This window comes from Monodelphis domestica, chromosome 8 (assembly GCF_027887165.1).
Source record: "Monodelphis domestica isolate mMonDom1 chromosome 8, mMonDom1.pri, whole genome shotgun sequence".
Taxonomy (NCBI): Eukaryota; Metazoa; Chordata; class Mammalia; order Didelphimorphia; family Didelphidae; genus Monodelphis; species Monodelphis domestica.
Window position 1 is genome coordinate 159,325,006 of NC_077234.1, and position 72,089 is coordinate 159,397,094.

Here is a 72,089-nt window from a genome sequence, read left to right on the forward strand (position 1 = left end):
GGATATTGCATTGACACTAATGGAGAAGACCATTACATTCGATTGTACCACAGAGTATCAGTCTCTGTGTACAATGTTTTCCTGGTTCTGCTCCTTTCACTCTGCATCACTTCCTGGAGGTTGTTCCAGTCTCCATGGAATTCCTCCACTTTATTATTCCTTTTAGCACAATAGTATTCCATCACCAACATATACCACAATTTGTTCAGCCATTCCCCAACTGAAGGGCATCCCCTCATTTTCCAATTTTTGGCCACCACAAAGAGCGCAGCTATGGATATTCATGTACAAGTCTTTTTCTCCATTATCTCTTTGGGGTACAAACCCAGCACTGCTATGGCTGGATCAAAGGGCAAACAGTCTTTTAGCACCCTTTGGGCATAGTTCCAAATTGCCTTCCAGAATGGTTGGATCAATTCACAACTCCACCAGCAATTAAATAATGTCCCTATTTTGCCACATCCCCTCCAGCATTCATTACTTTCCTTTGTTGTCATGTTGGCCAATCTGCTAGGTGTGAGGTGATACCTCAGAGTTGTTTTGATTTGCATCTCTCTGATTATAAGAGATTTAGAATACTTTTTCATGTGCTTATTAATAGTTTTGATTTCTTTAACTGAAAATTGCCTATTCATGTCCCTTGCCTATTTTTCAATTGGAGAATGGCTTGATTTTTTGTACAACTGGTTTAGCTCTTTATAAATTTGAGTAATTAGGCCTTTGTCAGAGGTTTTTATGAATATTGTTTCCCAATTTGTTGCTTCCCTTCTAATTTTAGTTACATTAGTTTGTTTTGTACAGAAAATTTTTAATTTGAGGTAATCAAAATTATTTATTTTACATTTTGTGACTCTTTCTAAATCTTGCTTGGTTTTAAAATCTTTCCTTTCAAAAAATCTTCATAGAAACCTCTGACAAAGGTTTAATTACTCATATTTATAAAGAGCTAAACCAGTTGTACAAAAAATCAAGCCATTCTCCAATTGATAAATGGGCAAGGGACATGGATAGGCAGCTCTCAGATAAAGAAATCAAAACTATTAATAAGCACATGAAGAAGTGTTCTAAATCTCTTATAATCAGAGAGATGCAAAAATCCACTATTCGACAAAAACTGCTGGGAAAATTGGAAGACAGTGTGGGAGAGATTAGGAATTGATCAACACCTCACACCCTACACCAAGATAAATTCAAAATGGGTGAAAGACTTACACATAAAGAAGGAAACCATAAGTAAATTGGGTAAACACAGAATAGCATACATGTCAGACCTTTGGGAGGGGAAAGCCTTTAAAACCAAGCAAAGCATAGAAAGAATCAGAAAATGTAAAATAAATAATTTTGACTACATCAAATTAAAAAGCTTTTGTACAAACAAAACCAAAACCTCTGACAAAGGTTTAATTACTCAAATTTATAAAGAGCTAAATCAATTGTACAAAAAACCAAGCCATTCTCCAATTGATAAATGGGCAAGGGACATGGATAGACAGTTTTCAGATAAAGAAATCAAAACTATTAATAAGCACATGAAGAAGTGTTCTAAATCTCTTATAATCAGAGAGATGCAAATCAAAACAACTCTGAGGTATCACCTCACACCTAGCAGATTGGCTAACATGATAGCAAAGGAAAGTAATGAATGCTGGAGAGGATGTGGCAAAGTAGGGACGTTAATTCATTTCTGGTGGAGTTGTGAACTGATCCAACCATTCTGGAGGGCAATTTGGAACTATGCCCAAAGGGTGACAAAAGAATGTCTACCCTTTGATCCAGCCATAGCACTGCTGGGTCTGTACCCCAAAGAGATAATGGAGAAAAAGACTTGTACAAAAATATTCATAGCTGTGCTCTTTGTGGTGGCCAAAAACTGGAAAACAAGGGGATGCCCATCAATTGGGGAATGCCTGAGCAAATTGTGGTATATGTTGGTGATGGAATACTATTGTGCAAAAGGAATAATAAAGTGGAGGAGTTCCATGGAGACTGGAACAACCTCCAGGAAGTGATGCAGAGCGAGAGGAGCAGAACCAGGAGAACATTGTACACAGAGACTAATACACTGTGGTATAATCGAACATAATGGATTTCTCCATTAGTGGCAGTGTAATGTCCCTGAACAATCTGCAGGGATCTAGGAGAAAAAAACACCATTCATAAGCAGAGGATAAATTGTGGGAGTAGAAACACCGAGGAAAAGCAACTGCCTGAATACACGGTTGAGGGGACATGACAGAGGAGAGACTCTAAATGAACACTCTAATGCAAATATTATCAACATAGCGATGGGTTCAAATCAAGAAAACATGTAACACCCAGTGGATTTACGCATTGGCTATGGGGGATTGGGGGGAGGAAAAGAAAATGAACTATGTCTTTAAAGAATAATGCTTGGAAATGATCAAATAAAATATTAATTAAAAAAAAAGGTCATGCCAAAAAAAATATCTTCCAAGGGATCGTGTAACCATGGAAAAATATTCTAAATTAATTAATTAAATTAATTAATTTTTTAAAAAGAAAAAATAAAAATATCTTCCAACTATAAAATCTTTCCCTTCCCAAAGGTCTGACATGTATACTATTCTGTGTTCACCTAATTTACTTATAGTTCCTTCTTTATATTCAAGTCATTCACCCATTCTGAGTTTATCTTGGTGTAGGGTGTGAGGTGTTGATCCAAACCTAATCTCTCCCACACCATCTTCCAATTTTCCCAGCAGTTTTTATTAAATAGTGGATTTTTGTCCCAAAAGCTGGGGTCTTTGGGTTTGTCATAGATTGTCTTGCTGAGGTCATTTACCCCAAGTCTATTCCACTGATCCTCCTTTCTGTCTTTTAGCCAGTACCAAAATGTTTTGATGACCACTGCTTTGTAATATAGTTTGAGATCTGGGACTGCAAGGCCACCTTTCTTTGTATTTTTTTTTTCATTATTTCCCTGGATATCCTTGATCTTCCAAATGAACTTTGTTATGGTTTTCTTTAATTCAGTAAAAAAAAGGTTTTTGGTAGTTCAATGGGTATGGCACTAAATAGATAGATCAGTTTGGGTAGGATGGTCATTTTTATTATATTAGTTCGTCCCACCCATGAGCTATTTGTTTTTTTAAAGTACCAGCTTCTAATCTTATTTATTAAATCAATAGTTCTTTGACTTTCAATTTTATTAATTTCTCCTTTGATTTTTAGAATCTCTAATTTAGTCTTCATTTGAGAATTTTTAATTTGTTCACTTTCTAGTTTTTTAATTTGCATGCCCAATTCATTGACCTCTGCCCTTCTTAATTTGTGTATGTATGAATTCAAGAATATAAATTTCCCCCTGAGTACTGCTTTGGCTGCATCCCATAGGTTTTGAAAGGATGTCTCACCATTGTCATTTTCTTCAATGCAGTTATTAATTGTTTCTACGATTTGTTCTTTGACTAGCCGGTTTTGGAGAATCATATTGTTTAATTTCCAATTAATTTTTGATTCATCTCTCCGTGTATCCTTACTAATTATTATTTTTATTGCATTTTGGTCTGAGAAGGTTGTATTTATTATTTCTGCCCTTTTGCACTTGTTTGCAATGATTTTGTGCACTAATACATGGTCAATTTTTGTGAATGTACCATGTGCTGCTGAAAAGAAGGTATATTCCTTTTTGTCCCTATTTGTTTTTCTCCATATGTCTACTACCTCTAATTTTTCTAAGATTTCATTCGCTTCTCTCACCTCTTTCTTATTTATTTTTTGGTTTGATTTATCTAGTCTGGATAGAGGAAGGTTCAGATCTCCCACTAGTATAGTTTTTCCATGTATTTCATCCTTGAGCTCCTCTACTTTCTCCTTTAGAAATTTGGATGCTATGCCATTTGGTGCATACATATTGAGTACAGATATTTCCCCATTGTTTATACTGCCTTTTTATCAGGATGTAATTACCTTCCCTATCTCTTTTATCTAGATTTATTTTTACTTTGGCTTTTTCAGATATCATGATTGCTACTCCTGCCTTCTTTTTATCAGTTGATGCCCAATATACTTGGCTCCATCCTCTTACTTTCACCCTATGTGTATCTACCTTCTTCATGTGTGTTTCTTGCAGACAGCATATGGTAGGGTTTTGGATTCTAATCCACTCTGCTATTTGCTTGTGTTTTATGGGTGAGTTCATTCCATTCACATTCAGAGTTATGATTACCAGCTGTGTATTTCCCAGCATTTTGATTTCTACTCATGGTCCTGCCTTTTCTTCTTTCACTATTTCCTTCTACACCAATGTTTCTTCATAGTCAGTCCCCCTAGTTCCCTCCCTTATTTTACTTCCCTTTCTACCCCCTCCCTTTTTATTCCCTCCCTTATTTTCCCCTGTAGTCTTTTTAAAATTCCCCCCCATCCTTTCCCTCCCTTGTACTGCTTCCCTCCCCAGTCCGTTTTTTTTTTTACCCTTGTACTCCCCTATAGGGCACAAATCTATACTCTTCCCTAATGGATTGGATTGCTCTTCCCTCTTTGGGTCAGTTTCAAAGCACGTAAGAGTTGGGTATTTCCTATCTCCAGCCTCTTTACCCTTCCAGTGTATTGATGTTCTCTCCCCTCCCGCCATGAGCTTCTTTGTGACATATAAATTTACCCCCATTTGTTTCTTTTCCCATTTCTTTTAGTATTAACCTCTTTTTTTTTTAGCTCCGGTTGTGTATATATATATATACACACACGTATATGTATTTATGCATGCATATATCTATATACTTATTTATGTCTTGTCCTTTCATCCTATACAGCTTGTCACTGTTCTCTCTAAGTGTAATTCTTCTAGCTGCCCAGGTGATAGTAACAGTTTTTAAGAGTTACCAATGACCTCTTTTCTTATAGGGATACATATCATTTTAACTTATTGAGTCTCTTAAAAATTTTTTTTGTTGTTGATTTGTTTTTTCTTTCCCCCCCTCTTTTTTAATTACCTTTTTACGATTCTCTTGAATTCTGTGCTTGGACATCAAATTTTCTGTTCAGATCTGGTCTTTTCTTTATGAATGTTTGGAATTCTTCTATTGTGTTGAATGACCATACTTTCCCCTATAAGAATGTAGTCAATTTTGATGGGTATTTGATTCTTGGTTGTAGACCTAGTTCCCTTGTGTTCTGGAATATCATATTCCATGCCTTTTGGTCCTTCGGTGTGGATGCAGCCAGATTCTATGTTATCCTCACAGTGTTTCCATGGTATCTGAATGGCTTCTTCTTGGCAGCTTGTAATATCTTTTCTTTGGTCTGATAGTTTTTGAATTTGGCTATAACGTTTCTGGGTGTTGTCAGTTGGGGATTAAATACAAGAGGTGATCTGTGGATTCTTTCAATCTCCACTTTCCCCTCTTGTTCTAGGATATCGGGACAGTTTTCCTGAATAATTTCCTGTAGTTTTATGTCCAGGATTTTCCTTTTGTCATGGTCTTCTGGTTGTCCAATGATTCTTAAATTGTCTCTTCTCGAACGATTTTCCAAATTGTCTGTTTTGTGAATGAGAAGCTTCACATCTTCCTCAATTTTTTTCATTCTTTTTGTTTTGTTTTATAGTGTCCTGCTGCCTTGTGAGGTCACTTAATTACAGTTGTTGTATTCTGGTTCTTAAAGAATGGATTTCATCTCTGGCTTTTTGGTCATCCTTTTCCTTCTGGTCTGATTTTCTTTGAAGATCGTCTTTCATACTCTTTACCACGTCTTTCATCTCCTTTGCCTCATTTTCCAGCTGGTTGATTTTGGCTTTCAAGACACTATTTTCTTGTTTTAGTTCAAGTGCCTCTGTTTCTAGATGACTTATCTTAATTTTTAAGTTCTTTTCCAAATTGTCTTCAGCCTCTCTTAGTTGTGTTTTGAGTTCTTCCACAGCCTGTATCCAATTCGCTGGGATTTCTGGTTTATCGTTTGCTGATCTCTCCCCTTCTGTTGCATGTCTATTGTAGTTTCTTCTTCTTTTTCTGTTGTTTGCTCAAATTCACCTCTTCTTTACTCCCCGTATTTGTCTGTGCTCTTGCTCCTCTCATTTTTTTGTATTTTGGGGGCTTCTATCAGTCTTCCCTCTTGGAGCTTTAACAGAAGATCTCTTGGTGTACTGTCTGGGGGAGGGTTGTTGGGGGTTTGAGCTTCCCTGTCCTCTGGAGGCTTTTGATTGGCTTAAAGTCCAACAGTCAATGAGGATGGGTGGGGAGCCTGGGCTTCCCTGCATTCTGGAGACTTTTGATGGGATTAAGTTCAGCTTAGTTGGGTTGGGTGTGCTCTGAGTCCTAAACTTCCTGGAAGGCTGGAGCAAATATGGAGGATCTCCAAAGCTCTGGCCGGGCTGCCAGGTCTATGCTCCCTCTCTAGTTCCTTCCACACCATCTGTGTTGGATACTCTGAACTTCGCACAGTCCTGTTCTCAAGCTTTGCCCTTCAGACCAGCACCTTTGCCTGCCCAGAAGTTCCCACTGCTGCTGGAATCTCAGTGCTCTGAGTGGGAGGAGGGATGGGTCCTGGGACCTTCCTTCTGTCTTCCCCTTAAACCTGAGTGTTCTCTGATTCCGGCTTTTCAGGGGGCATACCTTTTGAATTAAGTCCAGCAGGAGGGTTCCTTGGCTCTGTCTTGTTGTTAAGTTTGGTTTTCAGTCCCCTGGGAGCATTTAGTTTGTGATCGGTAAGGAAGGGTTTTCAGAGGTCTGAACTTCTGATCCTTCTAGGCCACCATCTTGACTCCACCTCTAAGCCAAAAAAAAATCTCCAAGATTAATTTTAATTATTTGAATCCATACCTAAATTAGTATTCCAGCATGATTGTTGCAGTATTCCCTTCATATTTCAGATAATAGTTGACAAAATAAAGAGGCTCATTCTAGTCAATCAATCCTGTTAGCCTAGAATTCTAATAATCTAAAAGTGGGCTGTTGTGTCACACATAATGAGGTACTTACAATAATAAGACCCAGGTTCTACCTAGTTTACAATGTTTGTTTACAGAAAATCAGATGCTACTGATTAAATGGATATGGCAAGGGCAATACCTAAATAGTTCTTGTATGCATTTGGGAAAAATAAATTGGAAATGCTAATGAAAAATAAATGACTAGAAATGAATTAAGCTTTACTTATATTTCATATAGAGCAGCTAGGTGGCATAGTGGAATAGAGTGCTAGAACTGGAGTCAAGAGGACACATTTTCCTGAGTTCAAATCCAGTCTCAGACCTCAGAAACTTACTAGCTGAGTGACCCTAAGCAAGTCAATTAACCCCGCTTGCTTCAGTTTCCTCATCTGTAAAATTAGTTGGAGAAGGAAATGGCAAAACATTTTAGTATCATTGTCAGGAAAACCCCAAACAGGGTCACAGAAAATGAGACATAATTGAAATGATCTAACAACAACAATATTTAATATATCATTTGACATTGACAAGCTCACTTCATCAGTCATTTGTCACATATGGTATTCTTTTTAAAAATTATTTATTTTTATTTTCCAGATTATGTTAGTACAACTTTCAATAATAATTTCCTGACATTTGCCATCCATGTTCTCTCTCCCTTCTAACCTTCCTCCTTTTCCAAGACGGCAAGTTATATGACATAAGCTGTATATGTATTTATTATACAATGCATATTTCCATGTTCATCACGTTATGAAAGGAAACATCATTTATACTAGAGAAAAATTCATGAGAGGAAATAAAGTGAAAAATGATATGTTTCAGTCTGCATTGAGACTTAGACAGCTCCAACACTGAACAGCTTTTTTCTTTTTGTCATGAGTCTCTTAAGAGTTTTCTTGGGGGGCAGCTGGGTAGCTCAGTGGATTGAGAGCCAGACCTAGAGACGGGAGATCCTGGGTTCAAATCTGGCCTCAGACACTTCCCAGCTATGTGACCCTGGGCAAGTCACTTGACCCCCATTGCCTAGCCCTTACCACTCTTCTGCCTTGGAGCTAATACACAGTATTGACTCCAAGATGGAAGGTAAATGTTTAAAAAAAAAAAAGAGTTGTCTTGAATTCTTATGTTGCTGATGATAGTTGTCATTCCCAGTTGTTCATTGAACTTTATTGCTGTTAATGTGTACCATGTTCTCCTGGTTCTTTTCACTTCACTTTTCATCACTTCATCTAAGTTTTTCCAAGTTTTTTTTTTAACCAACTTGTTTATCATTTTTTTTTGGTGCAATAGTATTATATTACAATCACAGACCATACCTTGTTCAACCATTCCCCATCATATATGGTATTCTAAATGGCATATTACTCACAGAACCTTCACTTGAGGATATTTTCATGTCAGTTATGCTCACTTCTAACTCAGTTCTATCCCTGACTGCCCAACCTATTCCCTACTCTTTTCAATTCCCTTTTTGAAGTCATCTCCCTTTAGATTGTAAGCTAGTTGAGAGCAGTCTATTTCTTTGTTTGTAACTTTGTATTCTCTGGCTTAGTTCAGTGCTTATCACTAATAGAAATTTAATAAACACTTTACCTAATCTGAGATATCCCAAGTGAAGAGTAGGAATTTCATTATTTGGAAGGGTTGATAGTAGTACCCTCCCTCAGTTCACTTTTAGCATATTGTGACATACTGTTAAATCAGAAAATGTTAAACAAGATTTAAAAAAAAATTCTTATTAAGAATTTTATTATTGGGGGCAGCTGGGTAGCTCAGTGGATTGAGAGTCAGGTCTAGAGACGGGAGGTCTTAGGTTCAAATCTGACCTCAGACACTTCCCAGCTGTGTGACCCTGGGCAAGTCACTTGACCCCCATTGCCTAGCCCTTACCACTTGTCTGCCTTGGAACCAATACACAGTATTAACTCCAAGACAGAAGGTAAGGGTTTAAGAAAAAAAGAATTTTATTATTGATAATCATTAATATTGATATAAAGAAGGAAGTGGTGTAGTCTATAGACCATTGGATCTAGAATCAGAAAGACTTGAGTTCAAATCCTGCCTTACACTGGTATTAGCTATGTGACATTGGCCAAATTATTTAACCTATCTGCTTCCATTATCCCAGTAAAAAAACCTGTAAAATAAGAATAATAAAAGCACCTATCTCCAAAGATAATGTGCATAACAATATGTAAAGTGCTTTGCAAATTCTAATTATTTGCTGTGAACAAGAAAGTATTTTTGAGCTGTAAAAATTAGAACTATTTTAAATTATTTTTCACTTCATCTTTTCAGATGTCCTTTTGTGCATGCTTTAAGTGTGCATATTAATACAGTAGTGTTCATCTATGATTTGTAAATAAATATACATTTTTTGGTTCATATGCTCAAATTTTTTTTTTACTGAAAAAATTGCTTAATCAAAAAAGTTTAGAAGCTATTGCTCTGGTGCATTCCTCTCATCCTTTTTTTTTCTCCCCTAAAAATCATACTACATTATATTTCTATGTGTATATATACACATGTATATTAAAACAATGCTTTGTTTAATCTGAGGAATAATCAAGGTTCCTTGTACTGAGGTACCTACTAGAGATAGCATAGTATATTGGAAAGGGCAAGAGAATTATCAGAGATTCAAATTTATATTCCACCTCTGACATACACCAGTTGTGAGAATTTGAGTAAATCACTTCATTTCTATAAACTTAAATCTCCTCACTTGTAAAAGGAACCTATTTATATTGATTTAAAAAGTCTTAGCAAGGATGTTAATGTAAGATACAAAAGCACTCCTGGGGTGAGGTTCTTAATTTCTGTCACAGACCTTAGGTAGAGCCTAAGGACCCTTTCTCAGAATAATGTTTTTAATACAGAAAATACAAAGGATTACAAAAGAAATCAGTCATGCTGAAATCACAGTTAAAGAAAGAGTTAATTGCATCAAGGCTTTTGGAAGGCCCTATATTAAAGAAAATCAGGTGAAGAACTCATCTTAGATAAAAATGTCATTCGTTTTTTCAGTATCTCCATCTACAACCACCTGATTTAAGAAGTCCAGGAAGTTGTATACATGACAAGATAAACTAAGTCTAGTGTGAACATATGCACCTATGTAACAGTTAATTGTTACTGGCGCTCATCAGACTGGAATTTGTCCTGAAAAGATTAGTCTCATTGCAGTCTTTGCTTTGATGGTTGTTCATTCCAGCGTTTTCCTCCTTTCAATTATTTCCCATTTATCCTATATGGTTGGTTTTGTATATATTGTTTGCATGTGGTCTCCCCCCTTAGATGGTAAGGTCCTTGTAGGTGCTTTTTGCGTTTGTCCCCAGAGTTTAGCTCAATTCCCGCACATAGTTGGCACTAAATAAATATTCGTTGAAATGAATCTCTCTCTTATATATGTTTTTGTGTAGTCTCCTCCACTAACTTTAAGCTCCTTGAGGGCAGGGGTTGTCTTTTGCTTCTTTTCATCTCCTCAGCGTTTGGCGTATACCTAGCACATAGTTGGCACTTAATAAGTGTTTTCTGTATTGAAGTGAATTGAAAATTGCTCACATTCTACAATTTTTCGACTTTTGGAAACTCTCCCATCCTCCTAGTTCTTTTCTCAATCTTCCTTCCCTAGGGCAATATAAAAATCCGAGCAAGATACCTTCTAAAAGCTGTACTGAGATTGCGCGAAGGTTTACGCGCATGCTTAGTAGCTAGGAGGGGGAGGGCGGGGACAAATTTCTACCGCCTGAAGCTTTAGTCTTTCCAATTTTCAGGGAAAAGGCGGGAACTAGTCAGAGGGGTACAGGAGGGGTGAGAGCCTAGTAGGTGATGTTTGTCCCGCCCACATTTCGTTCTGATTGGTGCGCATTCTCACTCCAGGCGGGGCTCATTGGCTGTCAGTTGAGGCGGTGTCGAGTTGCCGGCATCTTGCCCCGCCCTTTCCCTCTGTTGTCTACGTGGGGGACCTGAAGCAGTTTCGGGGTCGGGGTCGGGGGTTGGGGGTTGGGGGTTGGGGGTGGAGTCCCTGGTCCCTGAGTGAGGGCCTGTGGTTATCTGGGTGCGGGAATGTGGGGGCTTCAGCTGCTCCTGACGATGGCTTTCAGTTGCTTCTGTTGGCTGCCCAGCAGCCGGGGCAAGACCCTGAGGGGCAGCTTCAGCAGCTCCTCGGCCTGGATGCTGCAGGGCCAGAGTATCAGCCACTTCCAGTTCTATGGTAGGTACCTGGCGCTGAGAAGGGGGCACCAGGCCCTCTTCCCCCGCCTCTCGCCCTGGGGCTTGAGCCACGTATGCATCCTAGGCCTCTGGGCCCTCGATGTATGCCAGTGTGGTGACAGCAGGAGAGTGGAAGTGGAAAGGAGGGAGGATGTCTCCTCCGTTCTGCCCTCCCCCTGCTTCGGAGTGGGTGGGTGGGGAGGGGTTAGAAATAAAGGGGCTTTCTCCTGGTCCCAGCTCCCTGAGCCTTCAATAACCACTTACCATCCCCTCCGAGCCCCCTCCAATGTGCTTCCCTAGTTAGTGGATCCTTAACTTTAGAGTTGGAAAGGGACTTGTCAATTTGTCAGAAGAAAACAGACCTAGAAAGATATGTCACACAAATACTAAGTAGCAGAGCAGAGATACTAATCCAGGCCTTTTGGTTACAAATTTTTCGTCTTTACAGCCCATTGCCCAAGTGTAGAAATATTAATCAGCCTCCTCTTCTTCATCTCTCAGTGTATCTTCCCAATCTTCAACCCCAATTTTTAAAAAAGTATATCAGTCAGGAAACATTCATTAAATGCCTCTGTGTACCAGATAGGAGCAGTTAACTGGCTCAGTGGATACAATGTCTGGTCTGGAGTCAGGAAGGCCCAAGTTCAAATCTTAGCTCAGAACCTAGCAGTGTTACCCTGTTACATAGTTAATCCTATTTGCTTCAATTTCCTAATCTGTAAAATGGCAAACCACTTCAATATTTTAGCTAAAAAATCTCACATAAGGTCATGAAGTTTTTTTAATCTTTGTTTTATTAATAGAATTTATTTACACATGTCTCAGCCTCTTTTTCTGCTCATAGAAGGCATCATCAGGGAGGTAGATATGTATATCAAAATGATGTCTTTCAGATTCCATTTTTCAGTTCATTTTCTGGAGTGACATTCATCATTTATTCTTCATGTATTAAATATGTAGTTTCCACTTTAAATATGTAGTCTTCCACTTTATTATTCCTTTTTGCACAATAGTATTCCATCACCAACATATACCACAATTTGTTCAGCCATTCCCCAATTGAAGGGCAGCCCCTCATTTTCCAATTTTTTGCCTATAAATACATTTCAAAGTAGCAAATGTTTTAAGGGTTTTTTTTTTTTTAGATTCCTCTCTTTTAAGCCCAGGTTTTCTTTCACTTGTAAAGTATCTCTGCTGTGATTTTGGATTAGAGGTGTACAAACTAAGGCACTAAAAATTGTTTACTCTGTGACCAAAAAAAAGGGCAAATCCCTAATAAAAGACTTTGGTTTTGATTTCATGACCTATTTTGTTTCTGCTCTTATATTTGTAGACTAATTATGCCTGCTTCATTCAGGACTCATACAAAGTTTTGGAATCCAAGTTAAGTTCCAGTTATTCATGGTTTGAATAATTTGTTTCTCTGGTGTTAGGTCCTTGAGAGCTAGACTAGTATCATACTAGGTATCTTTAGTTCCCTAAATATATAGTAGTGCATTATATTTAACTTAATGTATGTAGTTAATGTAGTTAACCCTGGCAAATCTCTTGACTTTTTGCCTTAGTTTCCTCATCTGTAAAATGAGCTGGAAAAGTTTCAAAATGGCAAGCCACTCCAGTATTTTTGCCAAGAAAACCTCAAATGAGGTCATAAAAGTTGGAATGAACAAGAAGCTCAGTGGGTAGAGAGCTCCTGGGCATGGTCAAGAAGAGCTGAGTTCAAATCCAGCCTAGATACTCACTTGCGGTATAACCCTGGGCAAATCACCTAACTTCTGTTTGCCTGAATTCACTAGAGAAGGAAATGGCAAACCACTCCATTATCTTTGCCAAGAAAACCCACATGGAATCATGAAGTCATGGACAAGACCAAACAACAATACTGATACTTCATTTAAGTCCTGGTTCTGTCATTAACTCATTTTGTGATAATAACTCTCTTGACCTCAGTTTCCTCATCTGTAAAATGGACTGCATAGCTTTTTAAAGGTCCCCATTGAGCTCTTAATCTTGTGATCACTAAGATCCCTTCTATCAATTATTCCTCAGTCACCATCTTTTTATATTTCTTCAAGAATCAAACTTGCTCATGACCTGTAGGTCTCATTATTGATTATGTGATTTATTCTGGATGACTCCTATGCTTTCTTCTTTCCTTAACAGAGACTATCCTACTAACATCAGTGTTTACCAAAGTGGGGTTTGTTCCACAGGTAAATAGTGGTTGTTGGGGCCAAAAAGTGGCAATGTGATGATCAGGATATGGTCTAGAGATGATTCTAAGGGGAATACACTGGGCTAGAAAGCTTCTTAGGAGAAATTAGAATTAGAATCAAAGAATTTTAGTTCTAGAAGGTTAATCATCAAATTCAGACCTTTCATTTTGCAGAAAATAAAACAGGTGTGGAGATAAAATGACTTACCAGAAGTCACCTAACACATTAATGATGAGCTCAGACCAGGACCCAGATCTCTAGGTTTTCAGTGTAGTTTTTTTCAATAAGATAACAGCATATTGCTTTCTGCTATTTGTGTAGAAGAAGGAAAGAAAGGGTGTTTGAGAGAGTTAAGGTTAAACTGGCTAAATGAAAAGAGGGAAAAAAACCGTATGGAAAATGTAATTGGAAAAAAACATGCAATGATGTAATCGTTTAACTTAATCAGTGGCTACTTTAATCTGAGAAGTTGAAATTCTGGAAATGCAATCTTAGTTGTATATGGTATTATCCCATAGCTACCATATATGTATTGTCATGCTCTATTCAATAAGAGAATTTCACATTTTCAATTTAACAGTAAATTGATTGTAACTATACCTAAACTATATTGTTTTTCTATATGATGACATGATAAAATAGATTTAGATAATACAATAGATAACATGATAAAATAGACTACAACCCAGTATTAATAATTAAAAATTTGATTCTAACTTCTCCATTGGGATTCAAGACTAAGCAAAGCATATAGAGGATTATTAAAATATTCCTATTGTTGACTATTAAACATCATAGCACCTTTGATTGTATGTACCTCTTACACCTAGGCAATGCTAATGCAATGCAATACAATGGGAAAAATATTGGATTTATATAAAGAATCTCTCTTTGAATCCTGATTCTGCCATTTACTGGCATTGTTACTTCAAACATCTCACCCTTTCAGGCCCTCAATTTCCTCATCTGTAAAATGAGAAACTAGAGATGATCTTTAAGGAACCTTCCTACTCTGACATTTTATAGTTTTTTTTCATCAAAAGGATGGAAGCTACTCAGTACTGGCAAAATGACTTAGATTGCTCTAATACTTCAGTGTACTAACCTGACCCTCAGAAATCTTATAAGAAATTACATTTACTTCATACTAAATTTACTACATATATTTAGAGAACAAGTTATTCTGATTAAATGAATATAGCAGGACTTCGTTGTATGGCAACCAATATGTTCCAAGACCCTTCACGTAAGTTGAAATTTGCCCATAATAAAATGAACATATATATATATGAATATATCTAGACACTTTATGACTTTTCTTAGGCTTACCAGAGCTACCAGTATCACTTATACAATGGAGTCGTTATTTGTAACTAAATCGTGTTAATAAAACAAAGAGAAAAATTGCCTTGATTAGGACATGACTTGTTACAACAAGAACTTCAGACAAATGCAGGACCAGCATTTGGTGCAAAACAGCAGAGTGACTTACACTAAGGCTTCTCAGAGCAAGAATGAGTGTGATTGCATGAATTGCTGTAAGAGTTTATGCAACTTGGGGGAAAATGGCACAGATTTAGTGTACAATTTAAAATATCTACTTTATGTATTTTTTTGCCTTTATTTTTTTGGTTAACAGTTGCATATACCTGAATTTGTGTGTGCTGAATTCACCTAAAACAAGGTCCTACCGTATTCCTCTTATTAAGTTTTTATGTATGATATTCATGCATTAGCAAATGTAAAATAATTAGAATATAATAAAAAATGTAACATCAGAATTGTATAAAACACCTATGATCTTGCATTGCCTCAGAGATGTTATCATGCATAATGATTATTATTGTATTATGGAATGTTTAGAAGGTTTAGAAGACCTGATTCAATATGTACTGATATTATGATGATATTAAAAATATTGCAAAATGCCTTTTTGAAATAACTTCCAGTTTCAGCTTAGAGAAGGCTGCATGCTATTGTCAACATAGAAATCTCCAATTTACAAGCTAGTGTTAAAACTTGGGGTTCATCAGATCTTACTAGGCTACAAGTTTGGAGGTTTCTAGATTCCATGTTGATACTTCTAATGGAAAGAGCATGGGACTCAGAGCCAGAATACCTAGTTTTGAATTTTGTTCTGTCACTTTTGGCTTTGTGACCAAGGGCAAATCTGATCCTCAGTTTATCAGTAATGTAGAACTAACAACCTACTCACCCTCACCTCACAGGGCTATTGTGAACATCAAATGAAATGATGCATGAAAAGAATTTTTTAACCACAAAATACTATGTAAATATGAAAGATTACTATTAGCTATTTTGTTTATCATTCGCCTCTTTCACATGAGAGCCAGTGCAAAAAACTCTTCCCCACCCAAAAATAAAGATTATTTCAGCTCTCTAATGTTTTGACTAGAGTTTATTATGGTCACTTTTAAGTCAGATTTTGAAATGTTTTTATGTGTGAATTTTAAAATTCCAGATTCTAAAAGAGGAAATTAAAATTTGAAAGGAAACACTTATGAATTGCTAATCATCATTGTAAATCAATCAGTTAGCTAACAAATATTTAAGTGTCTGCTATGTGAAAGACACTGTGCTAAGCACTGATCCTATAGACCATTAGATGACTTATAGTACATTTGGAGGAAAGAGATCAAATCATGTTAAAAATAAATATAATTACATGCATCTCCTACAAATATAGCAAAAATAGGGAAAAGTCTCAAGCTTAGTAATGAACTTTTCCAACAGAATTCCAATTAAAAATGAATATATTCCTTTGAATTTCATACTAAATTAATTTGTCATATCATTCATTCAATGAATATTATGTTATCCACTGTATTTAAGACTGTACTAAGTTTTCTAATAGAAAGTAGAATTATAGTCATGACCCTTTGATGATATTCAGGCTTCTAGGGGAAATGATGTAGAACATAATAATTATACAAATAATTATAATATAAGGTAGAATGTACTAATGCAAGTGGGATCAAGAGAAGGGGTAGAGGTGTGTCATGGTTCAGTTCAGTGGAAGGAATGGTGGTAGATTTGTCATCAGAGGATTTGAACTCAGATCCCACTTCTTCCACTTTATCCATTTGACATTGGTCAAGTCACCAGACTTTTTTGGATCTTATCTATAAAATAAGAAGGCTGGGCAAGATGATCTTTGAAGTCCCTTCGAGCTTTACCTTTATGATCGTTTTAGAAGTGGTTGAGATGGTAACTAACTTGGAACTTTAGGTTTGATTAAGAAATAGTTCAGAGTAACTTTGGAGAAGGACTTTCAAGGTGGAGGTTACAGTGTGAAGGAAAGTTACAGTTGGTGTCTTGGGAGAGGTTAATCAAATTTGGTTAGAGCATAGGCTATGTAAAGAGGAATAGTTGTAGACAAGACTGGAAAAGTACTTTGGGGTTTTAAGAATTTTGGCCTGAGTTTGACAAACAATTTTCCTATCATTTCTTTCATGATTTTATATGAGACCAAACTAGTTAATAACAATTTTTTTCATGTCAAGGTGATCATGCTCTTCTATGTGTCAGAATCAACAACATAGCAGCAGCTGTTGGAAAAGAAGCTAAAATTTACTTGTTTCAAGCACAGGAATGGCTAAGGCTACAGGAAGGCAATCAAGAGCTTTATAGCTGCACAGAAAAATTATCCAAAGCTCCTCTGACAGGTGAGTTTAACCAATCCCTCATACATATTTTCCATAATATTTCCACATCCATTGTTTGATAAAAATATTGTTTACATTTTTATATTTTGTTTTGTTTGTATTCTACAAATGAAAATTGTATGGAGATATATTATTTATTTGCCACTTGGCAGAATCAATTTTTTAAAATAGCCATTCCTTTGGAAAAATTTCTAAAATATTTCATTGGCAAGCTACCTACTACTACTAAAGTAGTAACACATCTTTTTTTTTGGTCATATGTATTTTTGGAAAATCTCCATAGAGGTTTGAACTTCATCTTTAGTGCTATTTTTTTTTTAAGTTTGCTCTTGATATATGTGCCTGAGACAAAAGATCAGACACCTATGTGTAATAGTTTAATTTTCAACCTGGCCATGCCTCTAAAGAGAAATCACTTTCATTAACCCAAACTAATTCTGGAAATCCTTCAGATTTTCCAAACCTTTCAAAATCATTCTAAGCAATAAGCCTTTAACTACCCAGAATATACTGGAAATCTTTGCTAGTAAAGAAGTAAGCTATATATCCTAATTCTACTTGGTTCTTTCTTTAATCATTTTAAAAGCATACTTTAATAAATCCATGGTCTCATCAATGTTGATATTTCCTGTATGGTTGATACCTTAGAAATGCAGATCATTAACCATCCATGCCTTCTCATCTTGTGTGAATCTTACCCATGTTCTATATAATAGAGGTGCTGCCACCCAATGTACTTGAGGCCTTACTATTGGTCATTTAATGTGTCTTGAATACCAATGGGTGAAGCATCACACATTTTGGAATGATAACTTCTGTATGTGATGAGGAGACAACCAAGAACCAGTGTAGGAATTATTCTGTTGAATGGTCTCCAAATTTCTGATGGCTCTTGATACCTCAATTTGAATCTGGGCATATATTAAATTCCCACTTCTGTATATTCTGAATGCTGACTATTTGATTCTTGGAAGTTACTTGGTCAGACAGTTGAACAGGGAGAAAACAAGAATTGTGCTTTCCTATCACTTTCCACCCATTCAAGCACTCTAATCTAAGTGGGTGAGACAGGATGCCATTGTTGGGACTAGAGAGCTCTGAGTGATAAGATCCAGAAATCATAAAGACAATTTGCTATGTAAATTATGCGTGTGACTATGAACTTGCTTTTAGCATTAGGAATTTATTTGTATTTGGACAGTTCTCTAACCATGTAGCAGAGAAGATTTTGCTATTTTGCTATCTTTCTAAATATAACACACATGCACAAAAAATTGTGGATTTCAGTTCCCGGTTAATGGAGGAACAAAGCCTGATAACATTGTTGTAACAGCAAACCAAAATTTGATACTTATAAAAACTTACTCAATCTGAGTTCTTATATATTTTGAGCCAAAGAATTTTCCATCACTAATAAAAACTGTCAACAAGTAATTTCAAACATTGGTCATATCTGCATTAACTGATTACATGCTATTAAACTATAAACTCTAGGGGACTGCCTTATCTAAACTTTATATCTCCTCCAAGGCTAAGCACAATATTCTATGTACACAGTCGATATGTAATAAGTATTTGGTAAAATTAGTATGTTCTAATTACATGGCCAAAATAATAAAACTTCTGAAAAATGTGACTCAAATTTGTTGACAAACTACTTTAAACTTCATTTTTGGAGATTCATAGGCATGTTTTTTTGTCTTTTTATGTTTAATTTATGTATACATATATAAATAATCATATTTAAAATTGTTATTGAATGAAAAAAATTAAGATAGGTCAATGAAGTATCTAGAAGTAGAATCTATGAGAGATTGACAAGTTTAAGACTAAATTGAGGAAATATATCGTTATTGAATAAAAACAATCAGGAAAGTTGAATAACAATACAATTTTTCAAATGAGTGTAGATCCATAAACTCAGGTTTGTGATCTTTGTTGACTGAGTATGTGCTACAGTAGTGGTGATCACAACCCCATCTTGTGCTTCTCTTGGCCAGGTTATAGCATAAATATACCACGGGAAGTACCTACAGCATGTTGGAAGTTCCTTCAGATCATTTGACACTATAATACTAAGGAACAAATGGAGAAAAAACATTTTAAGTGTTTACTTTGTACTAGATGCTGTGCTAAACCCTGGAGATACAAATACAAGAAACAAGATAATCCCTTCCTTTAGGCAACTCACGTATAGGGAGTGGTAAACAAAAAGGGGTTTTTTGGTAGGGGAAGTAGACTGTGAGTGAAGTCATAGGGCAAATGATTTTAATTTTCTTTCTTAAAATGTAAATGTTGATTTAATTAATAGTTCCAGAAATAGAAATGGAAGGCAGAGTGGGGAAAAGAGTATACCCTCAGTGATATGGAATATAAGAGTCAGGTGTGGTATAAAGATGATGAGAGAGTAATGTGTTGGATCTATCTTGCCTTGGTATGGAGAACTCTCACCAATCTAGCACCAGGGCAAAAGTAGAGATTAGAGCCAGGAAGCATGATATGAAGGTGCCCAAAGAACTATGTAGTAGGTCTTGGACTGGTTGAGATGGAGAACACTCATCAGTCAGGAAGACAGGGTCCCATAGACTCTCCATCTGTTGTCCTTGTTCTTGTTACTTGATTGGCTGACCTATTATTTCAGGCATGGCTCTATGATAATTTTTAGTGTTAGAGGGGATCTTTGATTAGACTAGACACCATCTAATCTAATCTCCTTTTATACATAAGAAACTGAGGGCTCCAAAGTTTAAGTGATTTGCCTAGGGTCACATAAGTAGTAAAAGTGAAGGTGGTATTTAAATCTGGGTCCTCTGATTCACAATCCAGTGTTCTTTTTACTTCATCATGTTATTTCTCTAGAATTATTTTTTATACTGTTTCTGGTGTCTGGTTCATTATTGGTATTGGGCTGCAACTTCATATCTACCACGAGTCTTCCTTATCCTTTGAGTGATCTAGAACTTTACATTTTTGAAGAATACCAAACTGTGATTCATAAACATATAGCATGCCTGGTAGAAGAATATTGGTATGAAAAAGATAGATTCTTATTTTATGGAGAAACAGGAGCTCATTAAAGCATTTTTTAGTTTCTCCAAAAGACTAAAAATAATCAGTCTTTTATCCTGGGTTTAGTTGATCCTCCATCTTTGCTGGTTATTTGAGATAAGTTATACTTATGTACATCTATGCTCTCTCAGTGCTCATTATGTATATCATAATTTAGATAATAAACATTCTTTGTGTATTTGTTTTTTCCTTGGTGATTATTGTAGTAAAACTCCTTTGAATTTTTATGAATCTTTTTTAGGAGATTGTGCAATTATGCCTATACATTAATGCCATTATGTGCCACAAAAATATAAGCAAATTAAAAAAAATAATTTGTTATTTATTTGATATAGATTAGAAAGGAACTTTAGAGATCATTTAGACTAGTGTACATTTTATAGATCAAGAAATTGTAGAACTTTACATAGTTGGAAGTAGTATTTTCTTGCTTAGATCATTTTAGTAAATTAATGCTTAAATAGTCACTTTTTTAAATGATCCAGTACTATTCTCTTTCACAAAAAATATCTGAATAATTTTTTTTAGATTTTAAAGTAATTTAATGCTAAGAAGTTCTATTAATTAAAAGCACTCAGAATAATGTATAGGTTTCTCCACAAGTAATCTTAAGATAAAATCAACATTTGTTTTGAGTTTATAGAATCACAATGTATACATGTGTACATATATTTTATCCTGTTATTTACATGCATATGTGTACATATACATATATTTATACTTAGATGTTAAAGCCTCTTGTGATTTTCCTGTTCATATTATAATTAGTTTCCTTTTGCATATTTCTTGTATTTGATAAATCATATAAAGATGATTGTTGTCATTTCATGTAATTTTAGTTAACATTATTCATTTCCTTTTATAATTTGATTCAGCAATTAGCTGTAGTACACCAATCTCTGTAATTCAAATGTTGTTAATATTTGAGGTACTAATTACACTAGCATAGAATATGCATGCTGTGCTGTAGTCTTTTGTTTCAAAAACAATGACACACAGTTTTGTCAAGAGGCATGTTTCCCTGGCTTGCTGGAAACAGCATTGTTCAAAGGTGGCAAGAAAAAACAAAAGGCCAGTGTTATCTTTATGGAGCCCAAATTTGTTTTCTTTTGCTAAATAAATCCACAAAAAATATGTAGTCATTAAAATTGATTTTCAAAGTGTTGATCAAGATAATGGATAATTTATGTATACATCTATCCTGAAGTGAAAAATTACATATGACAAAAATGGGAAAACTTTAGATAATAATTGCCAAATGATATAATTGAAAATTAGCATCTAAAAATATAGTTCCTGAATCATTATTCATAATATATTTAAAATTCTGATGAAAGGTTTTTAATTATTTAGAAGACAGGACCTAGAGATGGCATCCTGGGATAGTGGAAAGAACACTGGATTTGAGGACAGTGGACCTGGATTCAAATTCCAGTCCTGCCACCTGTGTGACCCTAGGCAAGTCACTTTCAACTTAATTCAGTATATGTTTATTAAGCTTACTATATACATCACTCTACATTAAAGTCTTACTGTGATACCTTTTTATGTCATGGAGGTGACATTGTATTTTTCAGGCTTAGGCCAATAGAATGCAAGTGCTGGAAGGTCTTGCTAATAGGGGACTTGTATCTGCTTCAACCCTTCCTTTCATTTTACAAAGGAAGAAACAAAGTGGCACCTTAGCTCAGCTGGGGAGGAAGAGAAATATTTTAGTAGGCTAGGACGTAAAGAGAGGTCTTTCCAGTTGTGTATAATTTAGGTAAACTTATAATTCAAGTGTGAGATGCTGGATGCATGAAGAATAAGTAATGCAAGCTAAAATTGGAAAGATAAGTTGAAGCCAGATTTTTGAGGGGTTTGGAGTCACATTTCAGGAATTTATATTTTATTCTATTGAAAGTGATGATTGAAAGTGATGAGTCATTAAAGATCTTTGACCAGAGAAGTGACACAGATCTGGGGATTAAGAAGATTCTTTGAATGTTTTGTTCAAGGTACAGAAAGGAGGCCAGATTACTGGATCAAAGAATAAGTGGAGGGGACAAGGACTAAGATGTAAGAAAACAGGAAAAATAGGAAGGGGATAGGTTATAAAGGTCTTTAAAAGCCAAGTACTGGGGGCAGCTGGGTATCTCAGTGGATTAAGAGCCAGGCCTATGTTCAAATCTGGCCTCAGACACTTCCTAGCTGTGTGACCCTGGGCAAATCACTTGACCCCCATTGCCTAGCCCTCCCCACTCTTCTGCCTTGGAGCCAAAACACAGTATTGACTCCAAGACGGAAGGTAAGGGTTAAAAAAAAAAAAGCCAAGTACTGGATTTTATATTTTAATCTGAAGATAATAGGGAGCCACTGGTGTTTATTGAATGGACAGGAATGAGTCTTGTTATCAGATTTGTATTTTAGGAAAATTACTTTTAAAATTATACAGAAAAAAATTTATTTTCCCACAATTGCATGTAAAAACAATATTTAACATTTATTTAAATATTTTTTAGTTCCAAATTTTCTCCCTCCTTCCTACTCTTCTTCCCTCCCATCCCTTTCCTCTCCCTGAGATGGTAAGCAGCCTGATATAGATTTTACATATGCAATCATATAAAACATTTAGGAATTTAGTTGGCTAAGTGGGGAATGAACTGGAGAAGGGAGAGACTTGAAGCAAGAAGAACCAACCATCAGACAATTGCTGCAAAATGATGAGCTGATGAGGGCTATATCAGGGTGATGAAAAGTATCAGGAAAGAAGGGAGTATATATAATAGATATTGTAAAAGTAGACTCTACAAAAGTTGGCAAAAAAATTGGATGTTTAATATGAGAGAGTAAAGAATCAAGGATGACACCTAAGTTGAGAACATGAGTGACTTTCTGCATCACAATTGACTGAAAAGTACAGACTATAAAATCTTGCTATGTCTGTTTGTTGATCATAAAGTATTTGACTTGGTAGAGCAGAAATGCAACTTAAAGATCTTACTCTGAGTTGTTTTCAATCAAATATTAAGATTATAGAATTTTCCTTCATAAATATACTCACATAGAAAACTCTTATTAATGATCCTCTGATTATTAGTATTAAATGAAGCATGAAATAGAACTATGTAGGACCACTAGAGATGTTTACCACTGTAATTGCTAATTCTAGCATAAAGATCCAGATGGAAGAGAGATTTCCTACAAATTCAGAGGTCCTGCAGATGCTCCTATTTGCAAATGATACTATGCTGAAACAAGTCCCCTGAAACCATAGAGCCTTTTTAAAGAGACCTCTAACCATTCCAAAGAGTTTGATCCAATCATCCGTAACAGAAAAAAGTGGATGAAGAATTCTGTTGTCTGGGCTATGTTATGTAATAAGAATGTTGGTTGTATGTTGGAGTTAATCTATCTATAAGTATATATTGGAGAGATATTATAGATGGACATTGGATTGGACCCAGAATTTAATAGGACAAGAAAAGTAAACTGGATTGCATTTAGTAAAGTATATAGCATTTGCAGCTTCCAAAACTACTCTGATAGACACAAAAAAATTAAATTTAAATGTTCAAAATTTTATTTCTCTTCAGTGAATAGAAATGTCTTTTCTCTTCTTTTCATCTTTCTTCCTCCTTTCTCCCAAGTGGGGAGAACCCTTGTAACAAATATGAATAGTCAAGCAAAAATAATTCCTATATGATCTTGTCTAAAAAAATATGTCTCAGTCTATATCCTAAATCTATCATGTCTCTGTCAGAAGGCAGATAGCATGTTTTACCATGAGTCCTCCGAAATGATTGGTAATTGCATTCATCAGAGTTCTCAAGTCTTTCAATGTTATTTGTCTTTACACTGATGTCATTATTGTGTAAACTAATTCTGGTTTTAGTCAGTTTACTCCAAATTAGTTCATATAGTGTTCACTTTGAAACCCCCTCTTTTCTCATTTCTTATACTACAGTAGTATTCAGTTATGTTCATATACCATAATTTGTTCAACTATTCCCCTATTGATGAAACCCATTATTTTAACACCAGTATTCTCTCTAAATATATATGGTTATGAATCACAGTATAGCACAGTCTCTAAAGGATGAGTATTGGGAGTAATCCAGAAGCCAATGTAGAATATTATAAACAAATAGCCTGTAACACATTACCAGTGATGACTGGCTTATATAGCAAATGGCGTAAAGGATACCTTCCTAGTATCCTTTTCCTTTTAATTCCTACATCGGGGGTAATAACACCCAAACTTGCCCAAGTTAAGCATGGATATCCACTGTGGAAGCATATGCAGCCTTCTCCTCTTTCCCTACCTCTTTCTTCCCCATTTAGACTTTCTATTTCAAAAATAATGCTAAGGTGATACTTTAGTCTGAAGTCCCTGGACCAGTACAGATGACAAACCCATATCAATCTTTTTTTTAACTATTAATTTCCTAACATTGTCTTTTAAAATCACTCATATCAAAAGACAAATAAATTTCTAAAGGGAAAGAGGCCTAAGTCAGCCCAAGAAAGATTCTTCTTTGAAGTTATTACAGTAATGATCATACAAAAAGAAGACAGGTCTGATTATTTCTATTACTAGAAATATATCTTGAGTTCACCTCTGACCAAGTGGAAAAGAGAATCCTTAGAAGGAAGAATTTGTTAAAGGAGATGTTGAATGGTTTTAGGAAAATTATTCTCCAGGATACCCAAAAGTTAAATGATTGTCATTCCATTCAGTGAATTGAAACTATTGTTCATTTTGATTTTGCTTAATGGAATTGTTTTCATTCTTAAATCTTATCAAGTATAAGTTGAAAGTGGCTTGGGTAGAGAGGTTTTCAAAGACAGGATGGGTTTCTGTTTTTCGAATTTTCTTATATGTAGAGATTCTTAGAATAATTTGATTAATAAATTCACTCTTACAGAATTGTACCCCAAACAGAACATAGAATTTTTCTTCCCTAGCATGAAACATTAAAAGATCTACTAAAAGATCTGTCAAGTTAGGCAGATACTTTATGAAGAATTTATGGAAGGATGTGTAACCGTGAAAATGTGGTTTGCCAAGACTGTGAATTGTCAAAACTGTAAAGGTTTTGGCCAAACTGTAAAGACAATTTTTAGTGTCTTGATTTAAAAAAGAAAAAAAATTAAGTGGTCGCCATGGGAAAATTCCCAAATAATAAAATACCCAAGTCAGCTGGGTTTTATGGATATTTTAATTAATACAAATGAAGGAATTAAGGGAAGGAGAGAGAGAGAGAGTAGCCAAGTAGTAGGAAAGGGCCTAGGCCCAAATGGCCTAGGCCCGAGCCTAAGGGAGAGTGAGTCAGTCTTTATCACTCACCACAAGATCTTCTCAAGCAAGCTCCAGTCCTCCACTGAACTCCTGAACTGAGTTCAGAGGCCCAACTGAATCCAGTTGACCTCCTTTTAAAGAGAATTTTCTCTTATGTCACCTCCCCTAAATTTTCACATCTACCAATCACAGTAGACACTTTTTCCCAGGACTGCCCATTCTTAGTTCTCATCTTTGGTTCTCACCTTCTCTGGTTAGATTACACTTCACATCTCTTTTGTTAAGCTTGCCTTTTGTAAGTTGCTTGACCTTTTAGTGATTAATTTAACTTTTATAGGTACTTAGCGCCCTTTTGTATTAGATCTAAGAATAGACCACCTAGCTTAATCTATAAGGTATGAGTTAGGGACTTTTCATTGTTCAGTCAGGAGTTTGCAACTTTATCTTCTCCTAAGGCACTGTGAGTAGGGTGGAGTAATTTTAAAAGTTCTCAATACATTCCTGACCAAGTACCTCCATTGTTAAAAATGGGGAATAGCTTAATCAAATCTTCTGAAATAGAGTTTGAACAGTTTTAAGATTTACAGACGTGGACAATAGTCCACAGAGCAGAGAAGTATAGATTGATAGTGATTACCCTGTTTAAGAAGAAGTTATTAAATGCCTGCTGGAGCTATGGTCAACACTGAGAATACAAAGAGAAAACAAAAACAGTCTCTGAAGAGTAACATTGATATGATTAAAGTTCCAGTAAAGAATTTCTGTTTTATAGAATGAACACTTAAATCATAAAGAGCAGCATACTTACCCTATAAACACTTCTAATTTTCCATATTCCTATCACATTTTTTATTTCATGACTACAACATTCCATGTTTTAAAAACTTCTTTCCTACTGGATATTTAATTCCACATTAGAATAAGTAGTTTAATTGGTGCTTGTATTTAAAAAAATGATTGAAAAAGATGGCTTCCAAGTGCTTTGCATTATTATAAATATGAGATAGAATCATATTTGTATACAATCACAAAGAATAGGCCGGGGTTACAATATCTCATCTCACATACATAGTTGCCAAACTTTTGTCAATCCTATTTCCATAATATCTCTCACATATGACCCCCCCCCCCCTTTTCCTTCACAAAGCCACTGTCCTTATTGAATCTTTTAACTCTTACTTCTAAACTTCATTAGTCTCCTAATCATTATCTGGCCCTTAAGTTTTTCCCCTCTCTCCAATATATCCTTTACCTAACTGCCGAAGTGCTTTTCCTAAAGGGCATATCTGATAATGTCACTCCCCCACTCAGTAAACCCCTGTGATTCCCTACTCTCTCTTAATAAAGTCCTATTGTACTTTTTTAGCTCTTTACACTCTGGCTCCAACTTTCCAGTCTTATTATCTGTTCTTCCACATTGCCTTTCTCCATGCTCCTCACCGAGGACACTGGTTGTGCTTCATACTAGAAGGCCTTCCCACCTCACCTCTGCATGTTAGAATTCCTTGTTTGCTTCTAAATTCTGCTACCTTCTATTGACCTTCTGAATTCCTCCAGATATGCTAGTGCTTGTTCTATCTCAATTTAATTTATATTTGTTTTGTATATACCTTTTATATTCATGCTGACTCCCCTATTAGAATATACGTTCCTTTAAGGTAGAATTATTTCATTTTTGTTTTTATATTTCCAGTATCCAACACAGTATTTGACACACAGTTGGTGCCTAATAAATGCTTGTTGTTTGATTAATTGATAATGAGGTTTTTATGGTTTTCTTTATTCTGTATTACTTCATAGAAGAATTCCCAAGTTTTTCTAAATTCTTCATATTTATTTTCCTTTATGGCACAGCAAATGTAAATTCCTGGGATTGTTTTTCTTTTGTATCTGCCTGGTAAATGGTGGATACCTAATAAAAGTTTGATAAATTGAATTTAATTGGATTTAATATATTTATGCTTGATAGGCAGTGTGATATAATGGTTAGAAAGCTTCCAGAACCAGGAAGACCTGAATTCAAGTCCCTCCTCTAATACTGACTGAGTGATCTTAGGTTAGTCATTTTTTAAAGCTATAGACAATACTGAGACTGTAAATTACATAGATGATAGTCTTCTTTTGTAGAGGGACTTTCCTTAACTGAAAGTTCATTATATTAAATGAAATCACAGGTCTCTTATTCATGTATGTACCATAATTTATTCAGCAAGGCCCCACTAATTGGGCACATTGTTTATTTCCATATTTTTTGCTATTACTTATAGTGTTTTCCATTTTTACTATGTGACCTTGCTACATCCTTTTCCAGTAATACCTGTATTTGATGATTTCTTTTACATACCCCCAAATTTCCCACGTACAAATCAATATTGAGAATATGCAGTGATTGATTTAGATTTATCTTCTTTCTAAGGCTTTTTTGGATAACTTAATTTTTTTTGTAGCTATATGCCATGAGTAGGAGAGCATTGATATTAAAGAGATGAGCTTTTGCAGTAGCAACAGATTTCCCTTAGATGATTCTATTTTATTACCTCCTTCTGAACACTTCAGATTTAGCTCATTATTCAACTGTAATGCCTGTTCAATATACTTCTCTCTATAGTCATATTTACTGTACTTTGAATAATTAAAAAATGTGGGGGACATCTTGCTTAAGCTTTTAAATCTGCTTTTTTTTCCTAATGAGTTGAATTTTTTTTTTAAGTCAAGAAACAGATTATAGTGAGAACTTGTATTCTTTATACCTCTTAGTTATGTGACTAAAAGAATACAATTTGCTATAGAAAAATATTTAGGAAAGCCTGCCTGTTGAAGTTTCAAATTCCATCTAGGATAACATTGATGTTATAGACCATTCTCATAAAAATTATAGATATTAAAAATAGGCATATAGCTTATTAATTAATATACTTTTAGTCTTTTTTTTTTGAGGAGGTAAAAGTAATATCTGCCCTTAGAACCTTTCTCTTGAAAATGATCTGAGTGACTTTAAAATTGTGCTGCTTCTGGCAGGAACATTTTCTAAAAAAGCATTTGGTTAGATATAACCACTTTTCCTGCCTTCATCTTGTCAAATTTTAATTCCTCACATATTATTATAGGGCAATGAGATGATAGACTTAAGAGTTTGTATCATTGTTCTTTTTTTGCCTTATAAAAACACTGGTAGATTTGTTCCATTTTATATGTTTGTCATCTGCCTTTTGGTTTCATCTACTAGTGCTCTCAAGAAAATTGGCTTCACTGGATTTCATGCTAAGCTCTCTGTTGCTCACCCATAAAAAGGAAGCGGATAGCAGAATGGATTAAAAACCAGAATCCTACCATATGTTGTCTACAAGAAACACACTTGAGGCAGGTAGACATATACAGGGTAAAGGTAAGAGGGTGGAGCAGAATTTTCTGAACTGCAACTGAGACAAAGAAGATAGGAATAGTGATTATGATCTCAGATGAAACAAAGACAAAGCAAAAATAGATCTGATTAAAAGAGATAAGGAAGGTAATTACATCTTGATGAAAGGCAGCATAAATGATGAAGAAATATCAGTACTCAACATATATGCACCAAATGGTCACAGCATTCAGATTTGTAAAGGAGAAATTAAAGGAGCTTAAGGAGGAAATAGATAGTAAAACCATACTTGTAGGGGACTTCAGCCTTCCCCTATGAGGACTAGATAAATTAAACCAAAAATTAAATAAGAAAGAAGTAAGGGAAGTGAATGAAATGTTAGAAAAATTAGAGCTAATAGATATAGATCTGGAGAACAATAAATAGGGATAAAAAGGAATATACCTTCTTTTCAGCAACACACAACATATATACAAATATTGACCATGTAGGAGGGCATAAAAACATTTCAAACAAATGTAGGAAAGCAGAAATAATAAATGCAGGTTTTTTCAGACCATAATGCACTAAAAATCATAAGCAATAAGGGCTTATGAAAAGGTAGATTTAAAATTAATTGGAAACTAAACAATCAAATTCTTCAAAACTGGTGGGTCAAAGAACAAATAAAAGAAACATTGAAGAGAATGACAATGAGGAAACAACTTATCAAAATCTATGGGATGCAGCCAAAGCAGTACTCAGGGGAAAATTTATATCCCTGAATGCATATATCAAATCAGAGAGGGAAGAGGTCAATGAATTGAGCATGCAACTTAAAAAAACTAGGAAAAGAACAAATTTTAAATCCCCAGATAAAACTAAATTGGAAATCCTAAAAATCAAAAGAGAAATTAATACAATTGAAAGTAAAAGAACTATTGAACTAATAAATAAGACTAGGAGCTGTTACTTTGAAAATACAAATAAGATAAAGTAATGGTTAACTAATAAAAAAAAAAGTCAAAAATAAAATTAACAGTATAAAAGATGAAAAGGGTGACCTCACCTTTAAAGAAGAGGAAATTAAGGTAATTATTAAGAGCTATTTTGCCCAATTATATGGCAATAAATATGACAATCTAGATGAAATAGGTGAATATTTACAAAATATAAACTGCCTAGATTAACAAAAGAGGAAATATAATAGTTAAACAATCCCATCTCAGAAAAAAAAATTGAACAAGCCATCAAGGACCTCCCTAAGAAAAGATCTCCTGGGCCAAATGAATTGACAAGTGAATTCTATCAAACATTTAGAGAACAACTAATCCTACTATTCAAACTGTTTGACAAAATAAACCAAGAAGGAGTTTTACTAAATTCCTTTTATGACACAAATATGGTACTGATTCCAAAGCCAGGCAGACCAAAAACAGAAAGAAAACTACAGACCAATTTCCCTAATGAATATAGATGCAAAATTCTTAAATAAAATACTAGCAAAAATACTACAGCAAGGTATCACAAGGATTATTTACTATTACCAGGTGGGGTTTATACCAGGAATACAAGGATGGTTTAATAATAGGAAAACCATCCATATAATTGACCCTATAAATAACCAGACCAATAGAAATCTCAAGATTATCTCAATAGATGGAGAAAAAGCCTTTGACAAAATACAACACTCATTCCTATTGAAAACATAGGAATAGTTCGGCCTTTCGTAAAAATAATAAACAGTATATATTTAAAACCATCAGCAAGTATCATCTGCAATGGGGACAAGTTTGGAGACTTCCCAATAAGATCAGGAGTGAAGCAAGGATGCCCATTATCACCTCTATTATTTAACATTGTAGTAGAAACACTAGCAGTAGCAATTAGAGAAGAAAAAGAAGCTGAAGAGATTAAAGTATGAAATGAGGAGACTAAACTATCACTCTTTGCAGATGATATGATGGTCTATTTAAAAAATCCTAGCGAATCAACTAAAAAGCTAGTGGAAATAATCAACAACTTTAGCCAAGTTTCAGGATACAAAATAAACCCACATAAATCATCAGCATTTCTATATATTTCCAACACAACTCAGCAGCAAGAATCAGAGAAATTCCATTTAAAATTGCCCTATAAAATATAAAATATTTAGGAATCTACTTGCCAAGACAAACATAAGAATTATATGAACACAACTAAAAACACTTTCTACACAATTGAAATTAGATCCAAGATCTCTGTTGATTCATTTTCTCCTTAGATTGCTTTTTTTTTTGAGGAGTTTTACTTGAAATCATCTATCATCCTTCTCCATAATATTTTTATTATAAATTTTATTGATGAATTTTGTTTTTAAATCATAGTCATTTCTGGATTTATCATTCCCTACATCCTCCATGAAGATCACCTTTTTTTTTTTAAACCCTTACCTTCTGTTTTGGAGTCAATACTGAGTATTGGCTCCAAGGCAGAAGAGTGGTAAGGGCTAGGCAATAGGGGTCAAGTGACTTGCCCAGGATCACACAGCTGGGAAGTGTCTGAGGCCAAATTTGAACCTAGGACCTCCTGTCTCTAGGCCTGACTCTCAATCCACTGAGCTACCCAGCTGCCCCCCAAAGATCACCTTTTTAATAAAGACAACCTGTGAAGCAAAACCAATCAATCTTTCAGAGCAGCTGAATGTAACATCCTGCACCTGCAGGCCCCTACATCCATACTGTGAGGAAGGAGGTGTGTTTTCTCATCTGTTCTCTGGGCTTAGCATTAGTCATTACTATCACCAGAGTTCACTTTTATTTAATAGTGCATTTTCATTTATATTCATGCCATTGTATATATGTTCTCTTGGTTCTACTCACTTCAAGATGTAGTCAATTCATACAAGTTATCCCATGTTTTTCTTAATTCATATTCATAACTTCTTACTATTTAATAATATTCTACTGCCTTAATATGCCACACTTTGTTGCATTCCCAAATTGATGGCATCACTTTGTTTCTATTTTTTTCTACCTTGAGATGTGCTGCTATGAATATTTCAGTGTAAATGGGCCTTTTTTCTGTCTTTGATTTGGGATCTCTGGGTCAAAATTGGTGAAGTTCTCCTATACTTACAAATTGATTTTAATAGTGAAAAGGAGGGTTTTCAGGAATTTCATGGAATTATATACAGTTTCACCAATATTGTCTCAGAATTTTCACATTTTCCTTAGCCTCTCAAACGTTGACTTTTTCCATTTTTGCCAATTTGTTATAGTGTGAAATGAAACTTCAAAATTTTCAATTCTATTTTTAGTCATTTTGGTTGTTCATAGTTTACAGTTCTTTTGAAAATTATATATATTTGACCACTTATCTATCAAAGAATGGCTTGTTCTTATTTATGATAACTCTTCATGTGTCTTAGATAACAGACTCTTTTTAGAGATAATTAATGCAATGATTCTTTATTCATCTCTTATCCTCCTCGTATTTTATTCATGCAAAAGGATATTTAATTTTATGTAGTCAAAACTGCCCATTTCCTCTATTATGAAAAAAATTTTCACTTAGGTTAGAATTAGTTTAAAATTTTAGTTTAGAATTCATACCTTAGGCATAGTTGTGAAAGGTACTTCTTTCCATTATCTTCTATTTTTAAAATTATGTGATCTTTTGTATGTATTTAGGTTTTACTCATTTGAGACTTAAAGTGTTCATAATGTTTCAAAAGTAAGCTTATATCATAAAACAGTAGTGCCCATGAAGTCTATGCAGTGGAATAAGGCCATTAAAAATAGAGATGTTTAAAATTGATAGCAAGGAGGACCACCATATCGTACCACTTTCAAAGACCAAATATTAGGTCATATATTTAGAGAAAGAAGAGAATTTTAGAGCAGGAAACAGAACCTTAGTATGTAGTCTATTCCCCTTGTTTTATAAAACAAAGACCATCTTTTTGATATCAGTATACTTTGGGTAGTGTTATATCGCTGAAAGTCATGGAATTCGGCAGTCTCCAAACAATTAAAAGTTATGGTTCATTCAAAGAATAGTATAGGAGCATGCATGGTAGGAGTATACAGGAGATTTCTGATAAAGGATAGGCCAAGAGAAACAGTGAAAATTACTGATAATATCAGAGAGATTTGTGACCAGAACAACAGAGTCTGGCTAGAAAATGAGGTCTTGCAGCAAGAACTGCTAAACAGCCCTCTTGTCCCACTGTTAAGAACACAATGAGATCTAGAGGAATTTCTCTGACACATTGTGGGCTCCTGTGGAGGATTTTTGGGAAGACATGAACAAGAGTTGGAGTGAACTAAAAGTTGTAGGTGAGTTGTGATTTGCACAATTGGACGGAATACTCACCTTGAGGAACTCCCAGTGACATCAAAGTAAGTAAGACTAGATAATGAAGATGACTCCTAATTTTTTCTTCTGCTTCAAAATTTTTTTTTCAAAAGTAATTTATCAAGAAAATTCACATATAAAAAGCCAGTGAAAGTTAGCAAATTCTAGTGACTAAAAATCCTAAGTTAAACCTTTTGTGGTATTAAATTTTTCCTTCTTAGATAATTTTCAGGAAAGTAATTTTATTTGGAAACAAGTGTATTTTAAATAGTTATGAAGTGAAGTTTCAGATAAACTGTATTCCATTAAAAGCCATAGTTTTGTAATACAAGTTTTTTTCCTCATCAAAAAATATGTATAACTGTGACTCATGTTCAATTTCTGATTGCTCCATAACCTACAGTAATTACTTGCACTATACTTCCAACAATGCACCAGGAATTTCCAGGGTAATAAGAACAAAATGAAAAGTTGTATGATCTCAAGTAAGGTGGAATCACTGGTCAAGAATAGGATTATATCATTTATTTATATTATAAAATATTAAATTGTTTTCATTTTACAATCATGTGCCTTTTTCTTTCTCTTTAAAGTGACTCTGAATCATACTGAACATAACCTGACTGTGTCCCAGATTCCATATCCCCAAACTTGGTATGTGTTTTATGTCGACAAGTTTACATGTGACAATAATTTTGAAGATTCTGTATTAGAAGATATCTCATTTGAAATGATATTACTAAATCCAGATGCTGAGGGGAATCCATTGGATCATTTTAGTGCTGGAGAGTCTGGTAAGGATACTATTTTTTTATTGTTAAAAAAAAGAGTATATTATTGCCTTTTTATAAGTTTGGAAGTGAATATAATTAGACTCATCTTTGAATCAATCTATAAAAAAGGAAGTGTTACTAGAACTACCATGTTTCTTTTTATAACATTACCATCAAATGGCACCTAAAGACTTTAATATTTATTGACTGAAATATCTAATAAGTCATGCTATTTCTTCACCAGGGCTTAAAATACCACAAGTCCCTAAATGTTTTAGGGATACCTTTGTTTTTAAGTTGAAACTCCTAGAGACATTTTCCTCCCATGTGCAGACATATGTGAAATTTGTGTTTCTAGTGAATCACTTACCATTAGTCCATTTCAGAAGGGTCTGTTAGTCTATGTTTTACTTAGCTCATTTCTAGACTCCACCCTTAAATGAAGAAAATTGTCTCAAGTGTGCCCATTTTCAGGTGAGAGTTGACTTAAAAGATATTCATCAGAGGTATTTTGAGTTGTAAGAATAAGCAGCAAATATTTGCAATTAAGGCTATATGTAATCATTATTTATTTTTAAATCAAATACAATTCTGTATATTGCCTTACTTGAGCTGATCCTAGATTTATTTTATAGAGTCAGGACCTTCAATAGAAAAAAAACGAAGTCACTTATGATTCACATCAACACAATATTCTTTTGATTATGAACATCACGTTTGTGAACAGAACAAAGTAAAATGCTTTAAAAGTCAAAGTGGTTTTTCAGCATTAAAAAAAAATGTAGTCGTATTAAGTATTTATATCTCCAAATAGTATGGTTTATTTTGAAGAACAAAAGAGAGATTCACACATGAACCAATTGTGATGGTATTAGACAAATTTTCATTTGTTTATGGTCCAATTAGCACTATAACATCTACATCTCATTATTTGTGAGAATTAAATACTGGTGTACACTTCCAACTCTGTCATGAAAGTCAAGTGTTTATTCACTCACTCACTTCCCTTGCCTTCATTGCTCTTCCTCACCCCCAGAACAGAATTTCAATATATCCTTTCACCAGCACACCCCCATCCCTATTATTTTATTATCTTTCACCAAATTCATATTAGTACTTTTTGATTTGACTTCTTCATTGGTAAAAAAAAAGGAAAACATTTGCCAGTTACATATAATAAAGTTGCAAAAGATTTTTCTCAGTTTGGTTTGTGTTCAGATTTTTGTATTTCATAATATAGATAATATTCATCCTCTGTTTCATGCTCCCTTAAAAGTATATTTTCTTTATTTTGAGTTCATACAACTTTTATTGCTTAGTACCATCATTGAAAATTAAACTTAGTTTTCAGAATTAATGAGCATGTTACTCTTAACTTCTGATGAAGGATAACCCTTTGAATAAAACTAAAATTGGTAAAACTAAAATTGAAAAGTATATGAAAACTTTTTTCTGTTAGAATTGTATTTACAGTGAATTCAAAACAAGGAGTATATTTTTAAACTATCTTGTAGGCAATCAAGGCAAGAATGATTTATGCAAACTTCAGTGAAATTGCATTCTGTGAGCAAAATGCTACCCATGGCTGCACAAATGCTTTCAGTCCAATTCATTTTATGCATTGCTGTCTCAGTGAAATAATTTCCTCTGCTGATTATTATCTTGGGATCCGGAAGTGCCATTCATACTGAAGAATCCCAAAACATCTTTATGGTTATATGAGTTTTATTTTCAAAAGTCCCTTCCTTATGTTACTTGGTAAATAGTGGAGGGTGTTTCCTTTCATGATAGATTTGTAGACTTATGAAACTTGCCTATTTTCTTCTTTATAGAAAGATTTTGGATAAAAGAAATATATCTTTAATTCATTAATACTGAAGAGTAAAAGGTAATCAGATGCAGCATGATATAGTGGATAATTGGGGTTGGCCTTGGAGTCCAGAAAACCTAGATTCAGGTCCAGCCTCCAACTAGGATTAGTTGTGTGACCTCAAATAGTTGTTAGCCTCTCACTAACAGCAAAACCATATTAACTGCTAGTGCTTTCTCTCCTGAACAGGAAGGAAATATATTTATCTTGAATATATTTTGTCTTTTTGAATACGTGTTCATAGATAGAATAGCATAATTTAAATCAAATCAGATGATTTCACTTATGTTACTCCTGTTTAAAAGTATCTGCTACAATGAAATGTGGAACATTCTTGTGCCTATCTAGTTCCTTTATGAGAAATAATATTGGTCAAATGATGATCCTTACCCCGTTCAGACATAGTGTAAGAGAGAGGAATTTGCAAAAGAGAAGATGCAAAATGAGAAAATCTGATCCAATGAAGCAAGAAACAGCCCACGTGGGGGAAGGGCAGAAAGGAAGTGGCCCAGAATTCCAAGGAAAAAAACAGAGCATGAGGGGAACTCAGAAACTGCCACTTCAACTGGTTTCCTTCAGCTGAGAGCCTGACAAGAAGGTCTCAAAGACTGGAGGTTCCTCTTTGGACACCACTGGCTTTTCTAGCGATCCCTGGAAATCTGTTGCTCAACTCAACTCAACATAGTAGACTGGATTTTGAAAAAAAGCCATCTACTGAGGAAATTCTAAGGATTTTTTCCACCTCTTTCTCCCTAATTGCCCTGAACTGTAGCAATAATCAGATTAGCTTAAGAATAGGGATAACCAACAGCTGACCTGAAAAGGGGCCAAGGCTTAAAGCCTGGACCCCAAATTTGAGGGGGGGGTCAGCCTGCCAGTCTTTAGGGATTCCTGCCACCCACTTTCCTTATCCACCCTTCCTATTTCCCCTTTCCTGAGTGATTCTCCATTAAAGAGTTTTTATATAGATCAGGTCTGCCTACTTTCTGACATCAAAGAAGGGGACTGAAGATTTGGGGAGAATCATACCTCAAGAATAGGATTGGGGAGTGAACCCAGATCTCAAAGGGAAAGTGGTAGTTGGGGTATTGGGAGGATCCAAAGACAGGAAAATCTACCCTCTCAATAACAGCTAAGATCAAGGAGGGAGGCAGTGGGCCATTTCTCCTAAACCCTCTCTTCCAGTCCTTAATTTCCACCTCCCAAACCCAATCTCTAAGGAGACATACTCTGTCCCTCAGGGAACAAACTCAGGTCCTCTTCACTAAGGGGGAAGATCAACCTCTTCTCCCCTCTCTCATTCTTACAACCCTTTCTCCTCCTCTCCCCAGTTCACCGGGGTATTTGGGTATAACTTCCCATAAGGGCCCTATATTACAATATATAAGCTATATCAGTATAGATATACTTCTCTAAAGTAATAGGGAAATATGTTTCCATTTGTAATCCCCTCATTTGTTGCTTTAAGTCTGAATATAGTGATGCAGTGTGGCATTGTCTCTAGACTATGATGAATCTTGGAGTCAGGAAGATACTGACACATATACTTGCTTTGTCACTATGGGCAAATCACTCCATATCTCAGTGCCACAGACAGTTATTTAAGACTGGAAGTTACAGACAAGTCGCTAACATGCATTGATTGAGGGGGTGTCCATACCAAGAACTCCCTACACTGATGAAATCACAAATTTAAACTAAGACTAAACATAATTTTTCACTTGGATTTTCTAATAATCCTTCACTAAAGTCCTCATCAGGGTTCAGAAGTGATCCCGAGAGAGTGCAAATTGTGATAGGTTCTGCAAAGTCCTTGAGCTTGGGATCAATGATGGAGTGTATGCCTGCGATCCAGCCCAGTCAGATATGGAGAGATCCATCACCAGAATGCCTTCCAGATGATGAATTTCTTTAGTCCCAGGAATTCTTGAAGGTTGGCTCAGATGTAATGAGAGTTATTTCTATGGAAGTTGTAACCACATTGATAAAATCAGATCTTTGTAGTTTTGTAACATGGGCGCCAGAACAGATTATAGCCTAGAATTCATTTTCTGTGGAGCAAGTGGGACACCCAGTGGCTAAACTATTTATTGGCTTTTCCTTTTTTTCCATTTTCATGCTATTCCTTGCTTTCATCAAATCTTAATGATTGAACCATTTCTTTAATATATCTTTTTCTGGTCATCCATGTGGATGTTTTTATTTGCATTTCAAAAACTATTATGTTTTCCATTATCTTTAACAGGAATGTTTATAAAAGAGGTGATACTCCATGTAATATCTTTAAAAACATATTAAATTTTGTTTGCTCACAAAATTTTCAATCTTAAATTTAAAACTTCTCAATTAAAATTGCTTTTTTGCTACTGTGAAATATAGAAATGTAATTGAGCATGCCATTTATTTAATTTAAAATAAGACTCACCACAAATTACCATTCACTTATTCTGTATTTAAAAAAATTAGTAGATATATAAGCAAAAAGTAAGATTTTTTATAAAAATTACTTAATCCTTGGTTTTTCTTTTTTTTTTACCTCAAAAAATTTACCTTCTTTCTCAGAATCAATATTATTTTGGTTCCACGGCAGAAGAGAAATATGCAATGGGGTTTAAGTGACTTACCCAAGGTCACATAGCTAGGCAAATATCTGAGGTCAGATTTTAGCCTAGGACCTCCTGTCACTAGGCCTGACTCTCAATCCCCTAAGCCATCTAGCTGCTCCCAATCCTTAGTTTTTCTTAACTTGAAACTCTGAGAGATGGGCCCTAGAGAGTTTGTATATGTGAAAGGGTCTTCTTCCTTACTCTCCCCTTATAATCTCTATCATTTCTTAGCTGCTAATACAGCTGTTAATGCAGGATTGTAATAGAAACAAAGTTGACTGGAGTCATTGCCACACACATTAATGGGATTCAGATATTCATCGGAAAGTTTAACTAGGGAATTAATTAGCCCCATGGATACAAAATATTGTGCCAGTCTTACCACCAAAATGATCTTTTAAAAATATTCCATAACAAACATTTCTTTATTAATTAGCTGAGAGAATTGTTGGGGCATTCTAGAGTGTACCAAACTGTTGGTTACCATAACAAGATATTTTTCTAACAAAAATTAATTCTCAGATTTTTACTTTAACATGAAATTAATAGCTTTTTTTTTTTTTTGAGAAAGGCAAATCTATATAAAACATGAATGCCAATTAAACACATTTCTTTGAACAAAAACCCAAGTTCTATTGGTGAGACTATTAGGACCAGGGACATTCACTTTGGTTTTTTTATATTAATGTAACCAAGGGAGGATATTTATGCTGCTTAAACTAATAAACTAAGAGATAACAGTTTATGGCATGACTAGCTTTTTATGGTTGAAAATTTGACCTAAAATCAGAGAAATAATTTTTTAAAAATCACTTTTTCAATTCATGACCAAAAACAGAATTATAATTATATGCAAATCCAGTTTACTTTTAAATACAAGTGTGATTCAATTTTTAAAATTTTTCTAGAAACTTTTTTGTTAAAGACTTAGAAATACACCTTTTATTTTTTCAATTGATGCAAACTATCTTTTTTTTTCCTCTTCTAGGGTTACATGAATTCTTTTTCCTTCTAGTCCTGGTATATTTTGTGACTGCCTGCATTTATGCTCAATCACTGTGGCAGGCTATTAAGAAAGGAGGACCCATGCACATGGTTTTAAAGGTGTTAACAACTGCATTGCTCTGGCAAGCTGGTTCAGCTTTAGCTAATTACCTGCATTTCTCCAGGTACCTTACTACCATTGAGACTCAGTCATTAAAGTTAATTAATTCTACTGAATCATTCCAAATTATGGTGGTGTTGATTATGAATTTTGTTTGAGAACTTTCTAATTTACACTAACTATTCCTTTCTATTTCTTAGTTACTCCAAAGATGGAATAGGGGTCCCTTTTATGGGAAGTCTGGCAAAATGTGAGTACCTTTAAAAACTACATATATTTTTTAGTGTAGCCATTAGTTTTTGTTATTATTTTTTGTTGTGATTATGTTTTATTTGTCTTAAGGTCAGTAAGTTCAGTTGATTAAATTTCGGCACTAACTCAGCCAGAGTTACACCCTTTATGCATGCACCAGTTAGCTTCATTTTTTTCAATAACCAATACCTACATCCATCATTCAATAAGTCATTCTTCTTGTATGAGGACCAGTTTCTTTAGTGATCATTTGAATTTTTGTCAAGTCTGGATCAGTACTACACAACAGTGATTAACATAGATATAGTAATTGTGCTGATACAAATCTATATTTAACCTTATTTTCCTTTCTTTTTTTTTCTGTAGAACAGAATTAAATTGAAAAAGTATGGTGAGGCTTGAGTACATACCATTTTAAAATTGAGAATAAAATAATCTGAGGGCAAATCTTAATAGAGCCTACCTTAAAACTCAGGTTCTAAATATGAATAAATTCTTTTTTTTAATCCCTTACTGTGTATTGGTTCTAACACCGAAGAGCAGTAAGGGCTAGGCAACAAGGGTTATGTGACTTTCCCAGCGTCACATAGTAAATATGAATATATTCTTAAGGGGGCAATATTCTTTGTGTTTGTCTGCCCAAAATTTCACTATCAAGTGGGTTGTCATCTGGCTAGTTACCTATACTGGTCCAGGAATCTACTCTGCCAATCTTGTTGTCTAGGATGTTAAAAAATAATGAACATCAATTTTACTCATATTCAAAAACTCTTGTACTTCATCACTATCAACTTTGATTTATCAAAGGGCTCATCCAGTTTGTGGAGTGTTCAGGTCCTTTGGTTCTTTACCTCTTTCTTGTTATAAACTTATCTTTCACAGAATCATAAGATTCTCAGAGAGCATCTAGTCCAAGCCTGCTATTAATGTGAGGAAATGTATGCATAGAGATTTGGACTAGTCTCTTGACACCAGAAATATCCATTATACTGTATAGCTGCCAAACACTTCATTTGTACCTCTACCAAAGGTTGATCAAGAAAAGTAAGAAAAATTTATTAAATAATAATGCTTTTATTATGTTAAGGTTGAATCAGTGAGGTATTTAAAGATTCTAGACAAAATAGAATTTTTTGAACTTGTAAGACACTCAGCTAGTGTCTGAGGCTTGTGAGCTCATATTTTCTAGCACTTTATCCACTGTGTCACCTAGTTGCCTTATTTATATAAGATAATAACAACTAAACCATGATAAAATGACTAGCCATTTGTACAGTTTACCAAAACTTACATTTTAACTTGTAATTATTGTATCAAAATCCAAAATGTCTTTATATCATTTGAAAATATCAGTGGTATATCCTGAGAAGAAAATATCAGCATTAAAGCAAAATAACCCATTATAATTATGGTTATCTGGGTTTATAGCAAACAATCAAATCATGTAATCCCATAAATTGTCATTATTAGTTATATGTGACATGCTCTTTGAACATATATAAACTTTCTTATACAGTTAGCCTTATTTCTCTTTTAAAATTGTTTCAGATGTCAGTAATAGGTGTCCTAAGTAGCTTTCAGAAATGTAGAGAAGATTGTGAAGAAAGATCTATTTTGTTAAATTGTGATAAATTTTACAGTGGACTAAACCAAAATTCATTAGGACATAAAAATTGCTCTCTATTTTTTGACCAGAAAAAAAATAACTTGTAGAAGAGCAACCACATAAACTTCAAATATATTTTGTTTTTTGGGCTTATTTGATTTGACTTCTTTGTTACATCATTCATTAATGCCACATGTGCACTAATAGTGCTTCTATTGATGTCAACTTGCAATTTTAAATGATGGCCACCTGATGGCGTAGCACACTAGTGCAATGGGCATTTATTTTTCTTCAGAACTTGAAACTGTGACTTTATACTTTTTATCACCAGATAGCAAATCATGTAGTAGTCATGTGTCTGTTACCATACTGTTTCATAGTAATAATTTTGTGTTAGAGAATATTGACCCTAAACACTGTACTTTGGTTAAAGAAACATACAAAATATCGTGGCCTACTCTGCTGAAGAAGCACAACAATTGAAATAATTTCAGTGAAATAAACAACAAGTTGTATTAAGAGAACTGGATTAAGAAACAAGTATAAAAACTTATAATAATTGTAGCTTACATTTAAGCTACAATTATTATAAGTTTTTATACTTGTAAGCTATTTTGCAGTTTACAACCTAGGTAGTACAAGTATTATTATCCCCATTTTCCAGATGAGGAAATAGTCAAAGAAGAAGTGATCCATTCTGGATCAGATAGCTGGTAAGTGGCACAGATAGGGAGAGAACTTAAGTCTTTTGCTCCCAAGGCCATTGTGCTTTCTGCTATACTACACAGCTATTCAAAATTAGATTTAAGATAGGTAATTACAGAGGTATAATACAGGTCTTCCTTTTAAACAAAACAACAACAGTGTTATATTTATTCAAAGAATAAGGATAAAGATCTAAATGATCTTATAGATTTATTAAAAACTTTATTTCTGTGATTAAATTTCTGATTGAATAGATGCATATTTTTCTTTGTGTAAAAATTTTACTACAGATACTGGGATTTAAAATGCAATTTGACATGATCCAGGAAAATATGCTAATGGGGAATTAAGATCCAGGTTCTACCATGCATAAGCTGTGTGACCTTTTTCAATGTAGACCTCAGTTTCCATATTTATAAAGTGCAAGGTTATATTAGTCTGCCCTTTCCAATTTAATTGAATTAAATTCAGCAACCACTTACTGCCTACTATGTGTAAAGCATTTTACTAGGCAATAGTTCTCAGGCACTGAAATTTTTGTGGGTTGTGACATATCTTAAAAATAAGGGAAAAATCTGGTCTCAGATACTTCTTAGTGGTGTAATCCTGGGCTAGCCACTCAACCCCAGTTGCCTAGCCCTTGCCACCCTTCTGTCTTGGAACCAATACTTAGTATTGATTCTAAGATGGAAGGTAAGGGTTTTAAAAAAAAAACACCAAAAAAGGTAAAAATAGACTAATGGTTAGTTGTAGTGATTCATGAAGCTCCGACTAATAAAAGTTCATTAAGTTAGTGGGCTAAATAAATACACAATTCTGGCTTCATTTTCATGTTTATCATGTTCTCAACCTTTCTAATGCCGTGACCCCGCAATACAGTTCCTCATGTTGCAGTGACCCCAAACCAAAAAATTATTTTGGTGGCTTCTTCAAAACTGTAATTTTGTTAGTTATGATTCAGAATGTAAATACCTGATATGCATTATGTCTTCTCATTGCTACAAATTGAGAGATTGAGAACCGCTGATCTAAACTGTCTACATGTTATATGGAGTTGTAAATCAAAAGCATAGTTCTGGTGTGCCAATTTAACTCTCTGGATTTGCTCTTCATCCATCTCTTTTGTTTGCTGGCTCTTCAGAAGGAATGAATACTTTACATGAAGATGAATAACTGTCCATTTTTGTTTCCATCTTCCATCAGTTTGTGACATAGCCTCCCAGATCCAGATGCTGTACTTATTACTGAGCCTTTGCGTGGGTTGGACAATAGGCAGAATGAAAAAGTATCAAAGCAGACCTCTCCAGTGGGATTCTACTCCAGCATCTACTGGCATAGCTGTAGTCATTGTCATAATACAGGTGTGTGCTGTTTAGTCTGAACTCCTTTTGCTTTATTTAGAAGCTAGCATTAAATTGGAGAAGTATGGTCAGGCTTAACTGTATATCCATTTTAAAATTATGAATAGATTGTCACAGGGACTTGTTACATTTTAATGTAAAGTTGCTAGCACCTGCAACAGAAATTTTCATTTATTTTTCCAACTTGAGCCTGACACTACTAATGTCATTTTACTGTAACTTACCTGAATTAGTCTCCTATTGAGGAATTTGTGCTATTTCTAAATAACCCAGTGTAAAGATAATTAATTGTAATGGAATCAGTCCAATTTTGTTACTAAGAATATAAGAATTCAAATCACTAGCTGAAAATGGAATTTGAATTTAACTAGAAATGAAAACCTAGAAAGAGAAAATAAGCTTTTTTTTTTGTTTTAAAGAAAATCTTTATTACTGATTTCTCTCAATCTCTTTTTCTTAAATTGAAGGTAATATGATGATATCCACTTTATTCCAAGATACAAAGTTCCAGGCATAAAATCAGAGTAAAGAAAGATAATTTAATGATGTGGATGATTTAGGTTTTATTGATAGCATTATTTCCAAGTAAGCACAAATATTATATCATAATTCTGTAAGAAATAGTTTAGAATAAAAAACTAATGATCTGAGAAAGAGAAGCCCTATGGCTTATCATAGTCAAGCATATATACTCACTACTTAGGTAGGAAATAATTCTGTTATTCCTAGAAATAAATATGAACAGGAAGGAAATAAGCTTAAAAATAAATGAAAAAGTATAAAGTTCTAACAATTATAATGTTTTGATCCTGGGAAATAATTAGTATACCAGATAGATTTACTAGTAAATCAAATTTTTATTTCCCATGTTACATTTTTTTTTCCTTTGTGAAATTCCTATTAACTTTTAAAAAATTAATTTTTTTTTAATAAACCCTTACTTTCCGTCTTGGAGTCAATACTGTGTATTGGCTCCAAAGCAGAAGAGTGGTAAGGGCTAGGCAATGGGGGTCAAGTGACTTGCCCAGGGTCACATAGCTGGGACGTGTCTGAGACCAGATTTGAACCTAGGACCCCCCCATCTCTAGGCCTGGCTCTCAATCCACTGAGCTACCCAGCTGCCCCCTCCCCCATTAACTTTTAAAAAGAAGAAAAGATTGAATGTAAAGGAATTTGATCCCAAACTCTTTAATACAGTGGCATAGACAAATTAAGGTATTGAGCATTCATAAGGTATGTGTCACTGTACTAGATGGTAGGAGAGCTTATATAGTATAGATTGCATGTCAAGGACCCCCAATTTAATAAGGTGAACAAGATAGTTAGACACTATCAACATAAATATATACATTGATTATATATCAGCTTATATTTATAAAAGTGAGAGTGAACTGGAATGTGTAAAAATGATGTGAAGAGTATTAGTTTTCTGTAAAATAAGAAGCATTTTCTTAAAAGAATGTTTTGAATTGCAGTTTACAGATTAAAGAAGGTTCCATACAATTGGGCTGAGAGAGGTTGGGAGTAGGGCAAGATATTTCAGTATGAAATGGAAAATGAACAACCCACAGGCATTAAGTTGAGATGGATGTCTCCTGTATGTTGAATGGCAATGGAGTTTAACCACTCAAAAACTGATGCATATAGATTTAGGCTACCATCTTAAGGTAGATAACATTCTCATGTCTACATGTTGTAGTTCTCAAAAGCAGTGCTTAAGACTGACTGGAGGAGAGTCTAGTGACTGAGATTTCTGTAGAATTTATTACAGCAATTCAGATACACGATGTTCAGCATTTGATGAAGACCTTTGGCAATGGGAAGAATGATGGACTGGTTGCAGAACTTAATAATTCTGATCAAAAAGTGTTGAAGATTCAGAGGGTATTTATAATTTACACTATATACTAAATATATAGATTTACATGTGGTATTGAAGATTGTCCCCAAGTTGTAGGTTTGAGGAACCAACCAGATGAAGAATGGAACAATGAATGAGTTTTAGAGGAAATATGAAGATGTCTTTCTTTCCATGTTGTATTTGATACTTTAGATTTGGAATAACCATCTTGGTTTTTTTTTTTTTAATTATTGTCTTTAAAGAATGGCAGTTCATCATTGAATAAAGGACAATGCCTTTACTTTATCTAGTGACAACCTTTATGATTTGCTTGACTGTGTAATATCATTAGCAGTTTTTAGAGAAGCATTTGGTTAAAATTCTTTAAACAGATATAGCACATAAATAAAATATTTTCTATTATTTAATATTGATTTTTTTACAGAGTATTTTGCTGCTTTGGGAACAATTTGAAGATACCAAACACCATAGCTACTATGCACAACATAATTTAGCAGAGATATTTATAATTATTTTAAGAGTTTGCCTGGCATTATCTTTAGGCTATGGTCTCTACCAGATTATCACAGTGGAAAGAACTACTCTTAAAAGGGAGTTCTACATCACATTCGCCAAAGTAAGTATTCCGTATAAGAAATAACTCTATGTTTTCCACAGACTTTTGTGTAAAACATCCATTTGAGAGGCAGCATACCTGGGCTAGGTCTTCATCTTGTATCTATGACCCATAGATTTTCTTTTTGTAAATGGAGGGATTATTTATATATATATATATATATGTATATATATGTATACATATATATAAATAGAAATATTATTTCTATTGTACAAGACTGTTGTAAGGAAAAAAGAAATTATATAACAAAACAGTTTGAACTCTTCAAGAGAGTTTACACTAACCCAGGATGTGTCTTTTGTGAACAGAGCCACAAAAATCTGAGCTTTAGTATCAATGACACATACTGGTAGTCTAGTCACTAAACCTGTCAGTGCTCTAGGCCAGTGATGTCAAACTCAAACAGAAGCAGAGACACTAATCTATACATAAAGATCCCTGAGGGCCTCATATTGACTTAGTTTTAAAATGTAATATTATATGTTTTATTATTTTGTTAGATATTTCCAAATTACATTTTAATTTGGTTTGAGCCAGACTCTAGAGCTGTGGTGACAAACTTATATGCATGCCAGAGGGGGGCACTCAGAGCCCTCCCTGTGGGCATGCTGCTGTCACCCCAGCACAGAGTTTGCCAGAGTTCATTACTAGAAAGCCAGAGTGATGCGAAGCCAGGCTGTTCCCCTCCCTCTCTCCATGGGCACCTCAGGACACTTCTCACATCACCTGCCCCTCGAAAAGGTTTGCCATCACTGTTCTAGAGTGTTGTGTGCTTCAAGCAGCCTGAGAGCTTTGTCTGACCCCACTGCTCTAGATGACTTGGAGGCTCTCAGTACAGAAGATACACTGATCTGTGTTGCTAAGAGAGAGTTTTCTTACCAGGGTGTTCCCTATATCATTAAATCACGAGTCTAGTCCCCAGTCCTCCCTTAAGACCATACCATATAGTAAGCAAATACAAGATGCTACAGCTGAAGGCTAGTCTTTCAAAGTATAGACATTATCAGAGGTAGAAGTTGGGTGATCTTTCTACAAAAACAGCTATAGCCAAGTGTCTCAGATACGTTCCACTTCACCTCTGAATATTTATATACATGAATACGTATGGAGAAGGTATCATGGCTTATTGAAAAATAAGCGTTAAATGTGAAGTTAGAGGATCAGGATTTGAGGCCCAACTTGGCTTCTTACTACCTTTGTAACCTTGGGCAAGTCATTTAACTATTTTGGTTTCATTTCTTCATTTGTAAAATGAAGGGGCCACATGAGAATACTTCTAACGGCCTTTCTAACTAAATCCTATGATCCTATGTCTGAAGGGGATCTTTTGGCATGATTGTTCAAAGGCAAAGAAGAGAATAGAGAGAATTATACTCTCATTTTTCTTTTGCCTTTCTGCTTCTGTTTCTGTTGTGGTCCTGAAGCCAATTTGGTTTAATTTGAATTAAGAAGGGTAATTCAGAGATTCAGAACACAGAGATTCAGCAAAAGATATAGGCAATAGGGTAGAGTTTAGCCTGTTCCCAAGTCATCCCTTCCTTCTAGATTCTACCAAGAGCTACCACACCTGTGGTCAGTCATATCAATACAGTTCTCTTATCCTTCTATTGAGTACTTCAGATCTACATATATCAGGGAAGATAATTCCCCCTTTTCATCATGAAGTTTCATTTTTAAAATTCTTTAGAGATTAAAGAATATTTTTTATACCCTTTAAGAAATACTATTGAGGAATTTTATTTATTAGAACTCGGTCTTTTTCTTTCACTACCTTCAGATTCAAAGTATAATATGCTTGTAGTTAGTGGTTCTAACTTTTAAAACCTACAATCTATTAATCAGTTTTTGAATTTCAGAAAAAAAAGTAATATGATATATATGGTAAATCTAATACAAGCGTGTAAGTTGATAGATATATAAATTTTTTGGTGCATCAGGATAAGGCCTCATGTATACATATTGTAAGATTCTAAATCTAATATTAATATATATATAATTTAAAAAATATAAAAATAAAATAAAAATTCTAAATAAAAATATAATCAACCTGGTTAGACAAAAGGCTTATTTATATAACAGTAGCAATATCAATATTTCCAGATTCTAGACAGTTCCACCTTGAAGACAAATGGAACTGAATATAATCAGCCTTGTACTATAATTTTATTATAGTTTCATTTCACAGTATAAGCCCAACCCTACTCAACGAACATTTTATCCTTCTATTTCAGGGCTGTATTTTATGGTTTTTATGCCATCCAGTTCTGGCAGCCATTTCCTTTATTTTTAGTGACTACCAAAGAGAAAAGGTAAGTAGTGCAAAAGATTAGAAACCATTACTCACACACACATACATATATGCATTTATATTTGGTTAAATAATTATGAGGATATAATTATGTATATGTTTGGTTAAGTAGTTATGAAAAGGCCAAAATTGTCTCTATTCAGAAGTTGTCTTTGTGGAAAAGGACAGAGAAGGATCTTTTTAAAACCCAACTTGTACTGTTGTACCGAGTCTTTGCTTAAAACCAATGTGCAAATTAGAATAAAACTGCCTAGAAGAGAAGTAAAGTTTTTTTTCTTTTTTCTTTATCACAAAATCAAAAATTAGTCAAAAAGTAGCTTTTAAGGCCACTACCCCAGATAAGGAGCAGGACCAATGTTTGCAACTTACCACCAGACCTACTCTGTTAGAGATTTTCTTCAAACTTGATTTTGGCGAGAATACAGTCATTACTTCACATTGCTTTCGCTAGATTTTTGTTTTGTTTTGTTTTTACTGATTAGCCAATTCCAAAACATTGTTTTACAAAATAAAATTTATTAGAAAAACCACAGCACAGCCTAGTCCTTGACCAGAAATTACTTTTTAAAAAATTCATTATATGCTTTATTCATTGGGTAAACAACAGCAGAAATCAGGGTGGATTTACAGGAATCTGTCTTGTTGCTTTAACATGCTGGGAACTGGAGTGAGGAGGCTGCCACGCTCAAGTATGCCATATTTTGATTTGTGTCGATACCTACCTTCTTAGGTGAATAACTCCATCATTCCAAAGTGGAGTGCTGCCAGCAGCTCTTTACAAGCAATGCAGTGTGTGCTTGAATGCACAAATGTTTTTTGAGCCTGAGGTATTTTACAAAGAGTAAAATAGGTAGAAAGGTAGTCTACAAAAATAGAGAAGTGACTTGAGATTTGAAAGGACTTTTAGAGCATTTTCAAGGTTCAGGTGGGGGAGAATGTTTTATTCCTATTACTGTATTAGCCTGGAACCCAATTTTTCTCATTACTTGTAGAAACTTCTTCCCTCTTTACAATTTGACTCCCTAGGGAGGGAACTTGGTCTAGAAAATTATTCTTTTGTGTCTCTCTTTGCCATCTACAAACTTACTGCTAGAGGATTTTTACATGCAGACAATTACAATTCTGAACATTTAATGGTATTTTCCTTTTATATTTTTCTATAATAAAATAGTCTGTTGAAGTTGAGGAAAGAAGTAATATTTTAAAATAATAAATATGCAGGCGTATAATAAATTGAATATAATCTCTGTGTTTCTTCATGTACAATGATGACTTTTACATATTAAAAGCATTCACTTTCTCTCTTTTAGGCTATTACAATAGGTGTTATCATCTGCCAATCTGTTTCCATGGTTATCCTCTACAGACTTTTTCTGTCTCATAGTCTATACTGGGAAGTTTCTTCACTTTCTTCAGTAACACTACCATTGACAATATCATCTGGACACAAAAGTCGACCTCATTTTTGATACTTGTTTAAGGGAAAGTGCATTCATTTAACAAGGTGCAATAAGGATCCAAATACAGTGATGTCTCATATTTGTGTTCATACATTCTATGGGGAAAATTGAACAGAAAAAGCAGAGCATGTTATAGCTCTGGCATCTGAACAGTACCAAAACTGAAGAAAGCCAATAAAAGAAACATTATGAAATATATATGAGGTATGAACTTTTAAAGAAAGGTTATTCTTTTATGATGAGCAGTTTTTTTTCCTTATGGAAACAAAAGGAGAAAAGGAACTGTGCGATATTTTAGTTAGATATTTTCAATACATATACTTCCTCATCTTGTATCAATATAGCTGACTCAAGTTTGACAGCCTTATAAAAAGTAATCAGTTAAGTGATTACCTGCTCAAACATGTCTCAGATAGCCCAGTTATGAAATCAGTGTACTACACTGAGTAAGACGGATTCTTTTTTTAAGCTTTAAGGAAAATGCAGTTCATGTTTAAGGGTAAAAAGGGGTTGAAAAATGAAGTCATTTCAGAAAATGAATGTAAGGTGTTCACATCTAAATTTAGTAAGCTTTTGTTTATTTGTGGGTGGGGGAAAACGTAATTTTTTTTTTCCTACCACTATTGACTTTCAGGTTTCAATTTGAGGAGCAGGGGGCTTTTGATAAAGTTATTTGAAAAATAAAATTTTAAAACATTATATAGGTGATATGGACAAGAAACCCAGAAGAAAGCTTTTAAAAGGTCACAGTATTTTGATGGAAAAATAGCAGGCTCACATGTTTGAAAAGAAAAATGAAAAATGGAATGTGTGATATGGCACTAAAATTTTAATCCTGATATAATTCATTTCTCTTATATTGAATCCTCAATCATAATTAAGCCATATACACAGATTAAATTAACAGAAGCATTTCACATAAATGTTGGTTTCAGTCATCAACTACCCATGAATTCCTGCCCAAGGATACTTAATCAGGATTAAATTTTCTATGAATAATTGAAAAACAAAATACTCACTGGATTTGTTATAATCCTGGTTGGCACTGGGTTCTAAGTAGTTGCCATCTTGAATCCATTGTAATAAAGCCATAGTTTGTGATGTCCCTTTATTGAGAGTGCCAGCTGAAAAAAATATACTTTATAGAAGTGCCTGTTTATTGAAATAATGATTAAATGGTTGACAGTCTCTTCTGTATAAAAATTAGCATTGCTATTAATAGTCACTGATAGGAAATTATTCTTTTTGCATTCCTCAGATTATTTAAAACTTTCATTTTCACCACTTGCTATGCCATCGGAAGTAAAAAAATTAATTTGTTACGAAAAGTGGCATTTTCAAAGAAGTGAAACCTTGATTTGATCATCTTCTTAAAAATTAAAAGTTAATAATAGAGCTCAATCTTTAAACGTTCATGGCTTTTTTTTTTTTAGTGTTTGCCCTCAGTCCTAGAATTGTTTCATGTAAGGGCTGAGTATATTTGATTATGACTAAGGCAAAATGGCACCACGACAAAGTGCAATATGCTCATTAAATCATCTCTTAAGGAGTTCTTGGTAATTTGTTTCATAAATGAGAACTGCAGGTTGAGGCTGGAAAATCTGAGATATATTTGAGTTTCACATGTACAAATTAAGCACAGGGTTTTTCTTTTGCTCCACATTACTAATAATGATAATCAAGTTCTTTTGTATTCAGCTGGAGTATGATTAATCAGTTTTTAAAAGTGAAACTCCTTTGAAGATGTAAAACAATAGTAATTGTCAATTTGGAGTTTCTCTTGTGCAGGGAAAATACATAATAAATCCTCAGTTGTCCATCCTGAGTTGTATGAGTCTGCAATGTACATGATACATAATCAGCTTTCAAGAGGAAATAATTGTTTTCTATTTTCTCATTTATATTCAATATATATATATATATTTGTTGTAGGTTTGGGTGTTTTTTGTTAATTTATTATGGTCATTTCAGGAATCATTGTTTACATGAAGGAAAACTTTTATTCACTATGAAACTGATATGCTTTTACCCTAGGCTTACTCAAACTCAGAATTAATAAGACTAGAACTAGAATAAATCATTCCATCTTTTTACCTGGCAACCTTGTCATTTCGGTTTGCAGGAAACCTAGGGTTGGAATGTGTTGTAGAAATCTTTAGGAGGGGCTCAAAAGCTGACAAATAAAATATTTTTCCAGATTCTGTTATTGACTTTTACTCACCTGATTGCCTGGTTGTTTTATGTTTTCATTTACTCATTGGACAATGGATAGTCAATATCTGGGGAGATTCTTCTTCCACATTTATTAATAAAGTACAATGTGAAAAAAACATTCTTTTTATTACTAAGTGAATGTTCTTTGGTGAAGATGAATGGTTACCTCTTGTTTGTTTTTCTATTCTGTTATAATGGTCTAAATTAGAATTGTGATGAAATCAAAAGGGGAGTTGAGCATGTTCAGGGCTTTACTATAGTCCAAGGCTTGAACTATGATGTTTGGGCAGTAATATAGTAGTCACTACTGCCACAATACAGTAGAAGGACTTCATTTGGGGAATGTTTTGCTTGTACTCTGAAATGAAGCCTCATTTGAGAGAAAAAGAGGGTAGGCAATAGAGGAGTAACCCCAAGGTAATGAGGCTCAATTGTAAAGAAACAGCAGGATTTCCACATTCGGATGAATGTTATTCTCTTCACGCAGTCATCCTCTTGAGACACTAGTTGTTTAGTCCAGTGATGCTGCCATTGTTCATTTTTGTAACTCTTTCTAGAACTGTCTTTACGGCTAGTGGCCTATTCTTTTACATTCCCAAATCTCCAGCATGGTGAATCATCATTCTTTGAGAGGAGATTTGATTTTTGAAAGTAGCCACAAGTCATTCAGAGGCAAGTTTGAGGGATGTAATGTGTCATTAAATATCGTCAATGCTATTTTTGGTTTGAAAAAAATTAGCTGTGACTAAAGTAATGAGAATGATTTTCTTGTGTGGTTTGTAAGTGGAATTCCAACAGTGGAATTTCAGAAATGTTTTTGAGCAAAGACGGTATCATGGCATCACAAGAAGCAACTCTTCCATATGGAACTCAGCTACTTGGAGCACAGCTTAAGACCAGGCACTTAGTAGAACAAAAATCCTATGAATGGCCAAAATAGATGTCACAAAATTAATGCAATAAATTCTGTGAACTTTATTTATAGGAGAGCCCCTTGATCCTCACTCAACTTATTTCTTTTATGTGACATTTGAACAAACTTAATTATCCATTTCCACACTGGATCAAATGAAGATCCACTGAGAAGAGTGAGAAAAAGTAATGGCTGACAACATGCAGTTTACATGGTAGCTCAAGTTTGAAAAACAATTGAAAAAGGACTTTAGAACTCAGAAATAACAACAGTCTGAGGCCATTGAGAGTGGGAACAAACAATCCTATACTGTTTCCTGCCCCCTTAGGAAGTCACTATTTCAACCCAATGTAATAATTGATGTTCATGGTAAAGATGGATGGTACGTGGTTCAAAAAAAAATTACATTGTATTCTTTAGAGTCAGCACATACTCTTTAGGAGTTTATGTATAATATAATACAGCTTTAAAATGTGACCTCTTCATATGGTTAAAATAAACATTTGGTGCTATTTGGAGAGAAGAAAAAAATGTTGTCCAGTCATTCACTGATGGTTCCCAGAAACCAAGGTTTGGTTGTACATTTGAGGACAGTACTCATTTGAATATGTATATGTTAATTAAATCTCTTTGCATTATAGTCACTATGTATGACATTGATACTAAATACTTCAGGTTCTCTGTGATCAGATGCATCAGATTGTATGAATGTAAAAAGAGCTAAAAATTCTCACATAAACCCAGAAAGTCCTTGGGAAGTGGTTGGTGGACTCAATGATCTTTGGCCCTTTGGTGCTTATTTATGGATAGATGTGTTCTAATTATACAGAAGGGGTAAAAAAATGTATTTAAAACATAACTTACATGCATGATTAGAAAACAAAGTAGGTGTGATTGGAAGATGTTCAAAAAGCCTAATTCACATATTACTACATTCCAGCTTACTCCCACTCAAAACAAACATTTAGAGCTACATATAGTTAATGATTCTAGTTTCTCTCTTACAAACCTTTAAGAATATCAACTCTTTTTGGATTTTTAAGACAATTCTTCCCAGAAAGTAACATTTATAAAAATTGAGTTTTAGTGGTTTTTAATTAACCTAAAGTTAATTAAATTTGATTAATTGGCATGACAAGTTCTCCATTTAGGAACATTCAATGTACTTTGTTCACAAACATGTTGCAGAAACACATTACACTTAATGCTCTTTTCTTTTAAATTATCCATTAAGAGTTCATTAAATCTTATCTTTAGCCATTCCTCAAAATGTATACCTTTGAGGCTAACATTAGTGATTTAAGAATGAAAGCATACTCATACAAGAAAGTTGGATATTTAAAATACTATCAGAGGTTGAGCAGCACAACTGGATTTGTTCTGCAGAATCACATTTCTCAGTTTACAAGGTATTGTTCCACCTTCTCTGAACCTGAATCCCCTTACAGACAGCCAAGTCTCATTGCCTTTCCATTTCCATTTCCAGCAACCTGCTTCAGATCTCAAGCCTTCAATTCTGATCTCTTTTTCTTCTCAATAAGTCCTTTTTTAGAGACTCAAATCATCTTTTCCAGATGCTGTGGGCTTCCCCAATTATTCACTCTTGTGGTAAGACATTTCCCACTTTTTGCATTCTCATTATGCTCCTTAATACTTTCAATCATGTCCCAATGTTTGTTCTGTGTTCATGGTTCTTGATGCTACAGCAAGATTATTTGTTGTCATGCTCAAGCTCCTGCCATGAGTTTTCAGCAGTCATGGCATGTCTAAACTACATTACTTTAAAAGTGTTGGCACAAATGAAAAATGAGAGAAGCCAAAATCTTAAGTCAAAAGTGTCCTGAGGATAAAATTCTCAAAACAGGAAGTGTATATTGGGTTGAGTTTTACTTAGCCTCTTCTGTAACTGCTATATCATCTGTACCCAGGAATATTGAAGCATCTGATTATTGGAACTATATCATATAATGGGTGTCTTTTGCCTATAAAACACAATTAGGTTATTTTGTTTGTGAAATGATTTATGATCATTTATTAGAAACAAAATCTGCACTATATGGTGTGTATGGAAGTTCAGATGCAATAATGTTTTATGGAAGGATAATCAGAGAATAAGCATGTATTCTAATGAGGATAAAACTACAGTAGTAGATGAGAGAGATTTTTGTTGTTATTTTAAAATGTGCATAGCTAGACCAGAACATAGAGAAAATGGTCTGCCTTTGTTTTGCTTCGAATCTTATGAGTTCCTTTATATGTCAGAGTCACTTTCTCTTTATGTATTTATATTACAGTTTTAATATTTTGAGTTTGGTCTCTTTATACAAGGTAAAGCTTCAGGACTTAGATACAAGTATTGCTCAAACAGCTTCCTGACTGATTGACAGAGGGGAGAGAAAGGATAAAGGAAGTATCTTCTCCAATAAAGATCAAATTGTTTTTCAATTAAAAGAGAGAATAACAATTCTGGATTTTTTTTCTGCTTAGAATTTAAGAATGTCACCTTAGAAGTTTTAAGGGAAGCTTGCCCTTTATTTTGGTAACTTGTTCTTACCTGTCAAACAGTCAAACACTGTGCTCTAGATCTATTTTGCACATTATTGGAAATAGTGGTTTTAAAAATATCTTTTTATTCAACCGAATACAAAAATAATTTTAAATATTTTCTCCAAGCCAAGGATTTTCATGTTAATAATTCATACTAATGTAATACCTTTCATTCAAGAATTTCCAGAGTGTTCCTAAGTGTATTTGGTTGCAGTTACACTTTGAACAACAGTCTGATGGATCAAAACCGTGATTAAATTATAGGCAATAGTCAGTATGAACAGGTTGGTTTTTAACTGCTTGTATGCAAGAGGTAGCATTTCATCCAGGAAATATAGTTTGGAGATAGGAAGAGGACAAAATAACTAAAATAAATTAATTGGCTCAGATGTTACACTATAATGTTGAGACGAGAATAAGGCTCTCTTGTTGGATTGATGATGGTGATGATGATAATAGCTTTTATATCGTGCTTTAAGGTTTGCAAAGTGTTTTGGAAGTATCTCATTTGATCCACACGATAACCCTAGGAAGCCTGTGCTATTGTATAGGTGAGAAAACTGAGCTTACGTGACTTAGCCAGCATCTCTTAGCTACTAAGTGTCAAGTCAGCATTTGAAGTTAGTCTTCCTGACTCCAGGTCCAGTGCGATCCACTGTGCCACCTAGCTTTTTATCCTCTTCAATATTTAGGGCAGAGATTTTCGCCTGAGGTCCACATACTCTGAGGGGTCCAGAGAGATTTTATAAGATCTGTGAACATGGATAAAAAAAAAATTATAGCTTTATTTTCACTAACTCCTAATTGAAATTTTCCATTTCTTTGAAAAAAAAATTATTCTGAAATGTCCACAGGTTTAGCCAGACTATCAACAAGAGGTCTGTGAAAAATTTTTTTAATGTTAAGAATTCTTGGAAAAGGGGAAATCATGGACAAGATTCCTATTGGCCGAGAAAGTATCAATGGATTGCTACGTGAACTGTTGAAGAGAATTCATATCATTGAGATCATGAATGCAGGATATCCTCCGTCTCTTTTAGGATTATGGCTATCTGTTCATTCTATTAAACCAAAAATAAGCATCAACTCTATGCAAAACACCATTAGGTAGGTGCTAGCAGACTACAACCATTCAGTTATGATGTAGTCCCTGTCTGTAGAGTTTATATTCTAGTAGGAAGATATGACATAAATATACACATATGTGTGTGTATTTAAAACTCTTACCTTTTGTCTTTTTATTGGTACAATTATCAGATCCAAGTCAGAAGAGCAGTAGGGGCTAGGCAATAGGGGTTAAGTGACTTGTCCAAGGTCACATAGCTAGGAAATGTTTGAGATCAGATTCAAACTCAGGACCTCCCATCTCCAGGCCTGACTTTCTTTCCATTGAGTCATCTAGCTGTCCCAAGATTGATTTCTTAATTAGAGTTCAGACTAATTACATCCAGATGATATTGATCTACAAAATCATCACCTAAGAAGGCCATGCATTTTACTCAAACCCTTTTTTAATGCTTTTTTTTTTTATTTGCCTTGGGAGCCAACCAATAACAAATCTAATTATAATCATACTTCATTTTGGAGGATGAAAACTAGTATCCAGTGTGCTTATCTCATACTTGACTCTAAAGTATTATTTTTAAATCCTACCTTCCATCTGAGAACCAATACTTTGTACTAGTTCCAAGGCAGAAGAGTGGTAAGGGCCAGACAAAAAGGGATTAAGTGACTTGCCCAGGGTCACACAATCAAGAAGTGTCTGAGGCCAGATTTGAACCTAGGACCTTCTGCTCTAAGTCTGACTCTCAATCCACTGAACCACCCAGCTGCCTCCACTAAATAACTTTTAATGGTTTCCAAAAGTGAAATTCCACCTTTAGATAAACATGACCCATCATATATCTTATAGGCCTGTATTTTATAGACATGGGATGAAGCAATAAGATCATGTAAATTATGTTTTAGCAATCAATTCACATATTAATCAAATGTCCTGTCTTATCAAAGTCTAATCCATTCAACAAACGTAGCTCCTCTTTACTCAGAAGGCAATAGCCACAAGAGTTTTGAGAAAACGAGTGACACAACCAGAAGAAGAAAATTTTATTATGGAGGATGGATTGGAGTAGACAGAGGGGAGCGATGGAAGACCTAGATGGAGTTTAGTGTGATTGTCTAGTGGACAGGAGACCTGGGCTCTGGAGATGGCAGAGAATAGATCTGAACGTGTGAAGGTCTAACTATGGCTGGGAAAGATAGAGGAGAGGGAGAAGAGAAGAGGAAAGGGTGCTCATCGGTTCATACTTTATCTTTGCTAATGAGCAACAAACAGGAGCCAGGCACTCGATGCTAGGAGGTAGGGATACAAATACAAAGAATGCAACAATCCCTGTCCACGTGGAGCTTATATTCTGATGGGGGTGATGAGAAGAACTCATAACAATATAAAGAATAAACAAAGAGAACAAATATATGGTAGTAAGGGAGGAAAGAAGACACTAATAGTTGGGGGAAATCAGGAAAGGGTTTTTTCCCTTCACTTTTAAAAATAGTGCTTACTTTCTGTCTTAGAATACTAAGTATTGGTTTCAAGGCAGAAAAGGGGTACAGGCTAGGAAATTGGAGTCAAGTGACTAGTCTAGGATCACTCAGCCAGAAAGTGTCCAAGGTCAGATTTTTAACCCATGACCTCCCATCTCTCTAGACCTGGCTCTCCATCCATTGGGCCACCTTCTTGCCCCGGGAAGACATTTGCAGAAGTTAGCTTATAACAAGCTCTTCACTTGGAGGCCATTTCTCTAGCCTGATGACACGGGATACAGTTGGACCTGAAGTTATAAAAATCTGAGGTCCAGTCTTGCCTCAGACATTACCTGTGTGACCCTGGGTGAGTCATTTAACCTGTTAGCCTGTTTCACCATCTGTTAAGGGAGAATAATAATAGCACCAGCTACCCTGATGTAGGACTGATGTAGGACCAAATGAGATAACATTTGCAACATAAACTTTGCAAACCTTAAAGTACTATATAATTATCTATTTTTACCACACAGCATGCTAGGCTGCTTTAGAATAACATCTGGGATTCTCATTTAAAAAAAATTTTTTTAACCCTTACCTTCCATCTTAGAATCAATACTGTATATTGAAGGCAGAAGTGGTAAGGGCTAGGCAATGGGGGTTAAGTGACTTACCCAGGGTCACACAGCTAGGAAGCATCTGAGGTCAGATTTGAACCCAGGACCTCCTGTCTCTGGCCTGGCTCACAACCCACTGAGGCACCCAGCTACCTCCTCTCATTCAATTTCTCAGCTTGTTTCCACATTTTTGAAAAAGGCAGTTATACCTAACATTTAGTAATGTTTTAAGATATAATTATTAGCTAATTAAAATTAAATGTAGAAAGAGCTATTAACGTATCATTTTCTTTGACATTCTTTGTAATTGTGTAATTCATTTGCCTTTGTGAAATCTTGACGGGAAGTGTTGCTTTGGAGGGAGATGTGCCCTGAGCCTCCTGTGCAATATAATGTGCATTCTTTAAGGATGATCATTTGAGCCACTGTGGAGCTCTCCCAGGGGACTGAAAGGTCCCAAAGCGTGATACTGTTAGTTCTACATCACCCACAGACAGGACCGTGTAAAGGATCTCACTCTTCACAGGGACCCTCTTTTCCCATGTAATAGTTCACTGGGCATCCTTTACAGCAATGGAGAACAACTTTGGCAGGCGTGTATCTCCTTACTCAATGCTTTGTTTGAAGGCTACTGAAGAAATTGTTTTCGTTACTGTATCTTTCAAAGGATCTTGTATGGCTGGGTAGTATTACATGACAAATACTTTTGTTGCAAAAGAGCTTTTAAGATGGCAGTTTGCTCTATCAAATCAAGTCAATACCTGATAATATGAAGAAAGCAATATGCACTGGATCTGTGATCTTATCAATATGAGTATTGCTTCCACCAATGGAGATCGCCTATGCTTCTTGACTAGCCGCAATCATAAAATCAAAGGAATGTAAATTTAGAGCTTGGAAGGCACCTCCAGAAACCATAGTCCAACCCTCTCTAGAGACGAGGAACTGAAGTCCGGAGAAATGAAACGATTTGCCAAAGGGCTCTGGTTGCCCACTGGTTATCCCTCACCCTTGCTTTATGACTGGCTTATCTTTTTCATTCATAGTTTCCTTGTTAGCATCCTTTAGGCTTCTTTTCCTTTACAATTCCTTTTTTGCACTATGTTACAGCCCCCCTCAAACACTATTCAAATCTCCATTGCCCTTTGAGTGAACCTTGACTTCATTTCTTCAAAGACTATATAATATTCTCTGGCTTGGCAGCCAAACCATTCCACTGGAAGAATTTTGGTATTCAAAAGGTGGGCCTTTGTTTCTGGGAGGAGCTTGGGGGTCATTAAAAGAATGATGCAATTTCCCCAAAGCAGCCTAGCCTGTTTTTCTCCTCTTCCACTGATTATCCATGTTCATTATCTGTTGTGTTCCTTTATGCATATGCATATACATATCTACACACATACATCTACACTCATACATGCAACTATACATGTATACATACACATATACATGTGTGGGCTTATATATGCTGCATATGTATTTATTTCCATTATTACATCTTTCAAGGAATTTCATGAGGTTTTAACATATCCATGGCAAACACCTTATTGCAGAAAAGCCTTGAAGATGACAGCTTGTTCTATCAAATCAATACTCCAATGGATCTGTGATCTCATCAATATGAGTGTGCCCTGCAGGGGAGGGCATGCACACACATATATACACCCCTCCATATGAACTTTCCAAGCTACCCACTCAACTCTATATAATCTGGAAAATAAGTATTCTTCATTCAATTTGGTTTCTTCTTGGTGTGCATGGTAGAGCCAGAATCTTTTGAATAATTATGAATTACCTTTATACAGCAAGCTCTGCAGAGTTCAAGGGATTCATGTAGTTGGCAGCACAGTGTCATCTGCAAATGGAGCAGCTGGGTGATGCAGTGGGTAGAGTCAGCAAAGAACCATCTTCATGAGTTCAAATCTAGCCTGAGACACTAGCTATGTGATCCCGGGCAAGTTACTTAACCCTGTTTACTTCCATTTCCTTCTCTGTGAGCTCTGTGAGCTGGAGAAGGAAATGGCAAACTACTCCAGTATCTTTGCCAAGGAAACCCCAAATGGGGTCACTTCCAATTGGACATAATATTTTATTTATTATTTATTATTATAAATGCAAATAGGAGCATCTGGAGGACATCACCACTATGGAGAATCCACCTTCATCTTGGATCTTTTAACCTTTAAGGAAGCATTTTGTTCTGTTAAAGAAGTGCTTTTATAGAGTCCACAGATAAGAGGTACTCTAGGCTCTTGTATTTTCCAAATCTTTCAATCAATGGTATGATGGCAAATATGGGAGTCTTCTGTGGTATATCACTGCCTGTTCCTTTCTAATTTCATCAAGGATGCTTTTTATGCCTATGTGGATTATTCTCATAGAATATTATATAGATCAGATAGTAGGCATATTGTATAGTACTCATTTCTTTTCTTTCCGTGTCTTTATTTTTCAGTAAGTTCCAATTCTCACCTCTCCCTTCCCCATGCTTTCATTATCTTCTCTTCCTCTAGACAACTTGGAATTCAATTCCTTAATGCCCTCCTGATTCTGTCATCTCCATTGTGGATGAGCTCTGTGTAAACTTTGTCTAGTCCAGTTGCTTTTCTCAGTTTGACATGTCTAGGACCTTGATGTTGGAGACCATAAGCAACGCATTCATGCAAGAGACCAAAGGCCCACTTTCTGATCTACGTAAGATTTTTATGAGAACAATCCATACAGCTATAAAAAGCATCAGGGAAGAGGATATCAGAAAAGAAGAGGTAGTGATATACCACAGTAGACTCACATATTTGCCATCATACCATTGACTGAAAGATGCAGAGAATACAAGAGCCTACAGGACTTCTTATTTGTTGACTTTATAAAAGCATTTGTGTGATATTCTTCAGATTTGTTTCCATCTTTCATCTATTGTTCTTCCAATTTTATCCTTAAATATTCTTAGAATGGTTTTGCCTGGTTCATTTTCTCACCACACTTTCTTTAGACTGATGGTTCCTCTTTGCAAATGTTTGCTGTTTTTGAAGTGATGCAGCTCTTATTACTCTCCTCCAGATTTTACAAATGAATTTGTATTTTAAATCAGGGTTATCCTTGTATGCTATCTTCCTTGTTAGCAAGAAAATTAATATTTCCTGGCTAAGGTGGTTTCTACAGTCTCTACAAATTGATGAATTAGTTCTACAAATTATTCACCCAATTATATATCACGGTGTGGAGTGTGGTCAATTGACATTCCCCATTCAGTTACTATTGTTTTTAAACTCTGAATGGATCTGGTCAGATTCTCGTTGTGACAATCAATTTACACAAGTTAAACTTCCTTAGGAAATGATACGTCAATGTTAATATTTATTCTTTTATCCATTTTGCATTTAATGTTCAGCACCAGCAACTTAATGAAATAGATCAGATTTAAGCTACCTCTCTTGGGTACCATATCTTATTCTCATTTTCACTCTTCTAATTTAGTATAGACTTTAGTCTTTTCCCTAACAAATTGATCATCTGACTATACACAAATAGCTGGTTGAAAAAATCTTCTTCACAATTACCACTCATTTCCTGCCTGTTAGACTATAATCAATTTAATTTTTTATGATGTTATTTGGTTCTATATCTAGCACCACCCAACTCTCTTCTTGAAGAAACTACTTATGATATAAAAGATATGAAGCTTCTTTATATGCTGTAAGTCTTTGGCTTCTTTGGCGTTATATCCTCATCATAAAACAAATATTAATTGTATTAAACACACTTTCTTTGAAGTGAGTTGAAAATAGTAAGAATTTTATCCTTTGTTTTACAAAGGCAAATTTTCAAAAGTGAGCTCTTCTTTTCTCCTACTTATCCACTTTGGCCTTTGCAAATCCTCTCAGAAACTTATCTTTCACTGAGCATTCCATAAAAGGGAATTGTCTGGGGGCCTGAAAATAGGTGTGGTATTACTGTGAACTGAAAATATTTTGGCCTCCAGGATAGTATGTTGGATTAAAATTTAGCTCCTCCTTTTTTCCTTCTTACTTTTCTTTTAAAAATTTCCTATGAAATTCAAATATTTGAATCTAGGGTTTTTCCATTGAACCATATCCTAGAATTCTTTTGCATGCAAATGTCAACATAGTATACAAGAACATTAATTATTTTGTAAAGACTTGGCAGAGCACCAGCCCTTGGGGAAAGGCGGGGTTTGGTTGGTTGTGCTGGTTCTAGTTTTATAAACTAAAAGGAACTGCCTTGAAATTGATACTTGCTGAATAGAATGTGAGTTATCAAAGATAATATGTAAACTATGCCATTATTCTCAATGGCCATGCAGGTCAAAATAATGAGAGTAGATGAAAAAGTCAGTTGTTTTGCTATCTTTCTTTCGAAAGTGTCCCTCCGGCTTACTTTCCTAGTTCTATTGATGGTTCTACCCATTGAGTCAGAGGGGCTTCAAACTTCATACTCAGCTTTGATTCCTCTCTCTCTCTCTCCCACAATACAATATCTCCATTCTAGTTCTCCTATCTATTGCCTCCTTACATCGTGCCCTTCATTTCCTTCATTTCTTGCCTCTCCCCTTGTTCTCCAAAGCTCGGACTATTGAAATAGCTATGGAAGTGGCCTCTGAATCACTAATGGAGAGATATGAGCTAAGTTTTATGCAAGGTATGGAGATTCAGAATCGGATAAGACCAGTCACTAATGGTTCAGCGTTAACTTAGACGAAGTCTATTAAAGAGCCCCAGAACTATTGAACTTATGTATCAGTGACTTAGATGCAGAAATATATATTCTTACCAAACTTACAAGTAACACAAAGCTCAGGGGGATAGCGAATACTTTGGATAGCCGAGTCAAGATCCAAAATAGGCCAGAACTTTGAACCAACATTTTTTTAATTAAAGGTTTTTTTCATCTAACAAGCATTTTTTTTTCTTTTTCTCCCATTTCTGCTAGCCCCTTTGGGGGAAAAGGAGGTGGTACAACCTCAAACTCTTAAAACATATTTGCACAGTCAAGGAAAACCAATTTCCACATTGTATTAAACAATCTGCATCTCAAATTGCCTATTTAGGCCATCGCCAGTCAAATGAGTAGTATTCAGCATTGATTCTCTGGAATCATACTTGATTGTTGCATTGACCATAGTTCTTACGTCTTTCAAAGTTGTTTACTTTTATAATCTTTTTGTTATGGTACAAATTGTTCTCCTTTCCACTCACCTAACTCTAAATTCTGTTCACACTAGTCTTCTCTGGTTTCTCTAAATGTGGTCTCTTCATTGATCCTATAATTTGTTCAGTCATTCCTCAACAGAAAAGCATCCCATGTAGTTTCTTACTCTTTGCCACTATGAAAAGAGCTGCCATAGATATTTTTGTCTATATGTTAGTTGGCCAAAAGTCCAACTGAAGATGAAATAGAAGGTCCTTTATTCAGGTTTAAAAATTCAACTTCATGAGTATATAATGAGAGGAAAATGGACTTCTATCTCTCAAATGGGGATTTCAGTGGGACAAGCTTAAAAGAAGTCAATATTCAAGCAGTTGTAAAACATCCCCAACAAAACCACAAAACTAGTGTTCCTAGGATGTTCAGTTCTGGACACCACATTTTTTAATCCCTTACCTTCTGTCCTAGTAACAGATCTGAGCTAGAAAGGCAAGGGCTAGGCCAAGTTAAGTGACTTGCCCAGGTTCATTTTGTGTAATTGGAAATCTTGTGCCTTTGAACTACATTTCCCGGGATCCCACTGTCTTCCTGTTGTTACATGCTGATGTAGACAAGGGGGTAAATTTGGTGGGATTCCTGGTCTCTCTCTCTCTTTGCTTCCTGTCGTGACTGTGGTAGGGTGGGCTGTTTGAACAGGTAGATTAGCCATGGGCATGTGGTTTTATTTTTATTACTTCTGGTGATTATTAATAAATTAAAAATATAATATTTGAAACTATTATTGCATATTAATTTTAATTTTTAAAATTTGAATCTAGATTTGAATCCAAGCCCTCCTCATTGCATTTCAAAATTCTAAGAGAAAATGGTTATATAGCAGGAAAAATGAACAAAAAAAATACAAAATAGGACCTATGAGGAAAGAGAAGGAAATTTAAAGAGAAGTTTAGGGGACAATTTTAATGTTATTTTATTGAACTAAAAGAATATAAGAAGGAAATGGCTGTCTATACAGAGAGAATTCTAGGAAATTAGTTTGAATCTCAACAAAAAAGAGCCTGTTTAAACATAAAATGATAAAGTTGTAATATAATAATGTTGACAAAAGAGGTCAGGAGACCTTTTAAAATAATATCCTTTTTACTGGAAGCAATGGTGTCTTGTGATCCTTCTGAGTTCTGTGATGCTGATCCTGGGACTGCTGGACTCGGAATAATCTCTATTCTTCCACTTAATGCCAATTTGACCCTGGACAAACCACTTAACAATTCTGTGTCTATTTTCTGATTTGAAAAATTATTACCTCTAACTTCCCTTCAAACTCAAGCTTCATCTCTCTTGATTTTAAGTCTTAAAACTTTTCTATGTTAGAAAATGTCTAATTCAAGAGACATCTCTATACTGAGTCCTCATCCACACCGTCTTCTTCTAAGAATCAACTGAAACATTTTCGTTTCTGTTTGTCTTCAAGAATAATCTTTTTTTTTTCCTGCTCACCATAGGAAAACTATGGACAAGACAACAACCAGACTATTTTTAGAGCACTACACTTAGGTCCATTTTTTAAACTGCCAATTCTTGTTCAGACCTTTATCACTTTTTACCTGGGCTAGCCTTTTTTTCATTTTGTTTAAAAACAAAAAAACAAAAACCTTTTCTTCCATCTTGGAATTAGTGCTGTATATACCAAGTTAGGAGAGTGGTAAAGGGTAGGTGATGGGAGTTTCATGATTTGCCCAGAGTCACACAGCCAGGAAGTGTCTGAGGTCAAATTTGAACCCAGGACCTCCCTCTAAGCCTGACTCAATCCACTGAGCCACCCAGCTGCCCCCTGCAATAGCCTTCTAATAATTTTCCCTACATCAAATCTCCCCTCTTTCTGGAGCTTTCTTTACAAAGCTTCCCAAATTATTTTAATTTTGCACAAGTCTGACTATGTGACTCTGCTGCTCAACAAACTTTGGTGATTCCTTACGTCTACAGTGGTTTCTTTGGTCATCTTGTCTAACCCACATATGTCTCAAGTTCAACATGTCTAAAATATGGTATATAATTGTGATGGAATATTATTGTGCTAGAAAAATGACAAGCAAGATGGTTTCAGAAAAATCTGTTCTTGTTAACCAGAGAGGCAGCTGTGGCTACTGGTTAGGAACACTGGGTCTGGTGTCCAGAAGATTTGAGTTTAAATCCGGCCTCAGATATTTCATAGCTGTGAGACTTTGGGCGAGTCACTGATTGCCTGACAAAAGGATCCATTGGAGAAGGAAATGGCAAACTACTCCAGTATCCTTGCCAAGAAAACCCTATGGAGGGCAGCCGGCTGGCTCAGTGGATTGAGAGCCAGGCCCAGAGACAGGAGGTCCTGGGATCAAGTCTGGCTTCAGATATTTCTTGCTGTGTGACCCTGGACAAGTCACTTATAACCCCCATTGCCTAGCTCTTACCACTCTTCTGCCTTAGAACAAATACTCTGTATTAATTCTAAGATGGAGGATAAAGGTTAAAAAAAAAAGGAAACCCCCTGGGAAGCTATGGTTCATGGGATCACAAAGAGTTGGACATGACTGAGTGACTGAAATAACAATGACATAAGGAAGCAAGATGGTTTCAGAAAAACCTGGAAAGACTGATACAAATTGATGCTAAGTGAAGGGAACAGAACCAAGAGAACATTCTAGACAATAAAAAAAGTAATACTGTACAATGATCAACTGTGAAAGACTTCACTACTCAGGTCAAGGTAATGATCCAAGGCAATTCCAAAGGACCCATGATGAATAATGCTATCCGCCTCCAGTTTTGATGAACTCTGAATACAGATTGAAGCATACTTTTAAAAAAGTTCTTTATCTTTATCTTTATCTTTATTGTTTCCTTGGTTTGTATTTCCTTTTGCCATATAACTAATATGGGAATATATTTTGCCTGACCTCACATGTATAATCAGAATCTAATTGCTTGCCTTCTCGAGGAAGGAGAAAAAGTAGAATTTAAAACTCAAAATATTTTAAAATGATTATTAAGATTTTTTCCTACATATAATTGGGAAATATTTTATGAAATAACTAGAAATGATTTTTAAAATTTCTCTATTATTTTCTTAAATTTAGACAATCAATAAAATAGTATTATAAATCCCAATTTTTAGCATTTCCTGATTTTGGAAGTATAAATGCTCACACCAAGAATTTAATCCCATGGAGGCTTCTGAGTAGCTCAGTAGATAACCAGACCTAGAGATAGGAGGTCCTAGGTTCAAATCTGGCCTCAGGCACTTCCTAGCTGTGTGATCCTGGGCAAGTCACTTGACCCCCACTGCCTACCTTTACCAGTCTTCTGCCTCAGAACCAATACATAGCATTGATTCTAAGGTGGAAGGTAAAGGTTAAAAAAAGAAAAACAATAAAAGAATTTAAGCCCATAAACTCATAAGAGCTGACTCCAGTTCCCTGGTTTGGAGGAATGTAATGCTACATTTTCTGCCTTCCTCTAAAATAGTCAGTCAATAAACATTAATTAAGCATCTACTCTGTACCAGGTTCTATGATAAATTCTGGGAATACGAGTAAGAAAAAGAGATTCCCTTACCTCAAGGAGTTTACAATCTAATAGGAGATGACAACATAAAACGAAGGTGTAAAGGATAGGGCACTTGAGATGGGGGCATGATGGAAAAATCCAAAGGAATGTAAGCCAGGTAGGAAATGAAGGAAACCCAGTGCTCGGACAAATATTGCATTCTAAGCATGATATAATCTTCTGAACTCTCTTCCGTACCAGAATGTTCAAAATGTAACCATATAAACAACAAGGAGAAACTGACATGCTAAAATCAGCCCAACATTAATCTGAACGGTCAGTTTCCGATGGGATGTCCAAACGTGATGAGTTTATAATGAGCCTGCATTTTCTCATCTACCGATACTACTAAGTAAGGCTACATTCTTTCCCATGAATTGTATTTGTCTCTAAGTGCTTTGAATTCTTCAGATGAAAGCTGCATACACAAGCTACTTATTTGTGTTGATTTCAGCCGCAGTACACATTCATTTGTCAGCTCTCTCTCTCAAAGTTTTGCTTTAGGACAGGTCTTGTAATTAAAATTCTTTCATACGTGAATCCTAAGAGGTCTAGCATTTTCTCTAATGATACATTATTACATAGTCCCATAGTTGTGACTTCATGCAGTAAAATAGAGTTTATGTGATACTGTATCCCTGGCATTCATGGACAGTTTTTACTGTGGAGAAAGGGGCAGGCTGTCATCATTTAATGGAAGGGAGCCTAGTGCAGTTAAACTATTGCCCCACAGAGGTTAAAACAGTTGCCAACCGAGAGTGTCGCCCTGAGCCACAATCAGAGATGATTAGTGCCTTTTAGAGGATACTTTGGCTTCCCCACTGAACCACATCAAAAAAGATGGCGGATGGCTTCATTAGTAGCCTATTTAAGACAATGTTTTCTCACTTGAAGATAAAATGTTCTGAAGAGTTTGCTTAGGCCTCCTAATGAATATTTAATCTCAAATGGAAAAGGTTCACTAGGGAATGCTATGCAAACAGGCAGTTTCCTGAAGCCATCTCCAGGTCTGTTGGATTGGGATTTGATAGCAGTAGGCTAAAACAATTGAATTCAGAATTATTGTTCAAGAGGATAAAGCATGAATTAGAATTTAGGGTGCATCAATATTTACATGCAAATAGACATTTTTAAGATTTTTCTTTTTCTTTTTCGTGGTGTTTTCCATATCTGTATCATGCTGAAACATTGGCGTGTAATAGAAAATGGCTTACAAGTACATATTTGTGGGTATGTGTGTTGTTGGAGTGGTTTCATTTAGGAGTCAAAAAATCAACAACCCAGCAATAACATCTTTGAAGTGTATCAGCCCTTACATGTTCACAAGATCGAGAACATCAGGCCCTTCATTTGCATTTTCATATTTTGTTTAACTCAAAATAAATTCGATTAAAAAACAAAATTTGGCAAGAGATTAGTCCATAAAAGGATTTTATGGCTTCTGGGTTAAGGAAAAATTAAACAATGCTTTGCTTTGAAGAGTGACTGTTGTGATGTGGAACTTTTCAAAGATACTGTGTAGTGGTTTAGTTCATTTATATGGATCCCAGATTATAAAAATAAAGCCTAATACTGACATAGTGTTTTAAGGTGCAAAGTACCCCACATTTGATCCTCATGTGTTGTATCATAATTAGGTGATGTACTCTTTGCTTTTGGTTCATTTTTAGAAACATGGGATTTTAAAAAACGAATCAAATTTTCAAAACTTATCCAGTATTTGCTTTTTTCCCCTCTCCTCTCACCACCCCACTGGGAGGGGAAGAATAAAACAAAACTTTGTAACAAATATGAAGAGTCAAGCAAAAGAAATAATCACAGTGGCTGTGTTCAGTAATGTGCGTCTCATTCTGCATATTAGTCCATCGCTTCTCTGTCAAGAGATAAGTAGCATTCTTTATCATTGGTCCTCATTACTTTGATCAGAGAAATTGAGTCTTTTACAATTGTTCCTTTTTATAATGCTGTTATTGGATAAGTTGATCTTTTAGTTCTTCTCATTCAGCTCTGTATCATTTTATATATGTCTTAGGAAAGCATAATTTAAGTAGCATTTCTTATAAACAGTTATTTTATCACTAGATTTTATGTTATAGGTAATTCATTTTGTAAAAAGAAAAAATTTTTGTTAATTTTCAAACCCTTATCTTCTATCTTAGAATTAATACTGTTTATTGATGCCAAGGCAGAAGAACAGTAAAGGCTAGGCAGTGGAAGTTATGTGATTTGCCTAGGGTTACACAGCTTGAAATTGACTGAGGTTAAATTTGAACCCAGGACCTCCTATCTCTAAGTGGGGCTCTCAGTCCACAAAAGGAAAAAAAAATTAATGTAATATGTTCATCTAAAATTGTAAGAAGTTTAAAATACATAGCTAGTTAGCATCTGGGGCTAGATCTGAACTCAGATAATTTTGACTCCAGGCCCAGGGCAGTATTTAATTATAATTCTGGGAATAAGTATCTTTCCTTTCCCCCATGCCTCTGGAATCTATAACCTAAAAAGTCGCTTGTACTATATTAAAGAAATAGACAACTAAAGATTTGCAGATATTGGTGTGTTAGTAATATACTGTCATTTTGAAAGACTGTTTTCATTTTTATTATGACAGCTAATCTTGGTGAGAACGATTGTGATCAAAATGTCTATGAACATTTTAACCTTTGTTTTGACTATTAATGGTTTTTAAATTGCTTGATAATATGTGGAATGTTATTGTGTGGATTGTATGAACACAAATCCAAAGCACCATTAACAGTCAAATTAGGGATAAACAATTATTGTTATTATTTTGGTTTAGAAAACTACTAAGAAAAGCTATTTTGATTCCATCCATGCTCACCAAGAAAGCAAAAGTTCTCCACTTGTTTCTGGGCAACAGTGAGAAAAGCCCCAATCTTTGAAAATGGACAGTTTCAGGTCATCAAAAGAGCCCTGGAGAAGTGCATGATGGGCATGGGTAGGCTGACATGTTATTAACAAAGAATTGTTCAAGAGAAGCTTGTCTTTCAAGAGATGTATGACCCAGCTCAGTCATAAAATCAGACTGAAAGACATCTTACATGCTTCCTTGACAACTGCAGAATGTCAAGAGAGCTAGAAAAGCATCACCAGTTTATTGAAAGGATCCCTATAGATGACTATTAGGAGGATATGAGCAGGGCCACGCAGGATGAACAGATATGAATAGACTGAGATCCGCATCACTCAAGAGAGTATCCACATTGAAATCTCAAATCCATTAAAGAAAATATCATTGCCAACAACCTGATTATTGAGAGTTTCCTGATGGCTAGCACAGTATTATTTGCCGACATGGAATTAGACTTGATCAAAACTGACCATCTAAATGAAACCTATTCAAAAACAGATGTCCAATAAGCATATAGAACTTAGTAACTTAAGAGGGTTGTGTAAGTTTAAAATAAAAACAAGCTCAAAAGGACCTTCAGAAAATCCATAACATAGGACAGCAACTACCAACTTTTCTCATAGAACGTCTCTTTGGTGGAACATACTGGGATTGTAGTAAGCCATTTGATATGGTTCTGTCTTGTTGGCAGGATAAAAAGATGTAGTCTGGTTGAAAATATAGCTAGGTAGGTTCAGAACTGACTGAATGACTAGACCCACAGAGTACTGATTATTGGATCAAGAAAGTGATGAATAACTAGCTATTAGGGATAGTGTAGGGAGGATTCATGCTTCAGGTAGAGGTGAGATTAATAGAAATGATTCATTCTCATACTGGGATTCTATAATTCTATTATTGATGCTACCTTAAAAGAAAGCCTAATGGATTATTAGACTATTGGTCTGACTCAGTGTGTAATTTCTCATATTTATAAAATAGACATTATAAAATATACAGGCGTATGTATCAGGGGCATGATATTTAAACCTGTGTATTTCTGACTGTGAAGACAGATCCCTATCCATTCTGACCTCCTTCTTCCCAAAATAATAGATGGGGAAACAGACTAGCAAGTTTTCAAGGTTGGCAGGATCTACTAGAGTTTGAGTTCCACTGGTATAATCTCAGAGAGTCCTCTAAATTGAAGTGCTACATTAGACATAGTAGATTGGCTAACATGACAGCAAAGGAAAGTAATGAATGCTGGAGTGGATGTGGCAAAGTCAGGACATTAATTCATTGCTGGTGGAGTTGTGAATTGATCCAACCATTCTGGAGGGCAGTTTGGAACTATGCCCAAAGGGCGCTAAAAGACTGTCTGCCCTTTTATCCAGCCATAGCACTGCTGAGGTTGTACCCCAAAGAGATAATAAGGAAAAAGACATGTACAAGAATCTTCATAGCTGCACTCTTTGTGGTGGCAAAAAAATTGGAAAATGAGGGGATGCCCTTCAATTGAGGAATTGTTGACCAAATTGTGGTATATGTTGGTGATGGAATACTATTGTGCTCAAAGGAATAATGAACTGGAGTAATTCCATGTGAACTGGAATGACCTCCAGGAACTGATGCAGTGAAAGGAGCAGAACCAGGAGAACATTGTACACAGAGACAGATACACTGTGGTACAATCAAATGTAATGGACTTCTCCATTAGTGGCAATGCAGTGAATATGAACAACCCGGAGGAATCTATGAGAAAAAAAAAAACACTATCCACATTCAGAGGGAAAAGTGTGGGAATAGAAACACAGAAGAAAAACAACTGCTTGATCACATGGGTCAAGGGGGCTATGATTGGGGATGTAGACTCTAAACGAACATCCTTGTGCAAACATAACAACATGGGAATAGGTTTTGATCAAGGACACATATAAAACCCAGTGAAATTGTGTGTTGGCTGTGGGTGGGATTGAAAGGAGGGGAGGGAAAGAACACAACTCTTGTACCCAAGGAAAAATATTCTAAATTGACTAAATAAAATTAAAAAATAAATAAATAAATTGAAGTGCTACATTAGAGAAAAACTTTATTGTAGGTTGGTGATTATTGAGCAATA

General features: G+C 35.0%; 1 protein-coding gene across 2 annotated transcripts; it reads left to right on the forward strand.

Moving 5' to 3' along the window:
* The first annotated feature begins 10,671 nt into the window (after positions 1 to 10,671).
* GPR180 (G protein-coupled receptor 180) lies at positions 10,672 to 51,761 on the forward strand. 2 transcript variants are annotated; one of them, XM_007501394.3, is made up of 9 exons: positions 10,672 to 11,105; positions 16,845 to 17,006; positions 33,628 to 33,828; positions 39,272 to 39,452; positions 39,589 to 39,638; positions 43,155 to 43,312; positions 45,716 to 45,789; positions 48,021 to 48,098; positions 49,408 to 49,555. In XM_007501394.3, exons 1-9 carry the CDS (start codon positions 10,958 to 10,960, stop codon positions 49,418 to 49,420), a joined length of 1,065 nt encoding a protein of 354 aa, XP_007501456.1. In that variant the 5' UTR covers positions 10,672 to 10,957; the 3' UTR covers positions 49,421 to 49,555. The 2 variants fall into 2 exon arrangements, with proteins under 2 accessions (XP_007501456.1, XP_001377567.1); XM_001377530.4 differs by having other exon boundaries at positions 10,683 to 11,105; positions 45,598 to 45,789; positions 49,408 to 51,761.
* The last annotated feature ends 20,328 nt before the right edge of the window (positions 51,762 to 72,089 follow it).

Excerpts from the sequence above, each read along its gene's own strand:
- GPR180 (XM_001377530.4), top strand. The coding sequence starts at position 10,958 with ATGTGGGGGCTTCAGCTGCTCCTGACGATGGCTTTCAGTTGCTTCTGT. Across the intron at positions 33,829-39,271 it reads TTTTAGTGCTGGAGAGTCTG|GGTTACATGAATTCTTTTTC; the intron begins GTAAGGATACTA and ends TTCCTCTTCTAG. Across the intron at positions 39,453-39,588 it reads AATTACCTGCATTTCTCCAG|TTACTCCAAAGATGGAATAG; the intron begins GTACCTTACTAC and ends TCTATTTCTTAG.